Genomic DNA, 72,089 nt, shown 5'->3' on the forward strand with positions numbered 1-72,089 from the left:
AAGCAAGTGAGTTAAATGAATTCAAGGCTGTTGTTACTCCTCTACCACAAAATATGAAGTTAAGCTCCATTGAAGGCACTCTCCTTGCTGATCCTCTCTATTATAGAAGCATGGTGGGAAAGTTGAATTTTCTCACTAATACTAGACCTGACTTGGCCTATTCTGTTCAACACCTAAGCCAGTTCATGCAACATCCCAGAGACACTCATCTCCAGGCTCTTCATCACATTCTAGGCTACGTTGCTCATACCTCTGGACAAGGTATTCTCATGAATGGCGCTGAAAAACTCACCCTACAAGCCTTCTGTGATTCTGATTGGCCATCCCTGATTCAAGGAAATCTGTTTCTGGATATGTTTTACAACTTGGCAAATCTCCCATTTCATGGAAATCCAAGAAACAAGCAACCGTATCAAGGTCATCTGCAGAGGCTGAATACAAAGCCATGGCCAATGCTGCAGCTGAAATCACATGGATGGTTCGCCTTCTCAAAGATCTTGGCTTCCTTGTCCTTCAACCAGTCACTCTCCACTGTGATAATCAATCTGCAATCTACATAGCCAAAAACCCAGTGTTCCATGAAAGAACCAAACACATTGCTATAGATTGTCATTTCACACGAGAAAAGGTCATGGAAGGTCTCATACAGCTCACCTATCTACCAACTTCTTCTCAAATAGCTGACATCTTCACCAAAATTCTTCCCTCACACCAATTCAACAAACTTATGACCAATCTTGGCATGCTATCTCAGCCAAGATTGAGGGGGGTGTTAAGAATAATACATATACCCTTGAACATATCACATAACTTCCCTCTTTACCCTTAGTCTTCTTTTGCCAAATCTGTATATATATACCCCCTTCCTTTGTTTTTGTTTTCTTAAGTAATATACATTCTCTTTTATCATGATTTGTGAGAGATAGTTTTATTTGGTTTTCTCCTTTTCTAACATTGGTCAATACAAAGCCTTATAACTTGTCTACTCATTTACATTTATTTTTGAAGTAATAATTTTTTATAGTTTTAAAATTATTATTTATAACTTAAATGATTAATCATATAAATTTAAAGTGATACTTAAAAAATAGATTTATTTGTATGAACTCGTCTTATGGTGAGACAGTCTCATATAAGACCGTTTTTGTTTTCAATTTGTTTAATACGATATTGGTTTTTTTGGACAATAATTTTTTATTTGTTTCAGTCCTATAAAAGCTGTATTTTAAAATAATTCTAACAAGATAGTATAATTCTTACAAATTGTTGAAAAAACTTATAATAAGTTAGGCGATACATATTATAAAAATATAACTGTTACATTTTAATTATAATTAATTACTATATTTTTAAAGTTTTTCACTAACAATAAATTAAAAGTCAAATTTGAAAGAAAAAAAATCATTTTTCAAACACACAAATGGCAAAACTCACCTAATGTATTCATCAATTCCATTAAATTAATAAAGACTTATGGGTGTTAATACTCAATGGTAGTTGGTTGTGACTAAATTATAAAAAGTTTGCAAATACTAGATGTATTGATTGTTTTTGTTGAGTTGATGAGCAAATTATTTAGACTTTAGAGAGATGTTTTGTAACATTAGATGTTCAATTTTGACTGTTTATTAGAAAAAAAACCCAGCAAGCTAAAAGTCATTGAAAAAAAAAATCTAATTTTCTTTGTTATTTCATTTTTACTTAAAAGTGAAATTTTCAGCTATCAAAAAAGTTATTTATTAAAATACATTTTTTAACTTTGTAACCAACAAAAAAATTAATAATTAAAAATCAACACAAATAAAAATGAAAACTACATCTACCATTGTTTTGATTTTCATTTTCATTTTCATTTTCCCCACGAAAACTAAAGATAGAAGAACAATAATAGTGTGTGTAATCAATGCAATGAGCCAATGAGCATTCTATAATTAAATTTTACATCTCTTGATTTTCCCCACGAAAAACAAATAAAAATGAAAACTACACCTACTTTTGTTTTGATTCCCCTTTTCATCTTGCTCATTTCAATCCAACTCCAATCCAAAAAATCCCCCTCACTAAAAATGTCAACCCAACCGGATGCGGATCCAAATAACCCATTTGAACGTCTTCACATTATTCAAAATCCCAACGGTACTCTCACTCGTCTTCCTCAATACTTTCCTACTGTCCCTCCTTCTACCACAAACTCCTCCTCTGTTTCTCTTTCCAAAGATGTGATTCTTAACCCGGGAAAAAATACATGGGTTCGGATCTTTATCCCTAGAAATGTTTCGGATAATGGATCCGGATCCGAGTCTTATTCGGGTAAGAAACTTCCCATACTTGTATTTGCTCATGGTGGTGGATTTATCTTACATAGTCCAGCTTCCCCTGTTTTTCACGAGTTCTGCTCCAACGCGGCGAGTCAACTCACTGCATTAGTGATCTCGGTTGAGTACAGACTCGCTCCTGAAACTCGGCTTCCTGGTCAGTACGACGACTTTTTAGAGGCGTTGACTTGGGTTAAACAGGTGAAGACGAATGGTTGACTAAATATGGAGATTTCTCACGTTGTGTTCTGATGGGGGAGAGTGCAGGGGGTAATATAGTCTATCACGCTGGATTAAATGCATCTGTTTTAATTAATGATATACAGCCGTTGATTATCAAAACAATGATTTTGATCCAGCCTTTTTTTGGTGGAGTTAAGCGCACTGAATCCGAGCTTCGGTTAAAATATGATGAAGCTTTACCATTAGAGATAAATGATTTATTATGGGATCTTGCTTTACCTATTGGGGCGACCCGGGATCATGAGTATTCTAACCCGCTTATAGGTGGCGGGTCGAAGTTGTTGGATCGGGTTCATGACTTGGGTTGGCAGGTGGGTATTGCGGGTTGTGATGGTGACCCGTTATTTGATCGGATCGTGAAGTTTGTACAATTGTTGGAAAAAAGAGGGGTGAATGTAAAGTCCATGTTTGATAAAGGTGGTCGTCATGGAATGTATGTGAAGGATCCATCTAAGACTAGGGAGTTGTTCGAATTTGTTAAGGATTTTTTAGTTTAATGGATTTATGATTTGATAATGGTTTGTAACATCTTAATGGTTGATTAATTAATAATTATCTTGTTAGATGAATTAGTATAATGTGTTGTGAAAGAACTTGTCATGTGTACTAGTGTGATCAATTTATTTTAGTATTTTTTTTGAATATTATTTTATATTAGTATTTTTAGTTCGTTGTGTTAGTGTTAATTTCGAATAGAGTTTAATATCAATTTTATAATCAAATCATATTTTTATGTGATTTTTAAAAAAAATAAATGGGAAAATAGTGAAAATGAGAATGGCTAACATAAAACTCAAGAAATTAGGTTTAAAAATTATTTTCAACTAATGTGTATATGTTGGAATCTTATCAAATGACCCAACTAAAAAACAATAAATAAATTGTATTTAACAGAAACTTTGACTTTTCTCGCGAGACACCACAAATCTCGCGACTCGTAAATTTGTCTTTTTAACTTTTTCAAACTCGTACATTCAAATCAATACTCTTGATTCATCATCTCCCATTGACTAAAACTGAATTGAGTCACCCAATTAATCATCAACATGAGCAAAAGTACGTAGTTTTTTTGATAATTTTAATAAACTATTTTAAAATTTGACCATTTAATTAATATGAAGAAAATTCTAATCTACTTTGTCGGCTATAATAATTTTATTTTGAACATTCCACTAAATATACAAAGACACAAAATACCCAAAAGAAATAAAGTAGGGTCACCAACCGTACTAAAAGAAGACACGGTGCAGAACTTAACAAATTATTTTGGATATTATGGAGGATTTAATGAATTTTATATTTTATATTTTATATTTTATCGCTACCTTTTATATAATGAATTTTTAAGATTATTCCTGCATGATTTTTAAACTCTAAAACTCTAACATCTCTCTGCAAACTTTCTAAAATCACTCTCTAAATTAAAACAAGCTAAAACTTGAAATCAAATCACAAATGAGCATGAATATGATTCGGCAAGTAATTAATAGATTCGAAATTTTTCAAAAAAAATAAAGAAAATATTAAAGAAAAACCTATAATTAATTCCTCTTATTTATTTTAATTATTTTTTTAAGTTAGCATTATTTAATATATGTTGTATAGTAAATTATTTTATTTTATTATATATATATATATATATATATATATATATATATATATATATATTAATATATATATGTATATATATATTATATATATATATAAATATATATATATATATATATATATATATATATATATATATATATATATATATATATATATATATTATGTACTTAAATTATTTTATTTTATGTTATTATTATTTAATATATGTTGTAGTAAATTATTTTATTTTTTATGTTATTGTTATTTAAAATATGTTATATTTAATATATATTTTATTTAATGTTGCCCGACCTGGTTCTAAAAGTAGAGCTTGTGGCCGTAAATTTATGATTGTAGGAAGTATTTTACTAAACACGGAAATTGATTTCAAAACCGCCAAACTTAAACTCGACATTCAGGAAACAAAATCAAAAAGATTTGCTCATTCAATTCTTTACATAATCTTTGAAAATATTCAAAAAAATTAGAAAATCAACAATTTATCTTCAAAACTTCAAAGATCTCTCTTATGGAGGATTTAATGAACAAAAAGATTTGGACATGCAACTCTTTACAAAATCTCTGAAAATCTTCAATGAATTATAAAAAAAAAATCGACATTTCATCTTCAAAACTCCAATCATCTCTCTAATTAAGGATTTAATGAATGAATTTGACATGAAAATAACTTTACAGACATTACGAAGAAATGGTGACGAGGATTTAATGTCAATTTATATATCACAATTTTAATTCTAACATGTTCAATTTGAACTTAATGCGTTGCAATAACTCTACTCAATCTGAATACTTATCTTTAAATCGATAATCGAAGATTATAAGTTCAAAATTGAATTAGATTATAAAACATCAATTGTCATTTTACATGTCACAATTTTACTATTACATATTAAATTTGAACTAAATGTTATACAATATATCTATACAATGTGATAACTTATTTTTAAAACGATAATTGAAGATAATAAGTTCAAAATTAAGTTAGATTATAAAACATCATTTTTAATTTATATGTCATAATTTAACTATTAGCAGATTCAAATTGAACTAATTAAAACTTATACAATATCTTTATAGACTTTAAGTACTTATTTTTAAAACGACAATTGAAGCTTATACGTTCAAAACTGAGTTAGATTATAAAGCATCAATTGTCAATTTATATGTCATAATTTAACTATTAACATATTCAATTTGAACTATTTACAAATATATATAAACGTGTTTAACAATGATAAAAGCGCAATCTTCAATCTCACGACTACATTACAATTTTTAGGGTTTTGTGTTCTTGTCTTCTTCCTCTAATCCAATTCTCTTTGCAAGTAATCTTCAATCCTAAATTATTTTAATTAGCTTTAAATTAATTTCTCATTTTTTGATTCTTGAAAAATCAAAATCAATAATCATAAAGAGCTACTAAAAAGTTATGGTTGAACTATTTTAAGGATTTTGAAAAGGAAGAATCAAAATCTTTTAAAAATGGCAAGAATTAAGAGGAAGAATCAGTAATCATAAGATGAAAAAAAATGACAAGAATCAAAAAAGAAATAAAATGGAGAAGGAAAGAAGAGAATGTTTTAACTATGGAAGTTAGAAAAATGAGAGAGCTATGTTGGGAAAATGGAAAAAAGGAGGAAAGAAAAATGTTGTTGTTATACACGTGTGTTTATGGGCCGGCCCATAATGACCGTCTCAGATTGAGACGGTCTCGTACTCTCGTTTAATGTGGATAAAATTAAAAGAGAGTTAAAATGTATGAATGAGATTAAAAGAAAACAGTGAAATATTTTCCAAAAAAATAATACAAATTAAATAAAACGTATCAAAATGACAGATAATGCGAATAAAGGGAGTAAATTTTTGAAAAATTGCAATGGTATCTTTAACCTTTGGGTTGCACCGAGTTTTTCTTCATACTTTTTCTCTTTTCAATTTAATTGCAACATTAGGATTATTACACTTTTCATTCATCATATTTAATTTGCAATTATTTTTTAATTTATAAGTTAAAATATAGTCAAGTAAGATCTTGTTTGATTCGTCTCAATGTAATGATCATTAATATTCATTTTTATAATTTTTTATTATACATAATTTAAGATATTAAAGATTAAATAGTGCATTGAATAACATAAAAAAGATTGTAACTAATATGAAACGAAGGAAGTATTAATTTAATTTACTATAAAAAAATAAAGTCAAATAATTAAAGTAATTACATATAATTAAAATTAATCTGACCTGTGATACAATTTATCAAAATTGTGTTCCTAAAATATGAATTTGCCACCCAACTTTCAATGTTGAAACTTTATATGTCTGCACATAAAAAAAACTATAATCAAGGTCTCAGAAAGGAAGGATAGAGACAACATATATCTAAAAAGAAGATTGTAGGTCGAAGAGTCTCCCGACTCAAGATTGATCTTTAAAATGGTATGTTTTGCAACGGAAAGGGGTGAATGAAACTAAATCCGCAACTTATATCTTATGATACAAGCTTGACTCTTAATTATAAAATTAAAAACAAAACATAAAATACATATAAAAATAAAAATAAAAAAATTAGGTAAAAAAAATAAGTATAATAATGATGTGTAAAAGGCATTGGCAAAAAAAGAATACCAAGGGTATCACTGTGGAGTGTGGAAACTTCTATGTGCTTATTTGTAGCTCTCATTGTTATCCCTCATAACTTAATTTCTTTGCCAAGCCAAGCCTATCTTATTCCTTACTTTTGAAACGCTACATATCACATCATTTGTTTAATTTTCCTAAATTTAATTGTTCAGAAACTCATTGAAGTGAATGCGAGTGAGTTGTTCAACGATATTAGTAGGTTAATGGGCTTCAATTCCGAGCTTGAAGAATACAGTAACACCGTCGTATTCATCAGAAGTGTGCTCCTAGACGCTGTGAACAAGCGCGACCTTTCAGTTGATCAACGACGCTATGTTTCAGATCTCGTGGCTCCTGTTTATGATGCTGATGATTTGTTCGATGAATTCTTCACTCTGGCAAAGTTCAATAATAAGTTCGATGGCAACAAGCGTGGTAAGTTCTCAAAGAGTCAGGGTAAGCAAATGCCTCATACAGTTCTGAAAATGAGGAAGTGGTTTGATGCTATTTCTGAAGATTGTAGAAGTAATATATTAAGGCTTAAATCCTATACACCCACTGCTTGGAGGCCGAAAGAACCAGTGTGTTTTGTTGATCCAATGGGCAATGGATATAATGGGGATGGATGGTACGGATAAGAACATATTCTTAGATCTGTTAGATCCTAGTGCTAGTGACGAAAAGAGAAGCATCTTAGATCCTAGTGCATGCTTGTGGTGTAAAGAGAAACATCTTAGATCTGTTTGGTCCTAGTACTAGTGATGAAGAGAGAAACATCTTAGATGTGCTGTATCCTAGTACTAGTGATGAAAACAGAAACATCTTAGATCCCAGTTCTAGGGGATTCGGTGATTTTTACTATGATCTTACATGTTTATTAAAAAGTTGTTTTACTTATTGTTCGGTATTTTCCAAGGATTTTGAAATGGATAAGGAGATGTTGATTAGTCTTTGGGTGGCACAAGGCTATATAGTGCCATTTTTAAGAGGTCAAACTATGGAAGATGCCGCTGAGGAATTATTTTTGACTTTGCATGACTTCATGCATGATTTTGCTTTGAAAATGAGTGGAGAGGAAACTTGTGTTGTAAGTTCAAGAATAACAAATTTGGAAGAAAAAATACGTCATGTGTATGTTGATAATGAATATGAAGGACACTTAACGTGTAATACTCGTATTCGTTCTTACTTTTCTAGGGATTTAACTGATAAACTAGTGGAGGACATGATGGCTTTAAGGGCGTTGGCCCTGTGTTCTCCTTGTTTAAGTTTGCCTTCTTCCTTGGACAATTTATTGCTTTTAAGGTTTATTAAATTGGAGTCTGCAAATTTGGTGTCACTCCCTGATTCGATTACAAGACTATACAATCTTGAAACATTGATTCTACATTGTATAAGACTACCTAAGGCACTTGGACATAACTCATTGTGGTTCGTTGATCGGTATTCCTTAAGTACGGAAAAGTTGACAAATCTTGCAGTTTTACCATGTTTTGTTGTTAGTTATGGAGATTCAAATGCAGTACTCAAAATATAAACAAGCTTTCACTGGGATAAAAGGAGAACTGCATATCAAAATCAGAAAAATTTATGGGAATGTGGATCGAGTGAGTGAAACAGAAGGAATTAATTTGAAAAACATGAAACATCTCTCATATCTTAATATTGAATTTGAAGATCATTGTTGAAAACGATCGCCAAATACTTACGATGTTAAGAACAAACAACAATGAGCAAAATTAAGTTTGACAAAGTAACAAACAAGGACACAAAGATTTAAGGAGGTTCACCCAATGATGGCTACGTCCTCCGTGGTGTGTAGTTTATGTTTATATTATATCAAATGAATACAAACAACACTTCAATATGAAGAATTACAATTGAGATAGAGATAATAACAATAGGCTATGTGTTTGGCTTAAGGGTTGTGTTTGATGTGTTTTTTATATTTGAAGTGTGGGTATGAGAGCCCTATTTATAGTGCTAGGTACTTGAAGATGAATGGCTCACATAAATACATAGTTAATTTAGGGTAATGAATACTATGAAATAACTCTAAGAACTTGAAAAGGCATTATCTCAAGAGTCACACACATGAGACTCTTCACCTTAATCTTCATTAACACCAATAATTCCCATGAATACTCTTCACCTTATTACACCCTTTTGGATTCCACAACTCAAGAGTCACACACATGAATTCAACCCTTTAATGTGCACTCAAGTCACACATTAGTATAGTATCATTTGTAATCACATTAGTATACTACCATTCATAACAATCTCCACCTTGACTTGAGTTCACCCAAGTCACAACATTCATCAATCCACTTCATATTCAAAAAACATACACACCTCAAAATGCCCAAGAGGGCATTATCTCAAGCAAGGAGCTAAACCTACCAAGTCAACACATAACTCAAACTTGGTAGTATGTAATGACTTTGTCATCATGTCGGCCGGATTTTCCGTAGTGTCAATTTTCTTCAATAACACCCTTTTGTGCTCAACTTCCTCCCGGATAAAGTTATACTTAATATCAATGTGCTTGGACCTTCTATGAAATGTGTTTTGATTCCTAGCCAAATGAATTGCACTTTGACTATCACAATGCACACTTACCTCACACACTTTGTTGCACATTTCACCAACAAGACCTTTAAGCCATTTTGCTTCCTTGAATGACTCGGCCACGGCTATGTACTCCGCTTCGGTTGTAGAAAGAGCAACCACATCTTGCAAAGATGATTGCCAACTAATCGCCGAACCACCCAAAGTAAACACGAATCCACTTGTGGACTTTCTATTATCTAGATCACCACCATAATCCGAGTCACAAAACCCGGTTAGCTCACTTTAATTTTTCCCATACATGAGACAAACATTTGAAGTATCTTTCAAATACCTCAATAGCCATTTTAGTGCCTCCCAATGTCCCTTACCCGGATTAGACATATATCTACTCACCAAACTCACCGCATGAGCAATGTCGGGCCTAGAGCATACCATAGCATACATAACGCTACCAACGGCACTAGTGTATGGAATTCTTACCATTTGCTCTTCTTCCTCTTTTGTTTGTGGACACAAATTCTTGGACAATTTGAAATGAGAAGCAAGAGGAGTAGACACACCTTTAGCATCATCCATGGAGAAACGTTGAACAACTTTCTCAATGTACTTCCTTTGACTAAGGTATAAGACACCCTTAGCCCGATCTCTCAAAATCTCCATCCCAAGAATCTTCTTGGCTTCACCAAGATCTTTCATATCAAATTCACTTGAAAGCAACTCTTTCAAGTCCTCCACCTTAAGCAAAGAGCTACATGCTACTAGCATATCATCAACATATAAGAGCAAATATAGTAAAGAATCATCTTCAAATTTCTTAAGATAAACACAGCTATCATAAGAACTTCTAACAAAATCATGTGAAATCATAAAGGAATCAAACCTTTTGTACCATTGCCTTGGAGATTGCTTCAACCCATACAATGACCTCTTCAATCTACACACATGATTCTCCTTACCGGCTACCTCAAAACCTTCCGGTTGCTTCATAAAGATTTCTTCTTCAAGCTCACCGTGAAGAAAAGCCGTCTTTACATCCAATTGATGTAACTCCAAATCCTCCATCGCCACCAAAGCAAGCAATGCCCTAATAGAAGAGTGTTTCACGACCGGAGAGAAAACTTCGTGAAAATCAATACCCTCAATTTGAGAGTATCCCTTTGCAACAACCCTTGCTTTGTAGATGGGAGGAATATCACTAGAAGGACCCTCCTTCCTCTTGAATATCCACTTGCACCCCACAATCTTCTTTTTCTTTGGTGCAACAACGATATCCCAAGTTCCATTCTTCGCAAGAGATTTCATCTCTTGTTTCATAGCAATCAACCACTTGCTTGAGTCATTTGAGGCCATAGCCTCCTTGTACGTACTTGGTTCATTTGACCCTTCAACTTCGCTAGCAATGTTGAGAGCATAAACAACATAATCACACTCTTCAATGTACCTCCTTGGAGCCACGATCTTCCTTTTTTGCCTAGTTGTGGACAAAGGAGGAGACCTTTGTTGAACATCATCATTTTTCTCATTATCAATATTGGAGGATTCAACCTCTACTTGTGCTTCATTATCATCATTATTAAAAGGTTTTTCAACATTAGATACAAGCATGCTATCTTCATCAAAAACAACATCTCTAGAAACAATAATTTTCTTTGATTCATTACACCATACCCTATACCCCTTTACACCCACTCCATACCCCACAAAGATACCTTTTCTAGCCCTAGGTTCTAACTTACCATCATTTACATGAATATAAGCTGGACAACCAAAGATTCTAAGACTAGAATAGTTTACCGGAGTGTTGTACCATACCTCTTGTGGCGACTTGAACTTCAAAGCGGTATGAGGTGAATGGTTGATCAAATAACATGCCGTAGCCACCGCTTCGGCCCAAAATTGTTTCCCCAAATTTGCTTGATTTAGCATGCATCTTGCCCTTTCCAATAACGTTTTATTCATCCTCTCCGCAACACCATTTTGTTGAGGACGACCTGCACAAGTTCTATGTCTAACAATACCTTCATTAGAACAATAATTGAGAAACTTGCTATCAACAAATTCAAGACCATTGTCGGTTCTCAAGGTCTTGATGCTCCTACCGGCTTTCTTTTCAATCATCTTCTTCCATTCCAAGAAGACATCAAAAACTTCATATTTATGTTTTATAAAGTAACACCAAACTTTTCTAGAGTAATCATCAATAAAGGTCAACATGTAGCTACAACCACTAAGGGAGGGCGTTCGAGAAGGCCCCCACAAGTCGGAATGGACATAATCTAATATCCCCTTAGTGTTGTGGATGGCGGGTTTAAAACTAACTCTCTTGTGTTTCCCATAAACACAATGTTCACAAAAACCAAGGTTCCCAAAATTTTTCCCATTAAATAAACCTTGTTTAGAGAGTTCAAACATACCTCTTTCGCTCATGTGACCAAGCCTTAAGTGCCAAAGTTTGGTGTCACGATCGGACATTGTGCTTGTGGATACATTCGCCGAGCCAAGAATGGTTGAACCTTGAAGAGCATACAAACTCCCATTCAACCTCCCCTTCATCACCACTAGTGAACCCTTGGCTACCTTCATAACTCCTCCTTCACAAGTGATTCTACACCCGATCTTATCAAGAGTACCCAAAGATAAAAGATTCTTTTTCAAGCCCGGGACATACCTTACATCGGTTAAGGTCCTCACAATCCCATCAAACATTTTAATTTTAATGCTCTCAATCCCAACAACCTTACATGTGGTGTTGTTTCCCATGATAACATTTCCCCCATCAACACTTTCAAATGTATGGAAGAAAGTTTTGTTGGGAGTCATGTGGAATGTGCACCCCGAATCAAGAATCCATTCATTATTACCTTTGTACTCATGAGTGGCAACAAGAACATCGCCATCATCACTATCATTCACATAACTAGCATTGGCATTGCTAGTTCCTTCCCTTGCCTCTTCTTTTAGCTTTCTCTTAAGCTTCCAACAATCCTTCTTGATGTGGCCCTTAAGCTTGCAATAGTTACAAGTCTTATTTTTGTTTGGCCTTACGGACTTGGACCTTCCTTTACCCTTGTTTCCACTCCCACTAGTGGAACCTTTCTCTTGTGACCTCCCTCTTACAAACAAATCGTCACTAGCATTGCTTGGTGACTTTTGTGACAATTGTGTATCAATGAGATCCCTTTGAGTCAAGGCATTCTTCACATCATCACTACTCAAATTATCTCTACCATAAAGTAGAGTTTCTCTAAAATTTTTATAAGAAGGGGGTAAAGAACATAAAAGATAAATTGCCAAGTCTTCATCATCAAGCTTAACATCAATGTTTTGTAAATCCATAACAATGGAACAAAACTCATCCAAGTGAGGTTTTAAAAGTTTACCTTCCTCCAAGCGTAAGTCGTAGAGTCTACTCTTCAAAAGTAGCCTATTGGTAACACTCTTGGCCATGTAGAGTGATTCCAATTTCTCCCATATACTCTTGGTTGTTGTTTCTTTAACAACCTCTCTTAGAACTTCATTGGATAAGCATAATTGGATTGCCGATAATGCCTTTGTGTCTATCTCTTCCCATCTCGATGCGGACATTCCTTCCGGCATCTTCTCTACACCATCAATCGCCTTGTGCACACCATTTTGAATCAAAATGGCTCTCATTTTGACTTGCCATAAGCCAAAGTTTACATTCCTATCAAACTTCTCAATATCGAGCTTCATTGTAGTCATGATTTTCAAGTAATAATTTCTTAAAACACCGCAAAATAACCTTGGCTCTGATACCAATTGAAAACGATCGCCAAATACTTACGATGTTAAGAACAAACAACAATGAGCAAAATTAAGTTTGACAAAGTAACAAACAAGGACACAAAGATTTAAGGAGGTTCACCCAATGATGGCTACGTCCTCCGTGGTGTGTAGTTTATGTTTATATTATATCAAATGAATACAAACAACACTTCAATATGAAGAATTACAATTGAGATAGAGATAATAACAATAGGCTATGTGTTTGGCTTAAGGGTTGTGTTTGATGTGTTTTTTATATTTGAAGTGTGGGTATGAGAGCCCTATTTATAGTGCTAGGTACTTGAAGATGAATGGCTCACATAAATACATAGTTAATTTAGGGTAATGAATACTATGAAATAACTCTAAGAACTTGAAAAGGCATTATCTCAAGAGTCACACACATGAGACTCTTCACCTTAATCTTCATTAACACCAATAATTCCCATGAATACTCTTCACCTTATTACACCCTTTTGGATTCCACAAATCAAGAGTCACACACATGAATTCAACCCTTTAATGTGCACTCAAGTCACACATTAGTATAGTATCATTTATAATCACATTAGTATACTACCATTCATAACAATTGTACTGACCATGAAGATGTGCTGAAAAAACTGCAGCTACCTCCAAATCTTAAGGGGTTAGCCTTGCAATGGTACATAGGTACAACAATACCATGGTCGTCACAAGTCTCCTTCGTATTGCCACATCATCTTGTTCGTATTGAGATCATACAATGTCATTGTTTCTTAATATGTTGAATAGTGTGGAGTATTTGGAGGAAGTAATAAGCAACAACAGTAGCAGTGACACAAAAGAAGTAGCATAATTCTTTCCTTCCCTTGAATCTCTAGAAATTAGGTGGATGTCTAAGCTAGAAGGATGGTGGAAGGGAAATAAGAGATTGAATGCATTTCCCCGTCTCTCCTTTTTATCAATGGCAGTCTGCCCCGAATTTACATCATTTTTGTCGGAGCTTCAACTTCCATGTCTTCCTTAGTTGCATATCGAACGTTGTGGTAAATTTGCTTCAAATCTTGTTTGCCCAAGATTGGAAAATCTGAATTTGAATAAAATCAACGAAAACTTGCTGATAACTTGCGAGAATTCACAAGTTGATGTTGTTATAAAAAAACAGGGTGAATGATCTAAAATCAGTACGCACATTTTGTCTTACTGGACTCACCATATCCAATTATATATAGATTGGGAGGTAAAGAGTTTTTCAGAATTCAAGAAGGAATTTGAGAAGAGTTGCTGTTCTTCCCTCTTTAACTCTTGTGTTGTGGATGGGCTATGATAATTAGTGAAGAACAATAAATAAAACTAATGCAAAGTAAACTCTAAAAACAGAGCAAGCAATAACAATGGCAACAACACACAATATATGAGGTATCTAAAGATACCTCCCCCTCAAAGAAAGTATCTTATCATTAATATAAACTCATTTATACTAATGACTCACCTTACAAAGCTTTAAGAATAATCTCCCGAAGCAAAAATTGAACCTTTCCTTCAATCTCTCACAAATATGCATATACAAAGAGGAAGAACTCTTATGATGTGAACCCTAGTTTTACTCTCTTGTATATGTCTCTCCTATGCTCTAATGATGTTCAAAGACTCCTTATATAGTCCTAAAACATATTAGAATAACCTAGGACAAAAGCGCTTAAAGCCCACAAAAAATCGGAACAAAACAGAATCGCGTATTGTGGGCTGCTGGCTGCCTGCTGCATGTTGCTCGACCCGAGCAGGTTTGGCTCGACCGGTCAAGCGCCTGTTCTGAGGTCACTGTTCGGCTTCTGTCTTGTGGCTCGATCGAGCCCTACATGCTCGACCACTCGAGCCACCTTTGAGACCTTCCATGAGCACGCCCTTGCCTTCATCAAGGCACACAAAGTCTCCCACTTTGATCACTTCATCAAGTGATCCAAAACATAAGTTGCCATACCCCTTTGCACACAGACTATCACCCTCCAATGTGCAAGCCAATCAGTATGCTACGAGGTGATCAAACTCACCTTCATCAAGGTGAGATTTGGTGCTTGATTCAACATCTTGCAATTAAAAACTGCGAGTTTATACAAAGACTTTCTGGGTTGGAGCATCTCACTGTCTTGCAGGAGCTGACATTGGACTACAACCAGCAATTGATATCATCAAGGAAGAAGATGAGGAGCCTTGGAAATCATTTCATAGATCACTTAGGAAACTCAAGTTCTCTAGTCTTAAGAGAATGAAAAGTCTTCCTAAAGGGATGCTACACTTGAATTTCCTCGAACACCTGGTGCTCCATGATTGTAAGAATTTAGAAGGGCTACCACAATGTAGAGCTGCTTATCATCACTTAAATCCATGGAGATATATGATTGTCCTGGCATTAAATTGTTGTGGTTTTATTTTAATGCCGCAAGTGTACGGGTGTTGTAGCACGATTACGGGTCGATTCACAGGGAGGCAGAATTAAAGTATAGCGTTGTTCAATTAACTACTCAAGAAACAATGTATTTCAATTCGGTTGTTTTCTAATTCTAAATAACAATACCAATGTAATAAAAGTCTAAGATAATGGAATTTCCCACTAACAACATATAATTATATCAACAAGAATTGCAATTGGTTTTGTTGAATTAGTTTACCAATGAAACTCGGGTCCTTAGAGAAGAAATAATTGTGGTTTTTTTTAGGAGATTTATCGTGTGTATTTAATTTGTTATCGTATTTTTATACTGGCTAATAAGTGGTTGGAATTACGAACCCTAGCTAGCTCATCTCTTAGCCTACCTGCGGCATACGTATTTAGTTGGTTGTAATTTTGATTTTATTGTGTTATACTCCCACCGTCTAGTGGAGTTTGTTCATTTATATTATATTTCTAATTAGTGAGTGGAATTATATTAAAATCTAGATCATTTCTTATTTGATTCTACTTGAGATATATGTATTTATTTAGTTGTAATTATTTTGTTATCTTATATTCCCACCATCTCGTGGATTGGAATTTTGTTCTTTTACATTTCTAATTTGTAGAATGGTATTGAACTAACTTAGGACATATATATACATATATATATATATATATATATATATATATATATATATATATATATATATATATATATATATATATATATATATATATATATATCTTTTTATTTAGATTGTAATTTTGATCGGAGTTTGTTAATTTATTTATATTTCTAATTAGTTGATGGAATGATAATTAAATTAGGGTGCCAATAAAGATTTCTACAAATCTTTTTCCTAATTTTATTATAAAGCTCATTTTTATGGATGTTAGCTAACTACTTGCAATTATTTTGTTGGCACCCTGTTGTAGGGTATACCTATAGTCTATCTATTACCTTTTTTCTTAGGTTTATGACTTTGTATATGAGAGATACTGAGTTAATAACTATGACTATGACTTAATGAGGTTGTATAATTTTTGATTGAAGTGGTATTCAAGCTATGAAACTAAATACATATCTTCCTCTTTGTATTAGTCTTTTTTTTGTTGTATGCTCAAAACCAATGCATTTATATATCCTTTATATTCTCGAAAATTTTGTTGTCTCAATTCTCTAAATCTTCCTTGTATATCTCCAACTTAAAATAACTTAAATAGAAAATTAACAAACATTTTGAGACATAAGAGCACAATAATATAATAATACCACAATCACAATTAAATATAAGCTCAAATAAAACATAGATTATACAAGCGATACAATCTCAATATGCATATGATGAGGAATGAAGCCCTCAAAAAAAAAAAAAAAAAAAATCACTCGTTTTACACACAATCTAGGGTTCACTCTTATTTCACTTACTAAAAATAACATACACAAAACATATACTTCTTCACGAACCTGAGCTTGAACTTTCCAGAACCTTCTCAGATTTTCCCAATTATTCTCCCAGACTCAGAGCACCGTACTTAATGAAATACTTCTAACTTGTTTAGGAAACAAGATTAATTAATCTCTGCTGAAGCCAACTGAAATTTATGCTAGTCATGTCCATCACCTGCTGAATTTCCCACAAAAGCTAGCCATTAAAAAAACAATGACTAAATGAAACGGAAAATCGAGTCTTAATTCAATTTAAACATATACTGTTTTTCCTAGGCAAAATTATAACTTCAAACATAGTAACATATTTAGTCAAGTAAAGTAAAGTAAGTAAACGTTGTTTTTTTTAGATACTAAAAAGTAAAACACTTGTGTGGAAGTATACGAATGATCGAAAAAGACATTTAAATGTTGCAAAACTAAAGTTTTACTTTATTTTCTTATATATGAAATTAATAGTAACATATTTTCATATATTATATTATTATCAGCTGTAAGTATTTTAAAATAAAAAATATATTAAAGAAATGCGTAAAAATGCTTTATTAATTATTTATCACATGTGTTCCATATCTAAAACCTAATTCGACTGAACTTTTTTGATGATTTGGTTTCTCCAATTCAACACTTGCTAATACAAGCTTATGGGAATGAACTACCAATTGAAAAGCAACAAACAATTAGAAACGCCTAATACCCAAAACAACAAGCCGGCTAGATGAAAAAAAAGCAGTCTTTTTATGATGATTAACAAAATATTTTTAAAATTAAGAATCAAATTTTATTTCAATTGGAAAGTAAATACTGTACTTTTTCAGAAAATCTCAAATTTATTTTTCAACCGATTTTTTAATTGTTCTCTCAACGAACCTGAAATCAATAAAAAAATACTGTAAATTAACCAAAATATATAAACATATGCAAGTATACCAAATGTCTTATACACTTAACAATAATTATATCACAAAATTGCAGAATATTAATTTATTAAAGAAATTATTCATGATTGTAACCGGATTCAACTAGTTTTCTCAAAAATCAAACAAAGCAAAAAATGTTTGTACTTCTTACATACTAGAGGGAATAAGGAGTGAGTATAATCGAATATCTAATCCGATACATATAGTCGAATTGGATATTTGATATCTGAAAACTGACATAGTTGATATTTGATATCTGAAAACTGACATAGTTGATATTTGATATACAATCCGTTTCGACTTGGATATTCAAATCCGATATTCGGAAATCCACAAATCGATCGAAGATCCGAAATATTAGACATCCGACATCCGAATTTAGTTAAAAGAATTTTTTTTAAATCATAATTTTATTCTTAATTATGAATATTAAATATCCAAATTTACTTATAATATGCGGGTGTCCAATATTTGATATTCAACTATTAAAAAAATGGCGATTAATTGGATATCTGAATCTCAAAATTTTGATATTCGAATTTATATCTGATATCCAAATGTTTGAATCGAATATTTTATCCAAATTGTAATTGTAAATTAGATATCAAATTGAGTCATCGAATTAGTTAACTATCATATCGATCAAACAACAATTAACAATGTTGCATGGTGGATTTGAAAATAGGGATGCAAACGGGGCGGGGCAGGGCGGGTATTGGAATTACCATCCCCATCCCCATCTGTTAATGCAATCTCCATCCCCATCCCCATCCCCGCGGCGGGTATAATTTTTTTCCCCGTCCCCGCCCCGATGGGTTTGTATCTAAAACCATCCCCGCCCCACCACCCATCTGGGTATCCATCCCCGTCTAATACCCATTTTCCCCGCCCCACCACCCGTCAAATCCCCGCTTAATACCCATCTGTGCCACATATTTATATTCAATCCTTGTTTCAAACAAACGCATAACCAAAGTCTCAAACAAATATACATGTCTAAAACAAAAGTATTTCAACATCAACTCAAAATCATCCAAAGTATTTTGAAAATATTTTTTTTTTTTAAAAAAAATATAAACCGGATACCGGGTACCCGGTTTCCCAAAATTTGTACATATTTTGAGACGGGTATCTTGAGGCGGGGCGGGGCGGGGCGGGGATGGGGCGGGTATCACCTAAAACCCATCCCCATCCCCGCAGTGGGTATGAATTTTATACCCGTACCCGCCCCATGACCCATCAAACCGGGACCCATCCCCTCCCCGATGGGGCGGGGATGGGGCGGGTCTCCTATTAGACCCGCCCCGCCTGCATCCCTATTTGAAAACATGTATACAGTCAATTCTCCCTTATAAATTGTATATAAATTATAAAATTAATGTATATTTAAAAAAATAAAACTATTTGTTTGAGCGTTACTTTTTTCATACTAATCATTATTTATGTTCATGTAAAATTTGCGGAATTGGGCCAATTCGGTAAATTTTTTCATAATAAGTATTTAACCTGTAGCTGCATTTTACCGCCTATATATCTTTCCGTAAGATTTGCATGCTTTTACGTGAATTCTGAAGCTTTGAGGCCACCACAATGCAAGTCGTGTTCACACTACCTTTTCCTTTTTTTTTTCCTATCAACTTTTATTCGCTTTTTATTTTCGCTGAATAATTAATGTAAAAAAAATTAATTAAAATCTAGAAAATAGGAAAAATATGCGTTGTGAAAATGACGATCTTATCAACTAAGTCAACGAGTCAAGCACTTTTCTAATATAGGCAAGTATTGAAATGAGGAAATTAAAGCATGAAAATTGTTGCAGCCGAAATTATGTTTGGATGTGGAAAACGTGTGCATTATTACTTTAAACCGCCGTTTTATTAAACTTTTACTTTGGAAATATTCATGGTTTTTCTTTTTTATTAACACTACCGATAATAAACACAAATGACTAGGATTTCTTAGACCATCAATTTATATTTCCCTATAATGGTGAAGCACACTGTTACATGTGGATATATGGAGACAAAACAAAGTTTTATTAAAGCTATTTAACCTGAGTATAAAACATGTCCTACGGTAAGACCGTTTCATACAAAAATTTGTGAAACAAGAACCTAGAATAGCGACCAAACAATTTGTTATGGCGACCAGATGCCTATTAAATGCGTCTAGTACCTATAGAGATTGTCATAATATTAAAAAGTTAGCCACATAGTCACCGTAGGCGATCGATCATGTGACTTTTGGTAGATCGCCATCGGCGACCAAACAAGTCGTCATTCAAAAAAATAAAAAAATTTAATCACTTTGGCCTTACTAACCCAACCTTGAAACCCTTTCATCAAATCTCATTTATGACACCTGAAGCCTTCATTGCTACAAACAATTGCAAGAGTTGAGAATTGAACTCCCAACCTTCTGCAATAAAGAAAGAACACAATATTCCAACCATAAGGCTACAAGCTACTTAATGATTCTTCTTGCGAACTATATACACGTATAGACTTGTGTTTTTCTACTTCAGTTTTAATCGTATTAGTGTCATATTAGGCGTATTAGATACCATTAGTTTATTATAAGTCATATTATTAATATATTATTTGTATTACTCCTGGTATGTATTAGCATAACATTAGTTGTATTAGCATATTACTAATCATATTACTATTTTTATATTGGTGTAGTATTAGTTATTAGCATAATATCAATCGTATTAGTATGGTATAGTCGTATTAGTATATTAGTGCCATCACATTGTATTAGTGGTGTTAATATATGATTAGCATAGTATTAGTCGTATTAGTTCAGTAGTAAGTATATCAGTATTGTATTAGTTGTATTAATGCATAATTAGTATTCATATTATTTTAGTATTAGTCGTATTTGTATAGCATTAATCGTATTTGTATAATACTAGTTGTATTAGTATATTTTTAATCATATTAGTCTGTCCTTAACTCATTTTTTTGGATATGATCTCCACCACTTTAACTTTCTATATTCTCCATATTATATCTAAATACCTTATTATTTTAACTGACTAATGTTTAATTTTTTATTCTTCGTCTCAAAAACAAATAATATTATCTAGCTGGACAGAGAAGTATATCCACAAATTTATTTCATCCACCTAATTTTCTCTTATTTATGAGTTAAAATCCTTTCTATTACAAAAGGAGTGGAGATTTTGTTACCTAATCTAATAGTTAAAATTGCTTGATGGAATTCAATAAAGGGGATTTTATAATTTTAATTTTCATGAAAATAGGTGCTAAAATTTTAATATAGGTGATGATGAGTATATTTTCTGCTCATCGAAAAATTGTCAAAAAGTCCATATAAAAAGGGACATTTTTGTGAAAATTATTTATAATATTATTTTATCAGAACTACTTAGAAATATATATGTTCTTTTGTTAAAAACTATCAATTAATAGAATCATCTATTCGACTGTTATTTTTAATATTAACCAGCATGTGATATGCATATGACTTATAAATAAACCGATGAACATTAAAGTCAATTAAAAAAAAGAAAAATAAAAATAAAACTAAACTGGAACATCACTTCATCTTCATTCATCCTAGCATACGTCACCCTTCCTTTCCTCTGAAATAGGCAACACTTCCCTTTAAGGCGTTCAATTTCCACTTTTGTTGTTTAGTCTACAAATAAGAATCAGTAATAGAGAATTACTAATTAATAGAGAGAATATAATACTTAAGGAAAATAATATTATGGGTCTACATGAATTCTAGTGTATTTATAACACAATCTAAAAGCACATACATTTGACTTAATTAGAAAAAAAACATAGCAATATGAAAATGCCTATCAACTACAAGCCAATTGACTTTCTAGAGGGCAGAAGGAAATTCGAGTTAAAATTAATCTTTTCTTTTGTCTTCGGTTCAAATGCCTAAATTCTATTACTTTACCAATTTTTCTCCATATTATTCAATAAAATAATATATATGAATTATTTAAAATATTCAATTTTTCTTATTTTTCAAAATAATCGATCATTAAAAAAATTAAATTTTTTCAAAACTTAATTACTGTTATTGTAAAAAAAAGTGCATTTATATTTCCTATTCTCACCAGTCAGTTGCACCCGCAATCACTTCAATTGTTTAATTTTCCTGACTTGCATATTAATATTATAATCTGCTCTTTTTCTTTCGTGAAAACTCAATCATGGCTGATTTTGAAATCTTAATCGTTGAGAAACTCATTGAAGTGATCGGGAGCGAGCTGATCAAAGAGATTTGTGAGTTATGGGGCTACAAATCCGAGCTTGAAAAACTCAAAAAAAAACCGTCCTAACCATCAAAGATGTGCTCCTAGTCGCTGAGGCCAAGCGCGACCCTTCAGTGGTTCAACGACGCTACGTTTCAGATCTCAAGGCTGCTGTTTATGATGCCGATGATTTGTTCGATGAGTTCATCACTCTGGCTAAACTCAAACAGATTGATGGCAACAAGCGTGGTAAGTTCTCCGAAAAGGTCCGTCGTTTCTTCTCTTTTAATAAAAATAAATTCAGTCAGGCTAAGCAAATGTCTCGTAGAGTTAAGGCAATTAGGAATCAATTGGATGCTATTGCTGATGATTATAATAAATTTGGGCTTAATGTTACTGTTAACTATACACCTATTGTTAGGAGGCGGGAAGAAACATATTCTTATGTTGATGTAAAGGATGTTATTGAGGGGATTCTGATAAGAAGCAAATCTTAGATGTGCTGTCAGATCCTAGTGCTAGTGATGAATTTTGTTTCTTGACTATTGTGGGTGTTATGAATGGTGTGACTTGAGTGCATAATTGATGTGTGCATTCATGTGTGACTTTTGGGTTTGGAATCCAATGAGTATGCTAATGTAGGTGTATTAAGCTGAGTCTTGATGATTGTGGTTTATGATGGTGATTAAGAGTATGGATTAATGAGGTAATGAAGTATGAGTTATTCATTGGAGTTATGGGACTTAATGAAGAAGTGTAAAGGTTTAATTCTTGATGCTCCTAGGATGTTGTTTTTTGACTCTTCATGTACTTGGGGATGTTTCATTATCATTTATTTATAGTTTTAATGTACTTAATGTTAATTAGTGAGATCTCTCCTATAAATAGAGAGCTCTCATTCACACATAAAATATCATCCACAAAAATACACCCCAAGCCAAACACTAGCCTAAATCTCTTTTCTATTGTAATTCTCCATATTTGTGAGAGTTCTTTGAACTCCTTTGATAATATAAGAGATACTACACACCGGAGGACGTAGCTTAAGTTGGGTGAACCTCGTTAAATCTTTGTGTCGTTTTATTGCATTACTTTCTCCTACAAACATTGATATCATTGATAGCTTAATTTGTTTGTCACAAAACCTCATACTTTCAATCTTGGCAATATTGGAGTTTGAAACACATTGATCGAACTTTAATATAGCATCGTTTTTCAGTGGGAGTGGGTGGATTGGGAAAAACGGCTCTTGCTCAACTTGTATTTCAAGATGAGAGCATTCAAAAGGGGTTTTTGTCATTATGGGTATGTGTTTCAGATCAAGATGGGGGACAATTTGATGTGATGACAATACTTTGTAAAATTTTAGAATTACTTACTAATGAGAAGCTAGATAATAGATTCTCGTTTGAGTTAGTGCAAAGGAAGTTTCAAGAGCAAATTAGTGGAAAAAAGTACTTTTTAGTTCTTGATGATATATGGAATGAGGATTATGCAAATTGGAAGGAATTGGAGAAATTCTTGAGGATGGGTCTAGTGGGAAGCAGGATTGTGGTAACCACTCGTTCAGAGAAGACAGCTACTTGCATAGGAAGTAAGCATGTCCATAAGTTAAAAGGTTTGTCCGAGGAGGATTCGTGGTCTTTATTTGAGATGACAGCATTTGAGGGAGTAAAAGATCAAGAGTTGGTTAAGATAGGGGAGAATATTGTAAAAAAATGCTACAACATTCCTCTAGCTATAAAAGTTTTTAGGTAGTCTTTTACATGGTCAAGAAAAGAGTAAGTGAGAGTCGATTGAAAATAGTTGTTTGAGTGAAATTAGTGAAGCTAGTGACCACATTTTGCATACATTGAAGCTTAGTGACCACAATCTTACACCCTCGTTGAAGAGTTTTTTTAGTTATTGTGCCTTATTTCCCAAGGATCATGAGATAGATAAAAAGATGTTGATTGAACTTTTTATGGCACAAGGATATATTGTGTCTTTAGATGGTGGTCAATGTCTTAAAGATACTGCAGAGGAGTTCTTTCTGATTTTGTTGCGAAGATGTTTCTTTCAGGATGTAAAGAAGGATCAATGGGGTAATATTACGTCTGTAAAAATGCATGACTTAATGCACGATGTTGCTCAAAATGTGCAGAGGGATGAAATTTGTGTTGTAACTAGTAAAACAGGAGTTTTAGGAGCAAACATACGTCATTTGAATGTTAATAATGAATATGGAAAAGATTTATCGAGTAGTACTAGAATTCGTTCATACTTTGCTGATGATTTTGTAGATAAAGAAATAGAAAACATGACTGCTTTAAGATCGTTGATGCTGATTTCACGTGAGTTTTCTTTTCCTTCCCTAGACAAATTGTTGCTTTTGAGATATATTTTCGTGGGTTTGAAATACTTAGAAGCAATCCCTAATTCAATTACAAGGTTATATAATCTGCAAACATTACATTTACGTTGTAAACATCTAAGAGAGTTGCCAAAAGATTTTAGTAATTTGATAAACATTAGGTGTTTTGATTTAAGAGGTTGTCATTTTTTGATCGGTATGCCTTTAGGTTTGGATAAATTGACAAATCTGAAAGTTCTATCGTATTTTGTGGCGGGTAATGAAGATTTATGTGGAGAACTCAAAGTGATACAAACGTTCAGTGAGATAAAAGGAGGCATGCACATCAAAATAGGAGAAAATTATAGAAATGTGAATGGCTTGAGTGACATAGGAGAAGGAGAAGGTTATTTGAACAATATGAAACATCTAAGCAAGGTTAAATTGAATTTGAAGGTGAGTGTGTTAACCCCGAAGGTTTGTTGATAAACTACTGCCATCTCCCAATCTTAAGAGGTTCAAGTTGGAAGGATACCATGGTCAACAGCCTCCCTCCCACATTATCTTGTTCGCAGTCAGATCATAGATTGTCCTAAGTTGAGGCAGCTTCCAGTGCTCAGTAAATTACCTCATTTGAAGTTGTTAATTCTTTACGGTTTAGAGAGCGTGGAATATATGGAGAAAGAATTTAGCAGCAGTGTGGATACAGAAGCAATAGCAGAATTCTTTCCTTCCCTTGAAACATTAATAATTAGAAAGATGTCAGAGCTGAAAGGATGGTGGAAGGGGAACGTAAAGGGGAATGTAAAGATGTCAGATCATAGATTTCCCTGTATCTTTTTTAGATATTAAAAACTGCCCTAACTTAACATCATTTACTCCCTATTATAGCACAAAAAATTTGCCAGAGCACGATCTTCCTCGTCTCTCTGAATTGCTTATCGAAACTTGCCCTAACTTGGCTTCAAATCTAATTTTCCCAAGCTTGGAAAAGTTGAAATTGAATAATGTCAATGAAGGGTTGTTAATAACTTGTGTGTATCCGCAAGTGAGCGTCACCAAACAAAGAGAAATGATTACGGATAATCTTAAATCACTACGCATAAGTTATGTCACAGAACTCACTACAGTATTATGGAGATATGGAGGTAGAGAGATTTTTAGAGGCATTAAAACAGAGCTGTGCGTCTTCCCTCTTAACCCTTGAAATTAATAGTTGTGCGTACCTTAAGAGACTATCAGGGTTGGAGTATCTCACTTCCTTGCAGGAGTTGAAATTGAGCAACAACGAACAATTGTGCATGAATGAAGATGACGAAGAGCCATGGAAATCCTTTCATTCCCTCCATAAACTAAATATTTATTCTCTCCAAAAAAATAAAAAGCTTGCCCAAGGGGATAAAACACTTGACCTCCCTTCAGGACCTCTCTATTTATTATTGCCATAATTTAGAAGGTCTACCACAATGGATGAGTTCCTTATCATCTCTTCAATCCTTGGTGATAGATTATTGTAATGGCATCAAATCATTTCCCAAAGCAATCAAGGACCTCACCTCCCTTAAAAGCCTTACATTAACAAATTGCTCAAATCTAATAGAAAGATGCAAAAATCCCAACGGGGAGGACTTTCTCAAAATCCAACACATCCCAGAAGTTTACATTATAAGTAATTGCATAAATTTTTTCAATTGGAATACTTTTTTTCGTTTGCTCATAAAAAATAAGAGAACATTTGAAATTAATGGCTAACTCAGGTGTTTTTCATTCATATCTTCTATCAATGGCAGGATAACAAAAGAGCTTGGTGATAATACATTTTAATGTTTCACGAAGAATTTGATCACAACTGCATAAACAATGTGTTTGGTTGATGAGGTATGATTCTTTACCCACTACTTAATTATCTGCTCTTGATAAAAATCAATGGTGTTCAGTTGATATATTCATGTGTTTGTATAGTTTTCAATTAACCAAGCTCAAGGGGGATGGAAGATGGTGCACTTGAGCTTTAGATCAATGGGAAAGAAGGGTAGCATGTGTGTGAAGAAGTATGATTGAAGCATCATAGAACTCAACCGATGCAGCCACTGGGGCGCTCGTATGAGCATCCAACCCTGGTGGAATGTTCGTGTTATGCTATCTTCTGTTATGTGTATGTGCTTGCTGAAACGAGTTTTTGTGCTCGTTCGAGCACACTTGCTCTGTTATTTGTATGGATTGAATTTCCCAAATATATATATATAGACATTGTATAACCAAATCAGACTATGACTCCACATAAAAAAGAAGTAATTTCTAATGGTAAACGGGCAGAGAATTCAATTATAATGCAGATCAAAATAATTAATTCAAAACTGACTCAATAATCTGAATAAACATCTCTATGTCTGATCATATACAAGGTCAAAAATGCAAAGATTCTCCGGCTTATAGTATTGGCACAATGCACTTGAGAGACGGTCTTTATGAGACACCATCTCTAATTGGATCAGCCCATCATATATTTTTTAAAATATTGCAAGTAGACATTAAAAATGATACAAGTAGGCTTTTAAGATATTGAAAGTAGACATTAAGGATACAGTAAGTAGGCATTAAGAATACGTCAAGTAGGCATTAAGCTTAAATGGGTTGGGCTTGAGAGACGTCTCTAAAAGAGACGGTCTCTCAAGAATTTAGCTGTTCCCGTAACCAAAATTTGATACAATTAAGTTTTTTTTTTTTTTAAAAAAATTCTCAATATGAGCTTGATAACTTTTATTTCTTAAAATAAGCGTCTCTAAATCAACGCCTGAGATATAGTAATCTTCGCTATTAAACTCTGTCAAAAAAGTCAGTCCAAACCTGAGGTATAGTAATGTTTTTGCTATTAGTAACAGCGGGCGATTGCTAGGCTGACTTTTCTTGACCCAATTTAAGTAATTGCCCACTATTACTAATAGCGGGCCATATCCGAACAAAAGCTTAGATAAACGTATTTCGTTGTTAATAACAGCAAGCCATTAACATCGAAAGTCAACAATAGTAACAAAAGTCAAAAAAGTCAACTAGCAATCGCCCCTATTAGTAATAACGGGTGCTTATTTGATTGACTTTTTAACTCAGTTTTAATAATCGACAGATAACTCTAGAAATTATTTTGAGTCAATAAAGGAGCAACGAGTCGCGGCTCTCAAAACAATGACTAGATTTTCATAAACTTATGGGATATAACATCATTGATCAATTTAATTTTAATTATATACTTCTATAAATATTTTTATAATTTATTTTAATTTTTTTATATGCATTATTACAAATTATGTAATTGGTTCATACTCAAAGTTTCGTTTGTCCTTAGCTTTTTGCTTTTTAATCCCATTTATTACGAGATTGTGTTAAGATTGTTTTGCATTCCACTTTGATAGCAAACCTTATCTTATCTTATCATAAATTCTTTTCTTTTCTTATCTCATTACATTACAAAAACAAAAAGCACCAAAGAATGTAAAATTATTCATTTTTACTCATTTTTTCTTATTTTAACCTTACTTTTGTCCTCTTTCTATTCTCAAATGTCCTTTTTTCTCACATACTCCTTCTATTCTGTTTAATATACTCAAAAAAATAAGGATAAGGATGAGTCATTTAAGATGACTTAACCAAATAAAAAAAATGAGATATTTAGGGTGAATAGAAGGGAATATTTGATAAATAATTTTTCATCAGCCGTCTTTTAAGCAAAAATATGGGTTTCGAAGAATGACATAGATAAACAAGTAAAAATAAAATAGACAAAACACAATAAATTGTTAACGAAGTTCACCATAAATGGCTACTCTCCGCCTAGGGTTATCCAACCCGTAAGGATTCACCGCTTCTTTATTAAATTTTCTCTTGAGTACTAAATAAACAACCTAATACAAAAAAGTATGTAGCTAGTCAACCTTATTAAACTAAAGAGAACTGTAACAAAACCTACGAATTGAGTGCATAAGATCGAGTTTACAATTTATGAACAGAATATCAAAGTTCAAAATCAATTTCTTGAAATTGCAGGTAACAATGGTTCACACAATTGCAGAGTCTCCTCAACTTGACGAAACAACTGGCAGAAACAAGGTATACAAATATTAGTAGTGATAATAACTTACAGATATTCCAATAATATTGCGATTATTTTAAAATAAGAAAATTAACTGTCAGTCTATTACAATCAATTTTGCAATTTAGAAACTTACAGAAATTATACAATTTTCAGAAATGACAAAAATTGTTCTTTTATACTGAATGATATAAAATACATTAAACTGATAATTAAAATCAATCATTCACATTGTTTTAATATTATTTGCTTTTTCGGTTATGTAATTAAGACCTTTTAAAAATTGTCCTAATACTAAAATGAGAGAAATTATAAAATTAACATATTTAAAAATTCTTGCATTGTACGAGTTTCTATCCTAGTTTAATATAACTAGCTGCAACAATCAATATAAGAATGCCCTAAAAAATGTAATTTGGTTGCCTAGCTTTAACATTTCCTAGATAATTCACTTTTTAATTTCGTAATTTATTTAAAATGACTTAAAAATAGATTACTTATTTTTGGTTGCAATTTGCAAGTGGATAAGAACCTTGTAAATTTTTTTATGAAAGAACCATCATCATAAAAAGCAAACTGAAAAAATTGATGGAGTTGCATGATTAATTAAGCCGTTAATGAGGAGGGGTTTTAAGTTCGAAAGTAAAGATGCAAACCATTTATTAGATGTTTATATAAAAATAAAGTATGTAATTACTCACTGAGATTTTTGGGATGTGTTTGATTTTCTGGAATTCCTTTCCGTCGGAAGTTTTGCATATTTTTATTAGATCTGGACAATCTTCTATTGAAAGGCTGTTGAGGGAGGTGAGGTCCTTCATTGCTTCTGGAAATGATTCGATGCCTGGACAATAACGTATATATAGAGATTGCAGAGATGATAAGCAACTCATCCATTGTGGTAGCCCTTGTAGTCCGCAATAAAAAAGTTTGAGGTATTGGAGGGAGGTCAAGTGTTGCATCCCTTTAGGCAGACTTTTCATTTCTGAGAGATCACTAAATTCGAGTTCACGAAGGGAATGAAAGGATTTCCAAGGCTCTTCATCATCTTCATTGATGCTCAAATTGTAATTGCAATTCAATGACAGCTTCTGCAAGGCTGTAAGGGACTCCAACCCTGAAAGTCTCCTCAGATTGTAACAACGTAGAATTTTAAGTGTTTGGAGGGAAGAAGCACAACTCTGATTTAATTCCTCCTTGAATTCTACAAAGCTCTCCACCTCTGAATCGATACAATGATCTAGGGTGAGTGTAGTAATACCATTTAAGCGTAGTGATTTGAGATGACTCACCTTGTGGCTTATAAGAACATCCCTTGATTTGGTGATCACATCAACTTGATAATTCTCATAAGTTATTAGCAATCTTTCATTGATATTTTTTAACTGCAACTCTTCCAAGCTAGCGCAAACGAAATTTGAAGCCAATTTAGGGCAACCTATAATATACAATTTACATAGAGTGGGGAATTGGTGCTCTGGAAAATTTTCAGGGCTTAAATGAACAAATGATGTGAAGTTATGACAACTTATCATACATAAAGACAAGAGGCGGGGAAATCTCAATCTCATACCTCCCTCCTTCCACCATCCTTTCAACTCTTGCATTCCCCAAATTTCTAGACATTCAAGAGAAGGAAAGAAATCAACCACTTCTTTTGTATCATCGTTGCTATTGCTCATTCCTTCCTCCATATACTCTACACTATATAAGTCATGAAGTGTCAATGATTTCAGATGGAGCAGTTTACTAAGCACAGGTATTTGCCCCAACTTATCACAATTTTTGATCTCAATGTGGATAAGATGATGTAGGGGAGAGATTGCAGACCATTGTATTGTTTTACCATTGTAGCTGTGCAACTCTATACTCTTGAGAGGGGAAGGTGGTTGCAAGTTTTTCATGAGGCCTTCAGGATTAATACATTCACCTTCAAATTCAATATAAAGTTTATTAGTGAGATGTTTCGTGTCTTTCAAATAACCTCCTTCTGTATCACTCACTTCATCCACATGTTCATAATTTTTTCTTATTAAGATACGGATGCTTCCTTTGATCTTATTGAGAACTTGTAACACTTTGAGTTTTGCATATGAATTCCCATTGCCCGCTACAAAATATGGTAAAGTTCTAAGATTTGTACATTTATCAATACCTAAAGGCATACCTATCAAGTGACGACATCTGCTTATGTCCAAATGCCTAAGGTTAATCAAATTACCAAAATCTTTTGGCAACTCCTCTAATCGTTCACATAATAAAATTAATGTTTGTAGATTATAGAGTCTTGTAAAGGAATCAGGTAGTGCTAACAATTCTTCATCATGTAAGCCAACATATCTCAAAAGCAAAAACTTATGCAAAGATGATAATATCGATCTTTCAACACCTGAAACCATAAACAATAATGTCCTTAAAGCAGTCATGTTCTCTACTTCTTTATCAACCATTCCATTAAAGGGAACGTATGAACGAATCTTAGCACAACACATTATACGCTTTTCATATTTACAATGCTCAATCAAATGACGTACCTTCTCTCCCACATTCTTTGTTTTAGAATTTACAACACAAATTTCGTCTTTGCTCACTTCTTGAGCAATATCGTGGATAAAGTCATGCATTTTAACAAACACAATATCACCATACTCGTTCTTTTCTACATCCTGAAAAAAACACCTTCGCAACAAAATTAAAAAATATTCCTGCGCAGCAACTTCTAAACTTTGACCTCCAACTAACGGTACTATGTATCCCTGTGCCAACCAAAGGTCAATCAAGATCTCCCTATATATCTTTTCACCCTTGGAATATATTGCGCAGTAACTAAAACAACTCTTCAACGAGGATGTAAGATTGTAGTAACTAAGCTTCAATGTATGCAAAATTTGGTCACTACCCTCCTTAATTTCACCCAAATCACTCTCTTCAATTGACTCCCACTTATTTCTTACTTGACCATGTAAAAGACTTCCTATAACTTTTATAGCAAGAGGATTGTTACAACATTTTTTGACGATATTCACCCCTATCTTAACTAACTCTTCATCTTTTTCTCCTTCTCCAAATGCTGTCATCTCAAATAAAGACCAAGAATCCTCCTCGGACAAACCTTTTAACTTATGGACATGCTTACTTCCTATGCAAGTAGCTGTCTTCTCTGAACGAGTGGTTACCACAATCCTGCTTCCCACTAGACCCATCCTCAAGAATTTCTCCAATTCCTTCCAATTTGCATAATCCTCATTCCATATATCATCAAGAACTAAAAAGTACTTTTTTCCACTAATTTGCTCTTGAAACTTCCTTTGCACTAACTCAAACGAGGATCTATTATCCAGCGTCTCATTAGTAAGTAATTCTAAAATTTTACAAAGTATTGTCATCACACCAAATTGTCCCCCATCTTGATCTGAAACACATACCCATAATGACAAAAACCCCTTTTTAATGCTCTCATCTTGAAATACAAGTTGAGCAAGAGCCGTTTTTCCCAATCCACCCACTCCCACAATAGTCAAGAAACAAAATTCATCACTAGCACTAGGATCTAACAGCACATCTAAGATTTCCTTCTTATCAAAATCCCTCCCAATAATATCCTTTACTTCAACATAAGAACAAGTTTCCTCCCGCCTCCTAACAATAGGGGTATAGTTAATAAGCCCAAATTTATTATGATCGTCAGCAATAGTATCCAATTGCTTCCTAATTTCCTTAACTCTACGAGACATCTGTTTAGCTCGACTAACCTTGTCTTTCTTTGAAGAAAAGAAGGCACGTACCTTTTCGAAGAACTTACCACCCCTGTTGCCATCGATCTCATTGAGCTTAGCCAGAGTGAAGAACTCATCGAACAAGTCATCAGCATCGTAAACAGCAGCCTTGAGGTCGGATATATAGGCCTGTTGTGCCATTGAAAGGTTGCGCTTAGCCTCAGCGTCAACGAGCACATCCTTGATGATTATGATGGTTTTTTCAAGTTTTTCAAGCTCAGATTTGTAGCCCCAACGGTAAAAAATGTGTTTGATGAGCTCGCTCCCAATCACCTCTATGAGCTTTTCAACAATGGAGATTCCAAAATCAGCCATAACTGTGGGTTTTGAGAAAGATAATAGTAGATTGTAATTTGTGAAGGATGCAAGATGTAATCGATAAATTGGTCAATACAAAGCCTTAAAACAACTGTAGATTATGATAATGGGAAACAGTTGTATGAAAGGGACTCAACAATAATACGAAATTACGAAGTACTTGTCTACTCATTTACATTATTAGAAAAATCCGTTTATTTGTATGAACTCTTCTCATGCTAAGACAGTCTCATATTAGATTATTTTTGATTTTAGTTTAATACTATATTGGTTTTTTTGTACAATGATTTTTTATTTGTTTATGTCTTATATAAATCTCTTTGTTTTTATGGATACCATTTATCCACTTTTTTTAAAATACTATTTTTCTCTGTTTTAAATTAATTGCAATATTATGATATTTACCCGATTCAACCATTTTATATATTTATAGTTAATCTGTAATCTATAAGTTAATATATAGGCAAGTTAGAATTTATTGAATTCATCTTAATAAAAAAAAATTATTAATACTTATTTTTATTTTTTTATTATATACATAAAGTTAAATGTTTGAAGTGATTTTAAAGGAAAAAAGTAGAAGTATAATTCCCCTGATTTTTAATAGTTGCTACATTTCTTTTTTTTATTATCCAATGCACAATTGTAATTTTTAATATCTTTAATTTTATATGATAAAAAAATTCTGAAAAATTAATATTATGAAAATATGCATCAAGAAGAATCAAATAAGATCTCACTTGATTTTATTTTACATTATACATAGAAAAATATATATCAAATAAAATCAGTTGTTGAATAATACTATTGCTACAAAAAATATACCAACTACTCCCTTTGTTTTTAAATGTTTTTCCCATTTATTTTTTGCACAGTTTTCAAAGTAAACTTTGAGTTTTAATATCTCTAAATACGCATTATAAAAAATATATAATAAAAAAGTATACATTAAGATAAATATAACGAAATCTCACATGAATATATTTGATTATTTATATGTATCTTAAAAATTTTAATTAAATTTCTCTTTCAAAATAAAATATTTTAAAAAGAAATAGGTTGAAAAAAATTAATTCTCTTTTGTTAGCGAGTCGATGGAAGTGGAGTAGTACTTGAGTTAGGAGTACTAACGCGTTGATTTTTCTAAGGTTCCCATGTGAAACATGTCGGTAACATTGATTTTGAAAAAAATACAATTATTACTATCCAAAAAGCATTGATTGTTAAAAGTACAATTATTAGTCTTATTACTATCTAAAATATCCTTTTTTTTGTTTATTTATTGTTAGCATGTATTTTTTTTAACAATTCGCTTTTTTTTAATAATTTGCATATTACAGTTTTAAGATTTTTACGAACTACAATTTTTTATTTAATGCGAATTATAGTCATCAAATTATCAAATTCTTCAACATTCAGATTAAATTACAGATTTTTGACTATTTTGTTGGTCAGAATTTTAAGTTTAGGTGGATAAAATTGTATAATTTGGCCTGAACGTTGTAGACTTTGACACTTTAATGACTGCAATTCAAAAAAGTAAATATTAAGAGCTGTAATTCGCAAAAGTTTAAAACTTTAATACTATAATTCGCAAATTTTTTTTTAAGTAAAGTTTGCATTTTTTTTTACCTTAAATATCAATAAATGCTTTTTAGAAAAATCATTAAATAAAAAGTCTTATTTATCATAAAAAGACCAATTTTAATAGATAGCAATTAGCTAACTTAAATCGTGTTAATTTAAAAATTATAGATTAACTTAATGATTAAAAAGTTTTTTTGTTAATTCTTATTTTGATTCATTCCCTATTGATGTATGATAGACATAATTGATTGACATAATACTTTGATTGACAAAATATTCTCAATTATGCTGTATATAGTTTGTATATATTTTAGGTAGTTATTTATGCTATATTTAGATGCGCATAATCTTTGTAATCTGCCTATTAATATTGAGGAATAGAATCATCTCCAATTAAGGAGAATTATACAATCTTACATGGTATCAGAGCTAGGGGTTTTATTTTCTCTCTAAACCCTCCGATCCAAAGCCTCCTTCACCACCACCAACAGTTTCATCGCCACCCGCTATCATGGCCGGCGACGACCCCGAACACATCCCTCCTCCTCCCACAACGTTATGCAAAATCAACCATCTTGTTTCCTAAAAAAAAGGCTGGTTATGCAAAAATAAGTAATACTCCTCATAGCAGAAATTGTAATTATTTGTCCTTATTCATATTATTTAAATTTATAATTTTTTTTTAATGGTCGTTATTAGTGATTGTGTGCTTATTTTATACTCCCTTCAATTCACTACTGATGTACTATTTCCTTTATGCACTCTATCCAATGCATTTATTCAATTCTTAATATCTCTAATTATGCATAATTAAAAATTATGAAAAGTTGATATGAATAATCCTTGTAATGAGACGAATTAAACAAGATTACACTTGAGTATGTTTTAACTTATAGATTAATAATAAAATACAAATTAAGAGTAAGAGATGAATAGTATCCAAAAAGCAAACGGGACGTTAGTGCTGCATTGGAGAGAGTAAGTGTAACAGGCTCAAATTTCTTAATATTAATCTTCCGATTAATTATTCCAAAACTTCTTTTCAAATTCCTAAACCTTATTCCGATTTTGTAATTTCTTTATAAGCGCTAAAATATTATTTTATTATTTTATACTATGAAAAGTAAAATTTTAAATATTATATTTACGGTTTTATTAAAACGTTACGTTTCAATTTCGTTTCCTTAAACTAACTTTACTACTAATCATTTTAACCTTACAACTTTGATTTAATTACTTTATACCTAAAAATTAACTATATTTTTCTTATTAACTTTAAGTATAGTTTTAATCAAAATTCTCTAAGTAAACTATCATATTTTCATAATCGAACCTTAATCATACTTTCCCATTAATCTAAAACATTTCACTAGTATAAACTAGAACAAAAATTTGATGAACAAAAATCCTTTCTACATCAATCCATAATGTTCATCACTTACACAAGCTATCACCATTTTCTTACACAAGTTAACCTTCTTCCACACTTCAAACTCTTACACATCTACTTACACACACCAAACTCTTACATATTCACTTACACATTCTAAATCACTTACACAAGTTAACCTTCTTTTTCATACAATCTTATGAACTAAAAAGTTGCCCAAAACCCATTATAAATACCCCTCCTTAGCCATGAGATCACTTGCACCCTCATCATCAAATCTTTCTACCATTCTTTCTTATATCTTCACTTCATTAACATCTTACTAACTTTATACCCTTTTTATTAGTTGAAGAATCAAATGAAGATGGAGCTTGATCTTATCACTTCTTAAGCCAATAACCATGAACTCAAGTATTATCTTTTGGAGCTTGGATATAATTTTCTTTTGGGTAATTGAAGATCTACTTCTTTGAAGCTTGAAGCCTTGAAGACTTTCTCTTTTGGAGCTTATTTCTTTAAGTTCTTATTTTCCTATTATTAATCTCTTACTTGGTTTAGCACCACCTTTGGAGGAAAATGGTACACATTTTCTTAACTCTCTCGTTATGTAATATTTATTTATGGTTACTCGATAATATAAAAGTATGATCAACATGATTTTATTTTAATCATTTAAACTTTACATGGTAATATTAAAGTCATATCCAGTTTAGTGATATTTTCGTCAAAACAATAGTACTTTTGGGACACTCGAAAAAAAAAGTCATATATATGAAAATTTTTGATTAATATGATAATATAGATATATGTGAATTTTACTAGTTAAATAAACTTATGTGTTTAAAATGATTCCATATCATCTTGGTGTTTTGATAAATTTTTTTTAGGTTGGACTCAAGTAATTATAAAAAATTATTAATCGGTTTACCGGTAAAATAGTCAAACAAATTTGTTAAAATGCTTAGCGTTGTTTTTCTCGAAAACTCATTTCATTTAGATTTTGGACCCTTAATAACTTATCGGATTATGTTTTTTTATTAGTTATGATAGATCCGTTTTATTATTTTACTGATTATTTGATAAAATGCGTTATTAAGTACTTAGAAATATTACCCTTGACTTTTATGATTATTTATGACATAATGATGACTTAGTTTAGCCTCAGGATTCTTAGTTTAGCTACGAAAATTTGTTATTTAATTAATATTAATTTATTAGATACTAGTAATTTGTTTCTATTAAAAGGGTAGAATTGTCAAAATTTTAACTAGTGGAAGTTTGACTTATAAGAATGTAAACTATTTCGGTTTAGAGTCTTTTTTTGATATTGCATGATATTGATTGTATGACTCTGATAGTAAGGTTACGTCGAACCATGAACCGGCATGTAAAATCCCGGCATCCGTGTTAGCCGGCACGTAAAATGCGGTGTCAGACAGGGGGTTCGAGAAAAACCCATCCTGTGAAGTATCGAGCATAACAGTATTGAGAGGAGTGACGACTCCCACCACAGTTAGGGTAAAGGACTACGGTCCTCACCTAACCAGACCCTTACATATATCAGTTGTCATTATTGTTGTGATCTTTATGATGTGCTATGATGGTAAAGTTATGAGGCTTAATTGAACTTGATTAAATAAGCATTAAGGTTACCAAGTATTTAGTAGCAGTAATGAACTTCTGCAAGTATTGAGAATGTAACTTAGTGGCTTAGTAAAGGTCAATAATGAGTTATAACCTTCTATATTGTGCTTGATAATTATTTTGTAAGCATGATTTAACTATCGCATCATAAGCCAATTGAGAAAATTGTACTCGGCTTTATCGCTGACCGATTTAATCGGCTGTCATCCGTATTATGGATGACAGTATTTTGCAGGAAAATTTAGCTCGAATTTCGATCCAGGCCGCAACTTTAATTATTCTATCGGGGACTTAGCTGCATTGATTTCACTTGATGACTTTGATGACTATATTGTACTTATGTTTTTTTATCGTATTTAAGTAAACCTTATTTTTTTCTCAGTTGTAAGAAATTTTTTTTAACTTATGTTTTGAACAGTTTTAGTTTAAATGGTTTTTTTAGCAGTTTGGCGATTTACACTTCCGCATTATTTATCTTAAGTATAATTATTAATGTTAATTATGTATCGAGAGTGCCGCTCCTGCTACAGTAAGATTTATACTACTTGGTTATTTATATTTATTTTGAGTGGTTTTAATTATTTCAAGCATAATTCTGATGGTTTAATTATGATGAAATTTAGTAATGTGATTTTGATTCGATCGAATAAGTTTGATAAATAAGAAAAACAAAAGATTTTGCACATAAAGAATGAGCTGATTCAAATTCTTCCTAGAAGATGGGAGTCTTCTTCATACTGATGCACCTTCAAAGGGGATTCCTTCCCTCCATTTAGTGTTTGTATTCGTCTAAGTTTGGTGCAATAGAAAAATTCTTTTTGCTTTAAGTAAAAAACAAAAGATTTGATAAGTGTTCTTATGTTAAAGTTTTGAGTTGAAATTTGATACATGATAATTATTTTGAGGACAACTCTTGATATCAAATTGATGGAAGAGTAACGACGTTGAAAACTAGACTTCAAGCGCTTACCAACCATATATTACCATATGAAAGGCTAGAGAGACTTATTTGGGGAGTTTTTTTTAGAAAAAAAGCTTATTTGAGAATTTTCTTCTAAAAAACTTAGTTTAAGCATTTTTTTTAGAAAAAAGAGCTTGTTTTGTTCAAAATTTCCCCTTAACCTCCAATTGAATAATTACCAACTCTAATTTCAGCCATTATGCCATGCCGGCTCATTCCCTGGCCCCTGCAATTGAATGGAGCAGAGAAATTGACTGAACTCAAACCAAACCCATTCCTATTCACTTTTAAATTAAGCATTTTCTTAAGAGATCGTCTCTTTAAGAGATGTATCTTAAATCTAATTTATTAAAAATTAATGTCTATTTACTTTATTTTTAATGTCTATTTGCATTATTCTTAATACTTACTTACCGTATCCGTAATCCCTACTTTCAATATCTTAATATATATTTACATTATTCTTAATATTTACTTATAAAATTTTAAAAAATATATAATAAACCGACCAAATTAAAAATAATTTCTCAAAGAGATCGTCTCTCTCAAGAATTTGTCTTTAAGAATTGATCTTGCAGTGAGTTTAAACATTTCCCTAAAAACTATTAAAAGAGAGCAAAAGGATGAAATATCCGAACTTTAAAACACTCGTATTCACAATTAAAAAAATTACACTAACAAATTTTAAGAGACAGAGAGTAATTTACATAAAAAAGCTACCGAGCAATTGTGTTAATGCAATTGCTCAAACAAATTAAAGCTTACTATGATTAATTAGTTTAGCTCACCTTTTCTTTAAATTTAGTTTACTTGTGACCACGGTTGGATTTAGAATAAAATGAGTGATACTAGTTAACAACTAATAAAAAACACAAATTCTTGTTAGGTCAGCCTATAAAAAATATATATAGTAAGTTATTTGGTGAACATTAAGAATATTGTTAGTAGAAATTTAAGATATTATAAGTAGGTATTTAGGATGATGTAAATAGCCATTAAGAATGATGTAAGTAAACATTAATGATACTGTAAGTAGATATTTTAAGATACTCTAAGTAGGCATTAAGGATACGATAAGTAGGCATTAAGCTTTAATAGACTTAGCTGAAAAACGTCTCTTGAGAGACCAGACGTCTCTCAAGAGACCGACTGAAAAATGAATTACATTTAACAATTTATTAATTTGAACAATTTTTTTCGTCAGATTTTCATATTTTGAAAGTAATGCATGATGTCATTATTTGACAAATTTTGAGACAAATCACAAAGAAATTCTACAATTTCAAGTTAATGAAAATAAATCAAATTTAAAATATCCAATGAAAAAACGTCCCACCAATGTAAAAATTATAAAAAAGTTGATAATTAAAAGCTGTATTTTAAAATAATTCTAACAAGATAGTATAATTCTTACAAATTGTTGAAAAAACTTATGATAAGTTAGACGATACATATTATTAAAATATAATGTTACATTTTAATTATAATTAATTACTATATTTTTAAAGTGTTTCACTAACAATAAATTAAAAGTCAAATCTAAAAGAAAAAAATTCATTTTTCAAACGCACAAATGACAAAACTCACCTAATGTATTCGTCAATTCCATAAATAAAGACTTATAGGTGTTAATACTTGTTGAATGTTGGTTGTTAGTTGTGACTAAGTTATAAAAAATTTGCAAATACTAGAAGTATTGATTGTTTTTGTTGAGTTGATGAGCAAATTGTTTAGAGAGATATTTTGTAACATTAGATGTTCAATTTTAGTCGTTTATTAGAAAAAAAATAATCCAATAAGCTAAAAGTCATTGAAAAAAAAAATAAATTTTCTTTGTTATTTCATTTTTACTTAAAAGTGAAATTTTCAGCTATCAAAAAAAATGTTTATTAAAATACATTTTTTTGACTTTGTAACCAACAAAAAAAAGTCAAAAATTAAAAATCAACCCAAATAAAAAAGAAAACTACACCTACCATTGTTTTGAATTCATTTTCCCCACGAAAACTAAAGATAGAAGAACAATAATAGTGTGTGTAATCAATGCAATGAGCCAATAAAAATGAAAACTAATGTTCATTTTCATTTTCATTTTCATTCTATAATTAAATTTTACATCTCTTGATTTTCCCCACGAAAAACAAATAAAAATGAAAACTACACCTACTATTGTTTTGATTCCCCTTTTCATCTTGCTCATTTCAATCCAACTCCAATCCAAAAAATCCCCCTCAATAAAAATGTCAACCCAACCGGATGCGGATCCAAATAACCCATTTGAACGTCTTCACATTATTCAAAATCCCAACGGTACTCTCACTCGTCTTCCTCAATACTTTCCTACTGTCCCTCCTTCTACCACAAACTCCTCCTCTGTTTCTCTTTCCAAAGATGTGATTCTTAATCCGGGAAAAAATACATGGGTACGGATCTTTATCCCTAGAAATGTTTCGGATAATGGATCCGTATCCGAGTCATATTCGGGTAAGAAACTTCCCATACTTGTATTTGCTCATGGTGGTGGATTTATCTTACATAGTCCAGCTTCCCCTGTTTTTCACGAGTTCTGCTCCAACGCGGCGAGTCAACTCACTGCATTAGTGATCTCGGTTGAGTACAGACTCGCTCCTGAAACTCGGCTTCCTGGTCAGTACGACGACTTTATAGAGGCGTTGACTTGGGTTAAAAAAGGTGAAGACGAATGGTTGACTAAATATGGAGATTTCTCTCGTTGTGTTCTGATGGGGGAGAGTGCAGGGGGTAATATAGTCTATCACGCTGGATTAAATGCATCTGTTTTAATTAATGATATACAGCCGTTGATTATCAAAACAATGATTTTGATCCAGCCTTTTTTTGGTGGAGTTAAGCGCACTGAATCCGAGCTTCGGTTAAAAAATGATGAAGCTTTACCATTAGAGATAAATGATTTATTATGGGATCTTGCTTTACCTATTGGGGCGACCCGGGATCATGAGTATTCTAACCCGCTTATTGGTGGCGGGTCGAAGTTGTTAGATCGGGTTCATGACTTGGGTTGGCGGGTGGGTATTGCGGGTTGTGATGGTGACCCGTTATTTGATCGGATCGTGAAGTTAGTACAATTGTTGGAAACAAGAGGGGTGAATGTAAAGTCCATGTTTGATAAAGGTGGTCGTCATGGAATGTATGTGAAGGATCCATCTAAGACTAGGGAGTTGTTTGAATTTGTTAAGGATTTTTTAGTTTAAAGGATTTATGATTTGATAATGGTTTGTAACATCTTAATGGTTGATTAATTAATAATTATCTTGTTAGATGAATTAGTATAATGTGTTGTGAAAGAACTTGTCATGCGTACAAGTGCGATCAATTTATTTTAGTAATTTTTTTGAATATTATTTTATATTAGTATTTTTAGTTGGTTGTGTTAGTGTTAATTCTGAATAGAGTTTAATATTGATTTTATAATCAAATTATATTCTTATGTGATTTTTAAAAAATTGAATGAGAAAATAGTGAAAATGAGAATGGCTAACATAAAACTCAAGAAATTAGGTTTAAAAATTATTTTCAACTAATGTGTATATGTTGGAATCTTATCAAATGACCCAACTAAGAAACAATAAATAAATTCTAAGCAAACAATAAAAAACATACCACGAATTAATCTGGTTCACTATCAATATGATAGCTATATTCACCGACATCAAAATTTGCGAAGGCCAATCTTTACAAAACAGAAACTTTGCGATATTTCTCGCGAGACATTACAAATCTCGCGACCCGCAAATTCGTCTTTTTAACTTTCTCAAACTCGTACATTCCAGTCAACGCTCTTGATTCATCATCTTCCATTGACTAAAACTGGATTGAGTCACCCAATTAATCATCAACATGAGCAAAAGTATGTAGTTTTTTTTGATAATTTTAATAAACTATTTTAAAATTTGACCATTTAATTAATATGAAGAAAATTCTAATCTACTTTGTCGGCTATAATAATTTTATTTTGAATATTCCACTAAATATACAGACACAAAATACCCAAAAGAAATAAAGTGGGATCACCAACCGTACTAAAAGAAGACACGGTGCAAAACTTAACAAATTATTTTGGATATTATTAAAATTTGCCACCTTTTACATTTGATCGCCACCTTTTATATAATGAATTTTCAAGATTGTCCCTACATAATTTTGAACTCCAAAACTCTAACATCTCTCTAAAAACTCTCTAAAATCACTCTCTAAACTAAAACATGCTAAAACTTGAAATCAAATCACAAATGAGCATGAATACAATTCGGTAAGAAATTAATCGATTCGAAATTTTTCAAAAAAAAAAGAAAAAAATAAAGAAAAACCAGTAATTAATTCCTCTTATTTATTTTAATTATTTTTAAGTTAGTATTATTTAATATATGTTGTAGTAAATTATTTTAGTTTATATATATATATATATATATATATATATATATATATATATATATATATATATATATATATATATTATGTACTTAAATTATTTTATTTTATGTTATTATTATTTAACATATGTTGTAGTAAATTATTTTGTTTTTTATGTTATTATTATTTAATATATGTTATTATTTAATATATATTTTATTTAATGTTGCTCCACCTGGTTCTAAAAGTAGAGCTTGTGGCTGTAAATTTATGATTGTAGGAAGTATTTCCGCTCAATAAACCTCTAAAAAAACCCTTTCCTCTTCCTTGGTTACCACCCATTTACTATAATTTTGATAATTTAATCAACTATTAATAATAAATTAAAATAATAAAATATTACACTAAGTTAAATAATTTTAATTACACCAATAATATTAATTTAATAAATTAATAAGTTCAATTACTAAAAATTTAATTAATATGTTATATTAATTAATAATTATTCATTTAATATTATTAATATTATTATTAATTTTCAAAAATAATAATAATAATAATATTATTAAATTAATTATTATTAACAAATGTAATTTATTAACATAAATATTAATTATTATTAATTAATAACATAAAACGCCAAAATTCAAAAAAAATAATGAAAAGGACCAGTCGCGCGCGACCCAACCGCGGGGGAGTCGCAAAAAAAGAATTTAATAATAATAATAATAATAATAATAATAATAATAATAATAATAATAATAATAATAATAATAAACACGGAAATTGATTTTCAAAACCGCCAAACTTAAATTCGACATTTAGGAAACAAAATCAAAAAGATTTGCTCATTTAATTCTTTACATAATCTTTGAAAATCTTTAAAAAATTAGAAAATCAACGATTTATCTTCAAAACTTTAAAGATCTCTCTCATGGAGGATTTAATGAACAAAAAGATTTGCACATTCAATTCTTTATAAATCTCTGAAAATCTTCAATGAATTATAAAAATAATCGACATTTCATCTTCAAAACTCCAAACATCTCTTTAATGAAGCATTTAATGAATGAATTCAACATGAAAATAACTTTACAGACATTACAAAGAAATGCTGACGAGGATTTAATGTCAATTTATATATCACAATTTTAATTCTAACATGTTCAATTTGAACTTAATGCGTTCCAATAACTCTACTCAATCTGAATACTTATCTTTAAATCGATAATCGAAGATTATAAGTTCAAAATTGAATTAGATTATAAAACATCAATTGTCATTTTATATGTCACAATTTTACTATTACATATTAAATTTGAACTAAATGTTATACAATACATCTATACAATTTGAATACTTATTTTTAAAACGATATTGAAGATTATAAGTTCAAAATTGAGTTAGATTATAAAACATCATTGTCAATTTATATGTCATAATTTAACTATTAGCATATTCAAATTGAACTAAAACTTATACAATATTTTTATAGACTTTAAGTACTTATTTTTAAAATGATAACTGTAGCTTATACATTCAAAATTGAGTTAGATTATAAAGCATCAATTGTCAATTTATATGTCATAATTTAACTATTAACATATTCAATTTGAACTATTTACAAATATATATAAACGTGTTTAACAATGATGAGAACACAATTTTCATTCCCACGACTACATTACAATTTTTAGGGTTTTGTGTTCTTGTCTTCTTCCTCTAATCCAATTCTCTTTGCAAGTAATCTCCAATCCTAAATTATTTTAATTATGCTAAAAATTAATTTCTCATTTTTTTTATTCTTGAAAAATCAAAATCAATAATCATAAAGAGCTACTAAAAAGTTATGGTTGAACTATTTTAAGGGTTTTGAAAAGGAAGAATCAAAATCTTTTAAAAATGGCAAGATATAGTAATCATTAGAGGAAAAAACAAAAATGACAAGAATTAAAAAAGGAAATAAAATGAAGAAGGAAAGAAGAGAATGTTTTAATTATGGAAGTTAGAAAAATGAGAGAGCTATGTTGTGAAAATGGAAAAAAAGGAGGAAAGGGAAATGTTGTTGTTATACACGTGCGTTTATGGGCCGGCCCATAATGACCGTCTCAGATTGAGCCAGTCTTGTTTAATGTGGATGTAATTAAAAGAGAGTTAAAATGTATGAATGAGATTAAAAAAAAAAACAGTGAAATATTTTCCAAAAAAATAATACAAATTAAATAAAACGTATCAAAATGACAGATAATACGAATAAAGGAGTAAATTTTTGAAAAATTACAATGGTATCTTTAACCTTTGGGTTGCACCGAGTTTTTGTTTATAGAACTTTGGCATCGAAGTGAAAGGCGAAACAATCTAACAAAATCTCATAAGTGGGATAAAAAAGCAAAAGACTAAGGACATTAGTATACATGAAGATGAACAATATAATTCATCCTTTTTCTCTTTTCAATTTAATTGCAACATTAGGATTATTACACTTTTCATTCATTATAATTAATTTGCAATTATTTTTTAATCTATAAGTTAAAATATAGTCAAGTAAGATCGTGTTTGATTCGTCTCAATGTAATGATCATTAATATCCAATTTTTATAATTTTTTTTATACATAATTTATGATATTAAAGATTAAATTAGTGCATTGAATAACATAAAAAAGATTGTAACTAATATGAAACGAAGGAAGTATTAATTTAATTTACTATAAAAAGTAAAGTCAAATAATTAAAGTAATTATATATAATTAAAATTAATCTGACCTGTGATACAATTTATCAAAATTGTGTTCTTAAAATATAAATTTGCCGCCCAACTTTCAATGTTGAAACTTTATATATCTGCACGTAAAAAAACTATGATCAAGGTCTCAGAAAGGAAGAAATGGAGGCAACATATATCTAAAAAACGATTGTGGGCCGAAGAATCTCCCGGCTCAAGATTGATCTTTAGAAATGGTAGGTTTTTGCAACGGAAAGGAGTGAATAAAACTAAATCCGCAACTCATATCTTATGATACAAGCTTGACACTTAATCAAAAAATTAGAAACAATACATAAAATACATATAAAAATATAAATAAAAAATAAAAATTTAGGTAAAAAAAAAGTATAATAATGATGTGTAAAAGGCTAGGATCCATGTTTGATAAAGGTGGTCGTCATGGAATGTATGTGAAGGATCCATCTAAGACTAGGGAGTTGTTTGAATTTGTTAAGGATTTTTTAGTTTAATGGATTTATGATTTGATAATGGTTTGTAACATCTTAATGGTTGATTAATTAATAATTATCTTGTTAGATGAATTAGTATAATGTGTTGTGAAAGAACTTGTCATGTGTACTAGTGTGATCAATTTATTTTAGTATTTTTTTTGAATATTATTTTATATTAGTATTTTTAGTTCGTTGTGTTAGTGTAAATCTCGAATAGAGTTTAATATCAATTTTATAATCAAATCATATTTTTATGTGATTTTTAAAAAAATAAATGGGAAAATAGTGAAAATGAGAATGGCTAACATAAAACTCAAGAAATTAGGTTTAAAAATTATTTTCAACTAATGTGTATATGTTGGAATCTTATCAAATGACCCAACTAAAAAACAATAAATAAATTGTATATTCACCGACAAATCTTTACAAAACAGAAACTTTGACATTTCTCGCGAGACACCACAAATCTTACAACTTGTAAATTCGTCTTTTTAACTTTTTCAAACTCGTACATTCAAATCAATACTCTTGATTCATCATCTCCCATTGACTAAAACTGGATTGAGTCACCCAATTAATCATCAACATGAGCAAAAGTATGTAGTTTTTTTGATAATTTTAATAAACTATTTTAAAATTTGACCATTTAATTAATATGAAGAAAATTCTAATCTACTTTGTCGGCTATAATAATTTTATTTTGAACATTCCACTAAATGTACAAAGACACAAAATACCCAAAAGAAATAAAGTAGGATCACCAACCGTACTAAGAGCATACACAATGGTTATCCAACCCCATCTTGGTTATTGATTAGTTTAATATTTTATTCATCTTCCACCTCACTTATAACCACTCTTATAACCATTTAATAACCAATGTATGCCAATAGTTAACCATAATATTTTGGTTATACATTTTCTCTCTCCTATTTTTACCCAACCCCACCACTTAATTTATTACTTAAATTCTATTATTATTAAATAATGCATTTGGTAATAATCATTCAAAATTAATAATTATTTATTAGCATACATTAATTAGATAAAATCTCAAAAATTTAAAAATAATGCAATTTTGATATTAATTAGTACGTAATTAGTCGTTAATTAAGACACAAACAATAATTGTAACCCTACTACATTCCACAATAATAAAAATCATACATATATATTCTATCAAATTACAAAAGTCTTTGAAAGATAATAACGAACCGCGAACAAGTACAAACACAATGATATAATATTGCAATTACACATCTATTAATGCATATTATTGTCCCTACTTTGAACACCGAATTTGAGCCACATATATTCAACTAAGTCTTTCTTCAATGCTTTATGCATAGCTTCATCACGAACACGTGCTCTATTAGACATGTAAGTTTCCAAACTTGCAATTTGGTTGTTGCTATTTTGGAACTGAAAAGGCTCTTCATTATTTTCATTACTTGAAGACGCATTTTGTAGCTTGATCATATTCATTTGGATCGTAATACGTTTTATATGTTTCTCTTTCATCCTCAACAATCATATTGTGCATAATAATACACGCTATCATTATTTTTCCTAACATTGATGCGTCACGAGCTAGCGCTGGATTCCGTATTATTGCAAAACGAGCTTGTAATACTCCAAAAGCACGCTCAACATCCTTTCGTTTAGCTTCTTGTACTTTGGCAAATAGACCTTCTTTTTCATTTTGTGGTAGTGATATTGTAGGAATGAATGCCGCCCATGTAGGATATATACCATCAGTGAGATAATATCCCATATTGTATGTGCGACCATTCACAACATAGTTAATAGAGGGTGCACAACCTTCAAAAACATCATTAAACAATGGGGATCTATCAAGAACATTAATATCATCACGACTACCTGGTGTCCCAAAAAAGGCATGCCAGATCCAAAGATCATATGATGCCACAGCTTCCAAGATTAATGTGGGTTTACCTGGTTTTCCAGAAAACATACCTTTTAATCGAAGTGGACAGTTTTTCCACCTCACGATCCCTTGGAACGGGAACCCTTGGTGGCCTTGGCACTTGATTAAAAATTTGATATACTTCAACTGAATTGAACATAAAAACTTCATCCATCATTCGATCGAACTGGCGATTGGCTTGCCTTCGTCTTTCATATCGTTGGGTTTGGCTATTTTCTGAATTGGAAGAGGAATTAGAAGAGTTGGAGCTATCGTCAGATGACATGTTTTTAAAACCAAATTTGATATGAGAATGGAAGGTAGAAGTATAATAGGGGGAAATGGATGGTTGTTCAAGGGAATCCCACTCTGATGTATCCATCTTATAGAACGAGTGTGTATGATATGTAGTAATTTTTTTGTCTTATATGGTAAATTTGAAGTCTTGCATGCATGCAATGATTCATAAAGTAGTTAATAATTTTTAAAAGTAATGGAGATGCATGCCTTTGCATTGTCACTATCACCTTAACATTGTTATGTACGTCAAAGCATAGTGATGCATGCTACTATTTCCTTTTCAGTGTTAAGTACATCAGTGAACAAAATTCACTATTACCTTTTCAGTGTTAAGTACATCAATGTCTAGTATTTAATATTTGCTTTTCAGTGTTGGTACATCAAATACTTTACAGTGTAATGTAAACCTTAGTCTGAGGGGAACAACTTCTTCAACAAAGTGTTCCTTAATTCTTGATCTTCCGAAGATAAGTTTGGCTTTGAATCGAGGTGTTTAAATAACTCCATATTAATTTTTCTTTGCTTCCTTGCTTCTTTCTCCCTTTCTAGTTGCAACCTTGTAAGTTCAACTTCATTTTCTGATTGCCTTATAAGGTTCATGTTCTGGGCAGTGTCTAACCATTGTTGCCATGCTCCACTTGGCATGTTTGGCACCTTGCTCTTTCCTTTATTTTTGTTAGATTCGTTGCTAGAAGGAAAGCCTGAATACCCAATATCACCACTGGTTGGTGTTTCTGGGTTTGATGAAGAGGAGTAGTTTCCAGCTTCATTGATACGAGATCTCTTTGAGTCACTTCCTTGAGTGGATGTCTTTTCCTTGCATTTTTTAACAACATCTTCACTTGGTTTCCATGCTTCATGTTGTTTTAAGATGTCCCAAACATGCTTGTCTTGAAAGGTTTTAGAGCATAATGAAGACTTTGTTTTGTCGTTAGCATATATACTATATGCTAATTTCATAACATCTTCATCATTCATACCACTTCCCTTTTTTGATTCAGCATGAGCATGTGAGCCACAAAATTTAGAACATGAAGCATTAATCCTTCTCCAACGGTTTCTAAGTTGCTCCGTATCCCTCATTTTCAACAAATCTTCTCGTGTTACCCGATCACTACCTTCTTCGAAACACCTTTGTTTGTATAGTCTAACATTATTATACATTTTCTCAATTTTCCTCCAAAAAACATCCCCTTTTGGTTAGTGTTAGTTTTTTTATTTTGACTAACCTCAAGCCAAGCCTTCACAAGAACCACTTCTTCAGCTTTCGACCAAAAAATTTTCCTTCCATCTTGATTGCCTCCTTCATTACCTTCGTCTTCTTCAACTTCTGGTTCATTTTCGTCATCTGATGCATTCGATGTGTATGAACAATCGAAACTCGGAAATGCACCATCACCTTGTGACATAGAAAAATGTTGAGACATGGGAAATGTTGAATCAATTTGAGAGATTTGAATATTTTCAAAAGATGGGATAACATTTGGAGAATTTGAATAATTACGATTTTGTGGTGGTTGAAAAGAAAACGGAGTGAAAGTAATTGGATTTGAGAAATTGAGATTTTGTGAACCGTAATTCGGAAAATTTTGAAAATTTGTATCTAAATCTGAGTTGAGATCAATTGGAAGATTAGAATAGTAAGGTTGAGGATTTGGATTATTTTGGGGCTGTGATGAGTTATGAGATTTTGTGGATTTTTTTTTTGTTAGATTTTGTAATGTTCATCTTAACACAATTTGCTAATAAGAAGAGTAATTTTCACTTAAAAAAAAGTTGTTTCAAAATACTTCAATATTGGGCTCATTTTATAGAGAAAAATAAAATAGAGCCGTTCGTGTATTTTTTTCTTTTTTTTTTAGAATTGTATTTTAAAAATTATGGCCGTTACAAAAATTACAACGGTTATAAATTCAGAGCAAATCTCAACCATTGATATTTGTATTAGGTGTCAAAATCTTAGCCATCCATGTCAACCAAAAAGCAAAAAAAAATTTGCATGACTATATACATAACCGGTTATTTGAATAACCTGGTTATTCAATTGATACCCCAATAATTTCTCTCTCCTCAATATTTTATTAATATTTTCATTTTCTCTCTCTTAATAACCACCCAAATAGTTAATGGCTGTGGGTACTCTAAAAGAAGACACGGTGCAGAACTTAACAAATTATTTTGGATATTATGGAGGATTTAATGAATTTTATATTTTATATTTTATGTTTTATATTTTATATTTTATCGCCACTTTTTATATAATAAATTTTTAAGATTATTCCTGTATGATTTTTGAACTCTAAAACTCTAACATCTCTCTACAAACTCTCTAAAATCACTCTCTAAATTAAAACAAGCTAAAACTTGAAATCAAATCACAAATGAGCATGAATATGATTCGGCAAATAATTAATAGATTCGAAATTTTTCAAAAAAAAATAAAGAAAATATTAAAGAAAAACCTATAATTAATTCCTCTTATTTATTTTAATTATTTTTTAAGTTAGTATTATTTAATATATGTTGTATAGTAAATTATTTTATTTTATTATATATTATATATATATATATATATATATATATATATATATATATATATATATATATATAGTTATATATATATATATATATATATATATATATATATATATATATATATATATATATATATATATATATATGTATATATTATGTACTTAAATTATTTTATTTTATGTTATTATTATTTAATATATGTTGTAGTAAATTATTTTATTTTTTATGTTATTATTATTTAATATATGTTATATTTAATATATATTTTATTTAATGTTGTCCGACCTGGTTCTAAAAGTAGAGCTTGTGGCCGTAAATTTATGATTGTAGGAAGTATTTTACTAAACACGGAAATTGATTTCAAAACCGCCAAACTTAAACTCGACATTCAGGAAACAAAATCAAAAAGATTTGCTCATTCAATTCTTTACATAATCTTTGAAAATATTCAAAAAATTAGAAAATCAACAAATTTATCTTCAAAACTTCAAAGATCTCTCCTATGGAGGATTTATGGAACAAAAAGATTTGCACATGCAATTCTTTACAAAATCTCTGAAAATCTTCAATGAACTATAAAAAAATCGACATTTCATCTTCGCTCCAATCATCTCTCTAATTAAGGATTTAATGAATGAATTTGACATGAAAATAACTTTACAGACATTACGAAGAAATGATGACGAGGATTTAATGTCAATTTATATATCACAATTTTAATTCTAACATGTTCAATTTGAACTTAATGCGTTGCAATAACTCTACTCAATCTGAATACTTATCTTTAAATCGATAATCGAAGATTATAAGTTCAAAATTGAATTAGATTATAAAACATCAATTGTCATTTTACATGTCACAATTTTACTATTACATATTAAATTTGAACTAAATGTTATACAATATATCTATACAATGTGATAACTTATTTTTAAAATGATAATTGAAGATAATAAGTTCAAAATTGAGTTAGATTATAAAACATCATTTTTAATTTATATGTCATAATTTAACTATTAGCATATTCAAATTGAACTAATTAAAACTTATACAATATCTTAATAGACTTTAAGTACTTATTTTTAAAACGACAATTGAAGCTTGTACGTTCAAAATTGAGTTAGATTATAAAGCATCAATTGTCAATTTATATGTCATAATTTAACTATTAACATATTCAATTTGAACTATTTACAAATATATATAAACGTGTTTAACAATGATAAAAGCGCAATCTTCAATCTCACGACTACATTACAATTTTTAGGGTTTTGTGTTCTTGTCTTCTTCCTCTAATCCAATTCTCTTTGCAAGTAATCTCCAATCCTAAATTATTTTAATTAGCTTTAAATTAATTTCTCATTTTTTGATTCTTGAAAAATCAAAATCAATAATCATAAAGAGCTACTAAAAAGTTATGGTTGAACTATTTTAATGATTTTGAAAAGGAAGAATCAAAATCTTTTAAAAATGGCAAGAATTAAGAGGAAGAATCAGTAATCATAAGAGGAAAAAAAATGACAAGAATAAAAAAAGAAAATAAAATGGAGAAGGAAAGAAGAGAATGTTTTAACTATGGAAGTTAGAAAAATGAGAGAGCCATGTTGGGAAAATGGAAAAAAGGAGGAAAGAGAAATGTTGTTGTTATACACGTGCGTTTATGGGCCGGCCCATAATGACCATCTCAGATTGAGACGGTCTCGTTTTATGTGGATATAATTAAAATAGAGTTAAAATGTATGAATGAGATTAAAAGAAAACAGTGAAATATTTTAAAAAAAAATAATACAAATTAAATAAAACGTATCAAAATGATAGATAATGCGAATAAAGGGAGTAAATTTTTGAAAAATTGCAATGGTATCTTTAACCTTTGGGTTGCACTGAGTTTTTCTTCATACTTTTTCTCTTTTCAATTTAATTGCAACATTAGGATTATTACACTTTTCATTCATCATATTTAATTTGCAATTATTTTTTAATTTATAAGTTAAAATATAGTCAAGTAAGATCTTGTTTGATTCGTCTCAATGTAATGATCATTAATATTCATTTTTTATAATTTTTTATCATACATAATTTAAGATATTAAAGATTAAATAGTGCATTGAATAACATAAAAAAGATTGTAACTAATATGAAACGAAGGAAGTATTAATTTAATTTACTATAAAAAATAAAGTCAAATAATTAAAGTAGTTACATATAATTAAAATTAATCTGACCTGTGATACAATTTATCAAAATTGTGTTCCTAAAATATGAATTTGCCACCCAACTTTCAATGTTGAAACTTTATATGTCTGCACATAAAAAAAACTATGATCAAAGTCTCAGAAAGAAAGGATGGAGGCAACGTCTATCTAAGAAGAAGATTCTCCCGGCTCAAGATTGATCTTTAAAATGGTAGGTTTTTGCAACGGAAAGGGGTGAATGAAACAAAATCCGCAACTTATATCTTATGATACAAGCTTGACTCTTAATCATAAAATTAGAAACAAAACATAAAATACATATAAAAATAAAAATAAAAAAATTAGGTAAAAAAAATAAGTATAATAATGATGTGTAAAAGGCATTGGCAAAAAAAGAATACCAAGGGTATCACTGTGGAGTGTGGAAACTTCTATGTGCTTATTTATAGCTGTCATTGTTATCCCTCATAACTCAATTTCTTTACCAAGCCAAGCCTATCTTATTCCTTACTTTTGAAACGCCACATATCACATCATTTGTTTAATTTTCCTAAATTTAATTACATTATGACTGGTTATGCACTCTTAATTGTTCAGAAACTCATTGAAGTGATTGCGAGTGAGTTGTTCAACGATATTAGTAGGTTAATGGGCTTCAATTCCGAGCTTGAAGAATACAGTAACACCGTCGTATTCATCAGAAGTGTGCTCCTAGACGCTGTGAACAAGCGCGACCTTTCAGTGGATCAACGACGCTATGTTTAATTATGTTCATGACTCAGTTTCATATAATCATGAGAGTGATCGACTCCCATGTTAGAATTTGGTGATGCCCGACATCCTAGAATTTGTTATATCACTGTTATCTTCATATTAATTGTTGTTTTAGCTTTAGTTCTTGCATTTTAGTATTAGTTTCCCCATCATATCATTTTCTTAATCCGTGTCTTGTAATCATAAAACAAACAAATTGATTAACTCGCCTCCTTGTGTTCGACCCGCGACTACACGTTAACCGTGCGTTTGCGGTTATTAAAATTTGCACTATCAATGCGGACAGCTGACTTGTAGCATCAAAGTGTATAGAAGGAAAGACCTTGCAACCTCATTTCCCAGTTCGGTATATAAAACACTAGTTTTCTACTTTTTGGTTTTTAAATTGATGATAAAAAACACTCAAAGATGATTTTACCTGTTTGGACCAACATTATTACCTTGAGTAGTAGAAGTACTTGTACATCTAACCGATTGTTTTTATTTATTTCATGATAATTAATTTTTTTTCCTAAGTCCTTTGTTTGTGTTGGGATGGTTTATCCCACGTTGATAAATTGAAAATGATATGCACACTTTATAAATTATTAATGTCATGCTTCCCATTGTCATATGGTTTTTTAATGGTATATATCCTTGGCTTATGAAGTGTTTGCACCTCATAATTTTCCAATAATATGCTGACATTCACAATAAATTCAGCTTAATTTAACAGTTATTTTTTTTAATATGTAGACTGATTAATTTTGGGCTAGATACAAGGGGTTGATGCTGAAATGACCTCCAATTCAAGTATGCAATTATTCTTACATATTGTAAAATTGCTTCCTTGAGCATCTTTGGATCTTTTCCTTGTAAAATGCAATGCTTTTTTTGTAGTTTTGTGTGAATCACTAATAGCCCGTTGCAAGGCAGGAGCTGTCGTATTTAGCATCATCAGATTAATTGGGTTCTCGGATTCTTCATATGGAAGTGAGATTATTGATTCTTCAAGTTATGAATAATAAAAGTCAAGTAAATTAAATACAATAATATGTTTTTGATGAGTAAAATTAAATACAATGCATTGGTCCAATTATTTTAGGTTAATTTGCGCAGGTTATTTTGTCCTACAAAAATGGCTCAACACATTTTAAATTATTTTTAAACTTAAAAGACAACCTATTATCAAGAAGGAGGGGGTTGGCTCTACAATTTAAACGGATGATATATGACAGATTGATATGTGACGTTGGCTGCACCAACAATTCTTCTTGCCAACATCTTCAACAAATTTATTTTGAGCTTTAAATTTTTTTGTCCATGAAATGTAAATTATGTAGTCAATTGAGGTTTTAGTTTATGTTTTGTTAGAGTTCTCTTTTTGTAGCGTGGAGTGCTATGTGTGACCTTATTCTAGGTTGTTTATTTAGGATTAATGAAAAAAGTGAATAAAAATGTATTGAATCTTACGGGTTGTGTATTGTAACATAATAAAGAAATATGATAATATTTTTATAGCAATCAAATCCAATAATGACCTGTTACATCAAAGCCTAATAATAACCCGACCAGTTACCAACCTGACTCATTATTAAATTATGAGTATTAAAGAAATATGATAATATTTTTATAGCAATCAAGTCCAATTATTTTAGGTTAATTTGTTGCATCCCTTTAGGCAGACTTTTCTCTTCTGAGAGATTACTAAATGTGAGTTCACGAAGGGAATGAAAGGATTTCCAAGGCTCTTCGTCATCTTCATTGATGCTCAAATTGCGATTGTAATTCAATGAAAAACTAAAAAATGAAAAACTTTAATTTTCAATATTGGTTTGTACCATAAAATTTCTCTCACTTTTTATTTTAGTCTCATTAAATCTTGATTTTTTAATTTTTATCTACATTGTAAGTTATATTTTCATGGCATTCACACATTTATTTCATTTCCTTACAAAATATTGCTCTTTATGTTCCTTAAAGTTATTTCCACAAAAAATATTGAAGAAAATAAGAAAAATATAATTTTTTAGATAGTAAATATATTATTTTATTGAATAATAAATTTAATTTTAATAAATTGAGTTAATAAAAATAAAATCTTTTAGATGGTGAATATATATGAATAATTTACTTAATTTTTTTGTATTCCCACCAAATGCCTATAAGACAAATTTAGTAGCACCACATAGGGAATATCGTCATGTAATATACATTAAGATAATTGTAGGTATTTGAGTGGAATGACGAATTAAAGAAAATCTCTAATAATGTTATCGATTTTTGTTAGATTTATTGATATATTATTATTTATTTTTTTTGAAAATTAACAGTTTTGTTTTAGTAAATTGATTTTACATGAAAAATAACTAAAAAATGCGTAAAATATTATCGGTTTTGTAAATAATAGATGTTTTCTCCTTTTAAGTTTTATAAAATTTGGGAGTGATTGACCTTATTAATTAACTGATAAAAGAGTTACATTATAATTAACAAGTAAATACTTAAGATTAAATAAAATTCTAAATTAATAGAACTATGATAGTTGTAGATGATATTTGACTTCCATGAGGAGGCTTTCAATCTGAATTAAGTTATACATAGAGATGAATTTGACATAATTATTTTTGTTGAGTCGAGAATCAAATCATCAAATGATGATGATAAATTAAGTGGGAGAGTAAGTGATTATACAAGACTGAATAATATCTTGTCAAGATAGGACTGGAGTCTGGGCCACTTGATGAGTTAGAATTGTGAAATACATGATCATTCTCAAATGATTATTATTATTTTGTCAATTCAAACGCATAGATCGAGAAATAGAATTTGGGAAAACATCATAAATAACAATGACGGTGAACATGTTGTCAAATGCTAACATTAAGCAACTTAAAGGAATTTTAGAATTGCCACATTATTTACGAACAGATGGGATATTGAAGGAATTATGTTCTAAGACATCCTCAAAGATTACTAAATATAATTAGAAATATATTATAATTGGTCAATAACTATTCTCGAGGATTACAAAATATAATTAGAAATATATTATAATTGACCAATTCAATTGGTGAATAACTAAGGTTTTCATTTTCTAAGAAGTCACGCACAACTATATTGATTCTAAGAATTATTCGACTAGGCTATAGGTAAGATTGCTTTATTCCTAACCTTATAATATCTCTTATAGTTATGTATAGAGGGCTAAGAAATTGATGGAGTCCATGGAAAATCTAATATATTACTCCATATCTCGTTTTTCATAAAAGTAAAATAGTAAACTAATTAGAGGGACTACAATTGAAGTCCTAAATCAATGGTAATTAACATGATCGACATATTGATAATACTTTGAAGTACTCTTTTTCTACAGACCAGTCAAGTCATGCATTAAAGATTATCATCTGATGATTTGTACTTTTTATTCATATAACCATGTTATTGAAACCCTAAATGGTGCTACTTAAAGTGATCAACAAATGGATAATAGTCTAATACTATGAAGTGCTCCTTCTCTTCCAACCAGTAAAGTTATGCATCAAATATAGTAATTCGATTAGTACTCATATAATTCGTATTTTTTTATACATTTGAATTATGACGACTGTGTTATTGGGTGTCAGATAACTATTAATTAAAATTCCGCTAATCACAACTAACTTGCCCTACAATCCATCTTTAACTCGTAAATAACTTATAACCCGTCTTTAACCCGCATTTGTCCCGCCCGCCCGCCCATTAACCAAGTCTACCTAAGCTGTGGCCTAGGAAAAAAACTTTCTCTTTCAAGATTGACCTCACTAACTTAATGTGAAACAAGAAAGGAAAAAAACAACAAAAAAGAATTGGGTTGTAGACAAGAGAACGGAAGCAGGCTTCCTCCATTTGCAGTCTTTACAAATAAGCTCTGAATTTAACCCACACGATTTGCAATCTACTTCTTTTCAGGTGATTTTTTTCATTAATTTTCAATTGTATTGATTAAAATTAGGGTTTTAAATTTTTTAATGATGCTGTGTAATTGGCTAATTGCTTCTCCATTTTACTCATTTCGGATGCATGTTCTCTTATAATTTTGAAGAAACGTTACATTGGATTCATAAATAGGGTTTAATTTTACTTTTGATTATACTTTGTTTCTGTTAGTTTTTGAGGAATTGAAATCGGTATATTAAATTTTTGGATTAGTGGTATTTGATACAGATTCGAACTCAATTAAATCGAGTATCATGAGTCATACAATTATATTTTGACTTTATTAGAAGTTTCTAGTTTCTGCAATTAGGGTGTTTGTCACACAAACTTAGGTTTGATTTTGGAAACCCAACAATCCAAAGGTGATTTTGATCCTGTAATTATCATTGGGGAGTGAGTAAAAGTAGGGATGGCAATGGGTACTGGACCCGATCCGGATCCGTGGATCCGTATCCGTTTTCACGGATCTGGGTCCTAAAAATATAGACCCGTCGGATCCGTATCCTGTTAAATTTCACGGGTCCGGATCCGGTTCTGGGAAAATACCCAGACTCGGACCCGCGGATCTAGAGGACCCGTTTTTTTTTAAAATTTTATTTTTTTTTAATATCAGTAAGACAGTAACCCCTAATTAACCCTAGCAGCTGCTTTCATTTTGAGTTTCAAACTTTGAAATTTCAGTATCCTCCTTCTTCTCCTGCGAATTGCGAAGTGCGAAGACAGCGAAGCGCCATTCTGCAAACCTGCTGCTTCCACCGTCTCCAGTGCAGCCGTCTCCCATACTCGTTCACTGTCGCAGGCTCCCTCCCTCGCTCCCTGCCTCGACTCGAGTATCGACTCCCTCCCTCCCACTCCCAGCAGCCAGCAGCCCAGCACGGTACTGTAAACCCTTTTTTTTTTTTTCCTACACTACTTTTGATTTATGTCTAATGTTGAGTTTAGTGGTTGATTTATTTAAGTTTGGTGGTTGATTTATGTTGATTTATTTGAGTTTAATGGTTGATTTATGTTGAGTTCAATGGTAATTTTTGATTTATGTGGAGTAGTTTTTTGTTTATGTAACTGGTATAAAAAAGTCGAGGATAATTCTTCCTTAATGTGCATAGTTTGTTGTGACATTGACGAGATGCACCCATCTCCATTCTCCGGTGGGGGCGACTTACGGATATACACTTGTTGCATTATCGTCGCAAATCCAGAATCTGATTGTTCCAGGAGAATCATTGAAGAATCTGGGTATTTGATGCAAATCTACCTTCTCTGTTTTCTGGGAGAAGGTATATGAGAGATAGAGAGAGAATAGGATCTGACCTGCATTGTTGAAACTAATCTATTTTTTTGTGAGGTATATGTAAAATATGGATATTTGTTGAATGATTATTATTGGAAGTTTTATAAGTATCTACACTTATTGCTTTTTTTTTTTTCTAAAAAATAAAATTTTAGCTAAATAATCACTTCATTATCTTTAGCTCATTAAAAGAACGCTTAAACAAATTCTTGTATGAAACGGGCTTAGTGTGAGACGCTTAAACAAATTTTGAATGTGTTTGTTGGATATTTTAAAGAGAATTTTAAGTTGTATAATACTTTTTTGGGTGATTCATTGTGAAATTATATGTATTATTAGCATTAGTCCATAAATATCGCTTTATTGCAATCTAACTACATTAAAAAAAAAAAAAAATAGGACTTGTTTTTGGACCCGGATCCGGTACTGGATTCGCAGTACCCACGGATCCGGATCTGGGTCTTGTAAAATTGGACCCGCGGATCCGGGTCCGGATATGGATCCTGCTCTTGAAAACGGATCCGGATCCGGGTCCACCTGGACCCCGCCCGGATCCAACCCGTTGCCATCCCTAAGTAAAAGTTTCTAAATCTTCTCTATTGTACTAGCATTTTACTTTTATAGTGTTCAATTTAAGGCTTCAAGCTTGATTCTTTCACCAAAGAATGTGAGAAGTTCCAAGATTTGGATGATATCTCTTTGTTTGTGGCCTGTACCCCTACTTTGAAAAATAAAAAAGAAAATAAAAAAAAAAAAAAAATTTGAAAACCAAAAACACGGGTAATTGGAGAAAGAGAGAGAAGGCTTCCTTGAGAATTCAGAAAGCCAAGCCTCACGCGAAAGGAAATCGCCTCCTCCCTGCTTCAAGCCTCCTGCCTGCTTGCCTCGCCTCCGGCCTCCCCACGTCGACGTCCTACCTCCGGCTTCAAGCCTCCTCCCTGCACCCTGCTTCAAGCCACCGCCGTACGTTTAATCGTTTAATCGGGAAAGAGAAGGAACAGAAAAGAAAGAAAGAGAAGCTCGATCTCCTTACACCTCGAGTTAAAATCAACCCTAATTTTTCAGGTGTGCTTTCTCTCTTTACACCTCTTCATCTGTTCAAAATCATCAAACCTAAACCCTAAAATACGATTTGCTTCGAGTTAAAATCAGAGCAGGCTAAATTTTGGGAAATTTGGGAATTTTTTTTTCAGTTTTAGAACTTGGGTGAGGGTGAAGCTGCCATTAATAAGAACGCTGTGGAGGTGGAGGTGCTTGAGGTTGAAGAAGAAAGCTAAGGCGGGAGGCGGCTGTTCTCCATCAAGTTCTTGACTTTTTGGGATTTATCTGTTGATTATCAATCATAACCCCATTTACCCATTTTGTTTGTTTCAGTTTTTGATCTTGTTTTGCTATGATTCAAACCACATTGTTAAGATTTAGAAGGTTTAAAGTTGATTTTATTTGAAGAAAACCCATTTCTAATTGTTGCGCATTTTAGCCAGAATTTGAAATATTTGAGGTGAAGTTGCTGAATTTTGTATATTTTCTACTTGTTTTTTGATCTTAAGTGCTAGATCTGTTTTTGGTTTGGTTTTCTATGTTGTTGATTGCTGATTTTTGAGCGCATTTTGGGAATAATTTGAAACAAATCAATCAGAATATACTTGTTTATTTTGCTTTAGGTTGATTTGGCTCAATTAAATGTAAATTTTGTGGGAGATTGGGGCCGAAGTGACCCACATTAGTGTAGATATTGATAGTTAATTGCCTTTCTTTTGGGGTTTTGGAAGTTTTTTTTTTTAAGGAAAAGATGATTATACTTTCTGGTTTTTTAGAGATTTTTGCAATTGTCTTACTTATGCTTTGAATAGAAAGTGTAAATGAACTTTGTAAGCAATTAGTCAAACTGTTGTGGGAGTAGATTTAAAATGTTGCCATTGATATCAATTCTTCATTTATGATTATGAACCCTAATTCCCTAAATCCCTAATTATAATTTGTTGATTTACTGATTTGTTTCATTGTTTGTTGGTTAAATTTAGATACTTAATTTGATTATTACTTGATTACTTGAATATATAGTTGATTAGTTGAATACTTGATTTGTAATTTTGAAGTAAGACTTTTAAGTATTGTAAGACTTTTATTGTTATTTTGGATTGTTTGACTTTAACTATTGATTCTATTATGTGTTGTAAGTTTTTATTTTTTAAAAAAATTTTATTCGATATCCGAACGACATGACGTTCGTATTTTGTACCCCAGTTTGAAATTCCTGGGTCCGCCACTGCTCCACATGATGTAGGAAGTAGAAACAATTGTATACATTTCCATGATGATGATATTGGGTCGTATAATTGGATTAGAGATCAAATCGGAGGGCACTACATTGTGTCTTTGACATGAATGGAAAGAGCAGTTAACCATTGTGTGTTTACTGTACTAAAACAAAATCCAGGTACTCTTGGTCCATGTACATTGTAATTTTCTCCGTCATTTGAATTATGAGGAAAGTTTGAGGAACTGTACGAGTCTACATAACGTATCAGTCATCGAGTTATAGTCTCACTGGATTTATAACCACTTTTTTCTTTATGATTCTTGGTTTTTGATCGCTAACTTGATCATGAAGTAGTTTTTAGTGTTTTCCAACTCGTTCTATTTTTTGCCTTTTGTCTCTGTTGATTCAAATCTCTTCCTAAGAAGCAAAGTTATACATGGCTCAAGTTAGAGATGCTTTCATTTCGTGAGTATTATTCACAAAAGCAGACTTGTAGGGAATTGGTTTGGGATGGCCACAGTATGGTTTTGCATATATTGTGGGCATATTTAATATTCCTCAATGCCTTTGAGATTGCTATTAGTAGTGACATTTCCCCTCACTGTCATTATCGGTAACAATCTCTAGGGGTTAGAGGGAGTATTAGTGTACTATCAAGGAAACAGTATGACCTTTTTTAAATTTAGGAAATGATTATCGTATTTGTACATCTTGAGTTTGTCAACTGATATTCTCTATGCTTTGGAAATAAATTAGCGTCATACTCCTTCATCCAACTCAATTTGCCACATTTCGGTTTTCCATGTGAGATTTTAACCTAAATGTTGCAAAATGAGCGGGGACAGAAAAGTATTCGAAGATTGAACCTATGTGAGAATTTTCTACCTGATGCTTTTATAAGTTATTAATGCCATCATTATGACTCTTGTACAGCATTTGTTTTCGGAGCAAAATTATACCTCATATAAAAAATACCATGGGAGGTACCGGCGGACAAAGGCTTTCAGGGTTACAGAAGGAAGTCCTGAATCTTTACAGAGGGTTTCTGCGAGCAGCCCGTTCTAAATCACCAGAACATCGTCATCAGATCGAATCAATTGTGTCTGAAGAGTTCCACCGCAATTCCAAGCAAATTGATCGTAAGAATTTTGTTTACATAGAATACTTGCTTCGACTTGGTAAAAAACAGCTTGATCAACTCAAGAGTAGTGATATTGTCAGATTATCATCCATGAAGGTTGGAGGGGATCAGAATAAAGATTCATAGTTTTGAATCGGTACATTAGATGAATGCTATCTGAACGGCTGAACCCAATCGGCTTTGATAAGTGAAAACCATAAAGCCCTTGAATATTTGGCATATATTTGGCGATGTTTTAGACTTCGAGACGCCAGAACATGCAACTTTGATTTGTAACACAGCCTTCGCAGTTGACAGTACATAAAAGTATAGATCATTAGTCTCATAACTGTTTTATTTTCCCTCCCCGTTTCCACTGTCGAGTAAAAATGAGTAACATTGCCGCAGATTTATCTTACGAAAAGGAGAAATTGTTGCATTTGTCTGTTTATTACAATCTCATTTTTATTATTTATCACATTAATTCATTAACTGTTTATTGGTGATGAAACCAAACTGGACTGAATTGTCCAGGAGTTCATTGGCAATGTATTGAGTAATACAATCTCTTTTTTTCTTTGTTAATAAGCTAATCTTTGTAATGCTTATCTAAATAGGGAAAACATGGACAAATAAACGTTACAATCTCTATGGCCCAACATGTTTTGGTAAATTTTGACCGAAGGTCAACGAAACCTGGGCAGTGGGCATGTTTCACATACTGAAATTTGTGTAAAGTATCGTACAAAGTTAATTGTTTTTAATCATTTTTCATTTAAATATAAACTAGTTATTCCAAAGATGAGTTTATGAACTTGTTTTATAGAAGTATCTTAATAATAAGAATAACTTTAAATTTGTTCTATTCCTCCAATTATACTTAAAGTCAGAGTCACTAACACAATATCTCACAAGTTAGGATCTGATGGGGAGAAGGGTAACAGATAAATCATACTTGTGACTCCTTCAATGAGTAGGCAAGGAAAAATGCGCACATTTAGATTATTCCAAAAAATAGGTTCCTCCAATTATACCTTATGGATTATCAATTGCAACAACGAGGAACCTGTAATACTATGACCAGGAAGATTCATCCTGCACTAAGTTATTCCGATTCTTTCGGATGACATTGTCAGTTCAGACAGATTGGCATTATTTTTGGCTCCACAAATACACTTTAAGGAACAAAAAAATGAGGGCAACTAAAATCACATATATCCTACACAGAAACTATCTCAAACTATCACGAACAAACAACTAGAAGTTACGAAAATCTCATAAGCGATGTATCCAATGGAAAAGAATTACATCACCTAGGTGCAAAAATTTATTTATTCTCATTCTCACAATTAGCTAGAGTTGCATAAAGTAACTAAGATGACATGTATACTGCATGGAAAATGCAAGTAGGGCATTTTTGAAAAACCGTAAAGATTGGTACACATGCTATCCATACATTTTTCCCTCGATGTTGGTTCAGTTCAATTGCCGACATGCCATGCTTAGGTTTATATACGTATCTGTCTTCTTTCGTCTAATAACATATGAAATTCAAGCATCCGATTTAGATGGCTTACGAAGAACAGGTATCTGCAAGTAAAACAACCACACACTTTTGTCAAGCAAGGTTATTAATCACGCAGCCATGAAAATGGAAAAACAAAACAAAAGTAGGCACCAATGAAGCACTTGAAGATTCAAACTGCTGCTCCTATGTTGTAAATTGTAATTATAACTCTCAAACAAGAATTCAGACAAACAGCTAGTATTATTCTCAAACAAGAACTGCTTGTCAGAGAATTATTCGGGCAAGTGATTTTTCATTGAGGCTAAATGAAAGTTCAGTATGCTTTTTCGCCCCTTATTCATAGGCATAACTAGGTTTTGAGAGATGAAACAATTTCAATAATTGAGCAGCCAAAAAGGTCTGGCACAGTCAACGCCGGAAAGTTGACAAAAGTCACCGGAAACTGATTTAAGGTGTTTTTTTTAAAAAAAGTCTCTTAAAAGGTGTTTTTTTACAAAAAAAAAATTATAAAAGGTGTTTCTTTACAAAAAAGTGGTTTTAAAAGGTGTTTCTTTGCAAATTTCCCTTATTAAAATTTGCCATCTTTTACATTTTATCGCCACCTTTTATATAAAGAATTTTCAAGATTGTCCCTACATAATTTTGAACTCCAAAACTCTAAAATCTCTCTAAATACTCTCTAAAATCACTCTCTAAACTAAAACATGCTAAAACTTGAAATCAAATCACAAATGAGCATGAATACGATTCGGTAAGTAATTAATCGATTCGAAATTTTTCAAAAAAAAAATAAAGAAAAACCAGTAATTAATTCCTCTTATTTATTTTAATTACTTTTTAAGTTAGTATTATTTAATATATGTTGTAGTAAATTATTTAATTATATATATATATATATATATATATATATATATATATATATATATATATATATATATATATATATATATTATGTACTTAAATTATTTTATTTTATGTTATTATTATTTAATATATGTTGTAGTAAATTATTTTGTTTTTTATGTTATTATTATTTAATATATGTTATTATTTAATATATATTTTATTTAATGCTGTCCGACTTGGTTCTAAAAGTAGAGCTTGTGGCTGTAAATTTATGATTGTAGGAAGTATTTCCGCTCAACAAACCTCTAAAAAAACCCTTTCCTCTTCCTTGGTTACCACCCATTTACTACAATTTTGATAATTTAATCAACTATTAATAATAAATTAAAATAATAAAATATTACACTAAGTTAAATTAATTTTAATTACACCAATAATATTAATTTAATAAATTAATAAGTTCAATTACTAAAAATTTAATTAATATATTATATTAATTAATAATTATTCATTTAATATTATTAATATTATTATTATTAATTAATTAATTTTCAAAAATAATAATAATAATAATAATATTAAATTAATTATTATTAACAAATATAATTTATTAACATAAATATTAATTTTTATTAATTAATAACATAAAACGCCAAAATTCAAAAAAAAACAATGAAAAGGACCAGTCGCGCGCGACCCAACCGCGGGGGAGTCGCAAAAAAAGAAATTAATAATAATAATAATAATAATAATATTAAACACGAAAATTTATTTTCAAAACTGCCAAACTTAAATTCGACATTTAGGAAACAAAATCAAAAGATTTGCTCATTCAATTCTTTACATAATCTTTGAAAATCTTTAAAAAAATTAGAAAATCAACGATTTATCTTCAAAACTTCAAAGATCTCTCTCATGGAGGATTTAATGAACAAAAAGATTTGCACATTCAATTCTTTACAAAATCTCTGAAAATCTTCAATGAATTATAAAAAAAATCGACATTTCATCTTCAAAACTCCAAATATCTCTCTAATGAAAGATAAAGATTTAATGAATGAATTCGACATAGAAATAACTTTACAGACATTATGAAGAAATCCTGACGAGGATTTAATGTCAATTTATATATCACAATTTTAATTCTAACATGTTCAATTTGAACTTAATGCGTTGCAATAACTCTACTCAATTTGAATACTTATCTTTAAATCAATAATCGAAGATTATAAGTTCAAATTTGAGTTAGATTATAAAACATCAATTGTCATTTTATATGTCACAATTTTACTATTACATATTAAATTTGAACTAAATGTTATACAATATATCTATACAATTTGAATACTAATCTTTAAAACGATAAATGAAGATTATAAGTTCAAAATTGAGTTAGATTATGAAACATCATTGTCAATTTATATGTCATAATTTAACTATTAGCATATTCAAATTGAACTAAAACTTATACAATATCTTTATAGACTTTAAGTACTTATTTTTAAAACGATAATTGAAGCTTATACGTTTAAAATTGAGTTAGATTATAAATCATCGATTGTCAATTTATATGTCATAATTTAACTATTAACATATTCGATTTGAACTATTTACAAATATATATAAACATGTTCAATCCCACGACTATATTACAATTTTTAGGGTTTTGTGTTCTTGTCTTCTTCCTCTAATCCAATTCTCTTTGCAAGTAATCTCCAATCCTAAATTATTTTAATTATGCTTTAAATTAATTTCTCATTTTTTGATTCTTGAAAAATCAAAATCAATAATCATAAAGAGCTGCTAAAAAGTTATGGTTGAACTATTTTAAGGGTTTTGAAAAGGAAGAATCAAAATCTTTTAGAAATGGCAAGAATTAAGAAGAAGAATCAGTAATCATAAGGGGAAAAAACAAAAAATGGCAAAAATCAAAAAAGGAAATAAAATGGAGAAGGAAAGAAGAGAATGTTTTAATTATGTAAGTTAGAAAAATGAGAGCTATGTTGGGAAAATGGAAAAATGGAGGAAAGGGAAATGTTGTTGTTATACACGTGCGTTTATGGACCGGCCCATAATGACCGTCTCAGATTGAGACGGTCTCGTTTAATGTGGATGTAAATAAAAGAAAGTTAAAATGTATGAATGAGATTAAAAGAAAGCAATAAAATATTTTTCAAAAAAATAATACAAAATTAAATAAAACGTATCAAAATGACAGATAATGCGAATAGAGGGAGTAAATTTTTGAAAAATTACAATGGTATCTTTAACCTTTGGGTTGCACCGAGTTTTTCTTTATAGAACTTTGCATCAAAGTGAAAGGCGAAACAATCTAACAAAATCTCGTAAGTGGGATTAAAAAGCAAAAGGCTACGGACATTATTATACATGAAGATGAACAATATAATTCATACTTTTTCTCTTTTCAATTTAATTGCAATATTAGGATTATTACACTTTTCATTCATCATATTTAATTTGCAATTTCGTCTCAATATAATGATCATTAATATCCAATTTTTATTATACATAATTTAAGATATTAAAGATTAAATTAGTGCATTGAATAACATAAAAAAGATTGTAACTAATATGAAACGAAGGAAGTATTAATTTAATTTACTATAAAAAGTAAAATCAAATAATTAAAGTAATTACATATAATTAAAATTAATCTAACCCGTGATACAATTTATCAAAATTGTGTTCCTAAAATATGAATTTGCCACCCAACTTTCAATGTTGAAACTTTATATATCTGCACATAAAAAAATATAATCAAGGTCTCAGAAAGGAAGGATGGAGGCAACATATATCTAAAAAGAAGATTGTGGGTCGAAGAGTCTCCCAGCTCAAGATTGATCTTTAGAATGGTAGGTTTTTGCAACGAAAAGGAGTGAATGAAACTAAATCAGCAACTTATATCTTATGATATAAGCTTGACTCTTAACCATAAAATTAGAAACAATACAAAAAATACATATAAAAATAAAAATAAAAAATAAAAAAATTAGGTAAAAAATTAAGTATAATAATGATGTGTAAAAGGCGTTGGCAAAAAAGAATACCAAGGGTATCACTGTGGAGTGTGGAAACTTCTATGTGCTTATTTATAGCTCTCATTTGTATCCCTCATAACTCAATTTCTTTGCCTAGCCAAGCCTATCTTATTCCTTACTTTTGAAACGCCACATATCACATCATTTGTTTAATTGTTCAGAAACTCATTTGCGAGTGACTCTTAAATCCATGGAGATATATGATTGTCCAGGCATTAAATTGTTGTGGTTTTATTTTAATGCCGCAAGTGTACGGGTGTTGTAGCAAGATTACGGGTCGATTCACAGGGAGACAGAATTAAGGTATAGTGTTGTTCAATTAACTACTCAAGAAACAATGTATTTCAGTTCGGTTGTTTTCTAATTCTAAATTGCAAAGAAAGCTTAAATAAATAACAATACCAATGTAATATAAGTCTAGGATAATGGGATTTCCCACTAACAGCATATAATTATATCAACAAGAATTGCAATTGGTTTTGTTGAATTAGTTTACCAATGAAACTCAATTACTCCTTTTCGGGATGGTAATCAAATTAAATCGAATTAAATAGGCTCTCTCAATCTCAACTTTCGTATTTCGATCGATTAACATCACAAGATAACATATCAGTAAATCTCAACTTTCGTGATTTTGATTAAGAAGAAACATTAACTTGCATTATCATTCAAGACTAATAATGTTCTCATCCCTCAACTTTCGTGATTTTGGTATTAAGAGAAATTAAAAGACTTTAACTTGAATGACCGATTTTAGCAATTTAATTAAACTAATTCAACATTACAATAAACAATTCTCATCTAATAATCATCACAAACATATTATGGGTCATATCCAATGTCCTAACATACAAGACTACTCACTAATCATGGTTATGGAAACTTCTATATCTATTAAACAAAAGTAAACAACAACATTAAACATAATTAAAAGATTGGAGAAGAGTAAAAGTACCTTAACAATGAAAACTTGATGAAGAACAAAACTGAATTTAATGGAACATATGTAGATTGCAAGAAATTAAAGTGTAATAATGTAGTTTAACAATGAAAGCTTAAATGGGAATAACAAAAGTCTAAAGAAAAATTCAGAGAAAAACTCAGAAAAAACTGTCTAATGAGTAAAAAGTAACCGCCAATTTATATAGTGGCTCCAAAGATTAACCGCCAAAACCGCACGAAATTGGCCTCTGACGGGCATGCGACGAGTCGCCACATCTGGGGCGATGAGTCCTTACATTGGTTCTGCCTTGGGACTAAAAGGTCAGTGAAGGAGCGACGAGTCGTTACATTGGGGGCGCCGACTCGTCGCTTTGGTTCTGACTGGCGAACTTTAAATGACCGCCATTTCTTACTCGGTTGTCGGATTTGAACATATAATATACCGTTGGAAAGCTATTGAAGTCTACTTTCCAATGCCATAAACCTTGCATTAATAAAATCTTTCTATCAAAAGTTATGACCAAAAGAGCGAGTATATATAAAATTTTACTTCAAAACTTTTGTATTTTAGGCACTTTTCTACTCTATTGCCCATCTTCATTGTAAAACATCTTCAAAATGAGCAATAATCTCCTTAGTAAACTCCGTCATCATAAGAACCATAAGAATTATGCTTAAAAACGATCAAAACCACTCAAAATCAACATGAATAACCAAAATAAGTAATGTAGCATAAATCTTCAAAATAAGTACGAAATTACTAACAACGACCATCATTAAAGAGTATAAAATGATATGAACAAGTGCAAATAAATCATTTCCAGAAGCAATGAAGGACCTCATCTCCCTCAACAGCCTTTCAATATCTGGTTGTCCAGATCTTGAAAACAGATGCAAAAATTCCAGAGAAGACTCTGAGAAAATCAAACACATCACAATCGTTTCTTATGTGAGTTTTTTAATTTAATCATCTAATAAATTTTAACAGCTCAACTAATTATTTTTGTTTGATTAATTTATTTTGATTATTGATGACTATAATTAATTTACCATAGGCCGCCAAACCGTCTCGTGAAGAATTTTTCTTAAGAAGATGCTTGATGAGTGCAATTAAAAAACAAGAATTGAAAACAGAAATTGATCATTCCTTCAAGATATTGATATTTTCTTCAACAATCAACACAATAAAACCACAAAATACATTGAAATCACTACCAAATTAAAGAAAAATTAAAGAAAACCAAAGAAATGGAGTACCTGGAGTCTCGACTGAATTAAATACAAAAAACCCTAAATCTAACCCTAAACGAACACATTAAACCCAGAAAATTAAATACAAAATCAAATCGAACAAAAAAAAATGGAAGAAGACTAAATCAAATCAAATCGAAAATGGAAGAACACAAAATCAAATCGAACAAAGATTTTAAACACAAAAAACAAAGATGAACAGATTTGATAGATATTAAACAAAAATCAATGAACTAAACTTGAGGAGTAGAAATACCTAAAACTCTAGGGTGAAGATGAACAGATTTGAAGAAGAAAGCGCTAGGGAGAGAATGGAGGCGAGCCTGCGAGGAGCTGGAACAAGAAAATGAAATGAAAGAGAAAGAAAGAACGGAAGATGAAAATGAAGTAATGAACTGGCACGGCGCGTGGTACTGGGTATGGGATTGAATTAGGGTTAGCATGTTTTGGGCTTATCAACGGTTTAGATTAGATCCCTTGATCTAACGGTTCATATTAGTTTTTTTTTTTTTTTTTTTTTTTAAATATATTAGAGTATGTTTAATCAATGGTTTAGATTAATTGATTTCAAAACGAAGGGTTATGATTTATCATGCCTTTTGCCAAGTTGACAATCCATGTATTGAGGTTGTGCACCAATGGGATAATCTTATGTGTTTTTTTTTTTTTACAACTAAATTTTTTTTTAAAATATGAGTAATTCATTGATTTAATGGTTTCTAAATAAACTTCTTAATTTTAATAAATAAACCTCTTTCTTTCTTATTTCTAAAATATATATATATACTTCTAATTATGCAACTATTATTTTATTTGCCAAAAAAAAACAATGTTATAATGTTATTGGTATTTACATAATTCTATATTGAAATTGAAAAGTCTATAAATTACACCCAAAAAGATAATCGTTAGAATAATTCACGAGTTGATTTATCAAATAGAAATAATTAACATGATATGATCAAATATATTAATTAATTATAATCGATTTATCAAGTTGAAATAACCAGACCTATGATCAAACATATCAACGTAGATGGATTTACATGTTAACTTGTCATGATTGACTTAGATAGGACGAAATAGAATGAAAAACCAATCAATTAACTTAGATCGCTGGCAGCTAGATTGATTAGATAGATTGATCACATTAGCTTAAAATAACACACCCATGGGCTAACAAGGGTCAATTCAGATCAATGATGAAGATAGATTATTAAGACAATCTAACAAACTCACATTGTGACTGTAATAACATGTTATGATCTATTAATTAACTTAGCTTAGACGAAGTTGATTAGTTGAATATATATATTAAACTCATAACTTAACCACATTTATAAAAACTTGATGTGAGGTTTCACCTTCTATCATTCTCAACATTGATAACAACATGATTTATCAAATTGAAAATAATTAACCTGATATGATCAAATATATATCAATTATAATCAATTTATCAAGTTGAAATAACCAGACCTATGATAAAATATATTAATTAACTTAAATAGAGTTCGTTTAAAATCAAACTTAAAGTTGAAATAGAGTTGATTAGTTGAATTTGATGTCATAAAACTCATAACCTAACGACATCTATAAAACTTGATGTGAGGTTCCACCTTCTATATATCATTCCCATCATGGATAAACGCATGATCAATGACATTATGAGGCAACACGATGCGATTTTTTACCAAATTGGAACAGAATAATTGGAACATAATTGAACTGAATTAAATCATGGTTTAAATGAATTGAACTGAACCGATATCAACCAAATTAACCGGAATATCGGTTTAACTGAATTGAACCGAACCGATACCAACCAAAACTGAACTGAACAGAACTGAATCCCGGTTCAACTAAATTGAACTGAACCGATACCGACCAAAACCGACCGATTCTAACCCGCATACCGATTGTGACCGACCGATTACCGATTTTGACCGCCCGGTTATGATCTGTATACCGATTACGACCTGCAAAAAACCGTTTTTGACCAACCGAATGTGACCTGTTTCCGGTAATGACCGGACCGATAAATACCGGACCCATACCGACCGACACCCGCCAAGGAAAAAAACCGGATTCGACCGGATACCGAATAAACCGACCGATACCGACCGGTACCGAAAGACTTATACGACCTGCTTTTGACCGACCGTTTTTTACCGAACCTGTTTTTGACCGACCTGTTTCCGACCTTTTAACCCGTTTTTACAG

At 31.0% G+C, this 72,089-nt stretch overlaps 2 protein-coding genes, 1 long non-coding RNA gene and 1 pseudogene across 4 annotated transcripts; 3 read left to right on the forward strand and 1 right to left on the reverse strand.

Annotated features, from left to right (window-relative positions):
• The first annotated feature begins 1,765 nt into the window (after positions 1 to 1,765).
• Positions 1,766 to 3,209, forward strand: LOC130807020 (carboxylesterase 1-like; annotated as a pseudogene).
• Positions 3,210 to 27,697: 24,488 nt separating this feature from the next.
• On the reverse strand, positions 27,698 to 32,842 carry LOC130807021 (putative disease resistance protein RGA1). Its single transcript, XM_057672303.1, has 2 exons — positions 29,298 to 32,842; positions 27,698 to 28,599 (listed from the first exon to the last, which is right to left on the reverse strand). The coding sequence occupies exons 1-2, from the start codon at positions 32,685 to 32,687 to the stop codon at positions 28,531 to 28,533; spliced, it is 3,459 nt and encodes a 1,152-aa protein (XP_057528286.1). The 5' UTR covers positions 32,688 to 32,842; the 3' UTR covers positions 27,698 to 28,530.
• Positions 32,843 to 40,277: 7,435 nt separating this feature from the next.
• LOC130807022 (carboxylesterase 1-like) lies at positions 40,278 to 41,685 on the forward strand. Its single transcript, XM_057672304.1, has one exon. The coding sequence runs from the start codon at positions 40,423 to 40,425 to the stop codon at positions 41,500 to 41,502; it is 1,080 nt and encodes a 359-aa protein (XP_057528287.1). The 5' UTR covers positions 40,278 to 40,422; the 3' UTR covers positions 41,503 to 41,685.
• Positions 41,686 to 58,789: 17,104 nt separating this feature from the next.
• On the forward strand, positions 58,790 to 62,739 carry LOC130807023 (uncharacterized). 2 transcript variants are annotated; one of them, XR_009040434.1, is made up of 3 exons: positions 58,790 to 59,922; positions 60,051 to 61,297; positions 62,054 to 62,739. It is a non-coding gene; the product is annotated as an uncharacterized LOC130807023 (long non-coding RNA). The 2 variants fall into 2 exon arrangements; XR_009040433.1 differs by having other exon boundaries at positions 60,051 to 62,739.
• The last annotated feature ends 9,350 nt before the right edge of the window (positions 62,740 to 72,089 follow it).

This window comes from Amaranthus tricolor, chromosome 2 (genome assembly GCF_026212465.1).
Source record: "Amaranthus tricolor cultivar Red isolate AtriRed21 chromosome 2, ASM2621246v1, whole genome shotgun sequence".
Lineage (NCBI taxonomy): Eukaryota > Viridiplantae > Streptophyta > Magnoliopsida > Caryophyllales > Amaranthaceae > Amaranthus > Amaranthus tricolor.

Bases quoted from the DNA above. Each gene is read 5' to 3' on its own strand.
- LOC130807022 (XM_057672304.1), top strand. From the start codon at position 40,423: ATGAAAACTACACCTACTATTGTTTTGATTCCCCTTTTCATCTTGCTC.
- LOC130807021 (XM_057672303.1), bottom strand. From the start codon at position 32,687: ATGGCTGATTTTGGAATCTCCATTGTTGAAAAGCTCATAGAGGTGATT. The intron at 28,600-29,297 runs GTGAGTAATTAC...TGTTTCTGCCAG, and splicing joins AACACATCCCAAAAATCTCA to TTGTTTCGTCAAGTTGAGGA.